The sequence below is a fragment of the Lissotriton vulgaris genome, chromosome 3_1 (genome assembly GCF_964263255.1).
Source record: "Lissotriton vulgaris chromosome 3_1, aLisVul1.2, whole genome shotgun sequence".
Taxonomy (NCBI): Eukaryota; Metazoa; Chordata; class Amphibia; order Caudata; family Salamandridae; genus Lissotriton; species Lissotriton vulgaris.
The window spans coordinates 1,255,036,952-1,255,109,040 of record NC_141689.1 but is presented as its reverse complement, the minus strand read 5'-3'; the positions used below and the strand labels follow the sequence as shown (position 1 = coordinate 1,255,109,040).

Sequence of the window (72,089 nt, the reverse complement as noted above, 5' to 3'; positions counted from 1 at the left end):
TGTCTTACCCATATAAAGAGACTTACTGGTCTGTATCATTGTGGAGAATTTGTGCCACAGATCTGTTATTTGTCAGCCATCAAATGTGGACAGGAGGACAGTTGCTTCCCTGAGTCACGTAGGGAGATCAGATGATCCCTTCAACTGCATGCAACTTAATGTTGGCGAGATACCCGTGTGTAATGGACTACACTAAATCCTAGTGGTTATCTTTATAGTTTGCTTAAATCATAACTGGGTTGAAGAAACAACAGTTTTACTGTGGCCAAATTGTTATTGTATGAGTTGATTCCTAAGTTTAGCCTACCATTATCTCTGGAGTCAGATCACGGGACACATTTTAGAAACAAAGTCATGCGGGTCTAGGGATAACTTCTGAAACTAGCTGAACTGACATATCCATTCTGAATCCATTTTTTTCTGATTTGCACAAGTAGAAGTCAAAGAATAGAATTTGCGATTTGCTTTTGATTTCTGCGCTCTTTTTGATTTGACTCGAGAGAAACCATGGCGTCTAATTCACCAAACAAGTGTAGAGTGATATTAACCTAGTGGCTATTGCTTTAAATTCATGATTAATCTGTTAGTGAGCTTCAATTCTTCTGTTTCATTTATATAGAAGAACAGCAGAAATGTACCATCAATATTTTCTATAAAGATGCCTCTGAGGGAAACTTTACTTAGAATTAGGGGTGTGCAGAACTTGTGGAACTTCACTCCACAGAATTCCACAGAGTTACATAAAACGTCGCGAGATTATGTAGAGTTCCGCCAAACGGTGGATAATATGCCGCTCACACTGCAATGGAGCACCTGGGGTGGATGACACCATGCGCTGTGCAAGAGCTCATGGCCATTCGAGTTGATATTGATGCAGCTCAAGTAGAAATTAGACTTGAGTGGCAGGAAATGTACTCAATTGGCAGCCCTCTGACCATGACTGCTCTTGACCACCCGTGACCACCCGCGTCAGAGCATCACGCAAGGGATGCTAAATCTCACTCTCAATCGCCAGCTCCCATTTTCTGGAGCTTCATGGGGGAAACATTCTGCCACATGGTGATTGGCGGAATTTGTTCAGAACTCCACATTGCAGAGTAACACAGAGTAACCAAAAATCTGCCAATTCCGCGGGGGGGGGGGGGAACATTCCGCCCATGCCTACTAATAATGCCATCTTTAATCTTTTGCATGAATACTCACGAGCCAGGCATGCCCATGACTGTTACATATGCACCTACCTACCTGCATCCAGAGCAGGGTAGTTACATATCACCTCTTGCATCTCACTTACTTACAGTCTTTTAGCATAATTCTTAGCTTTCTCTATCAGAAAGGTTGCTTTGAGTAGTATTTTGTGACCTTGGTATAACAATTTGAATCCACATTATAATGCTAGATATATAAAGTGAAAAGCTATTTTAAGTCTGTCACAGAAACTGATGTCCCCAACGTTCTTAAGGAAAGGATAACATGTCATTTGACAAGACCTGAGCATGATTTTATTAAAGAATTGGAAGAAAGAAGAGAACCTTTGAGTTGAAGGCAGGGAGAGGAACTAAGGGAGATTGGGGAAAGGAAAAAAAAAGGTTGAAAGCTACTGTAGTACATCCGAAGTGATTGGCAATAAGAAGGAAAGCTCTGTTTTATGGGGATAAAAGAAAAGGTTAGAAATCCTTAGATGGTGGACTAGTGTGAATGTGCACAAAGATTGAAGTTTTGGCCGGGATTATATTTGATGGAAAGGATCCTGTTGTTCCTGGAGGTTATTATGTGTGCCGGAAAAATGCTTAATTTCAACTTCCTGCACATAGGATAGGTAGCTGCTATTTAGCTTTAGTGTTTTCTAAGGTGTAGGGAATAGTGACTCATGGAAGAGCCAAGCATATTTGGTGAAATCACATGACCTAGGTGTTCACTTGAATGCATTTCTATGCTCTGCCGCTTTACATAACCGGGTTACATGGGTTGAATACCTTGCTAAAACTCACTCAGACATCAGCCCATTGCTGCTCACCTACTCCTGGGAACCCACCAAGCCCCAATCCCGACCTGGAGACTAAACACTCTAGCCTTGGATGATCCTGCTTTTTGGACAGGCTTTGGGAATGCGATTTGTGACTACTTTATGGAAAACAAGGGCACGGCCTCCTATCCGCTTGTGGAGTGGGAAGCATTCAAACTGGTCCTTTGGGGTCACTGTATAACCAATACAATTGGAATTCACACTCACTTACACAAGAGATCAAGTGACAGCTTTTCGGCTGCCCTGCCCCCCAGTTGCACATGGAACGTGAAACCCTCCTGGCATTCGTTGAATGCCTCTGAAGCTATGACTATAGGGCTTACACCACCACAGCCTATGACAAAATAGACAAAGCAGTGAGACTACTGGCTTGGACAGCTAACCCGGACCAGCGAGCCTCTCAGATCCTTTATATACACACATCTGGTAGAGCAGTAAATACCAAGGTTACAGTCAATAAGGTTGAGTACAATGCCCAGCTCTATGCCTGGCAAGACAGAACTCCCCCAGCTCATGCCTGGATACATTCTACACGTGGACAGTAGTAGATTCCCTGCCACTGTGGCAATGCTCATTGGAGGGGAGATACTGGTTCAAGATGTCAGGTAGGCCAATAAGGCTCTAGCCTGAGGTTAGGTCCAGGGCGCAGATGGCATCCCCATAGAATTTTATGCAACCTACATCAACACCTACGCCTAGGTGCTGACCAAACTGTTTAACACAGCAAAATACATGATTTCTCTTCCTCTGATGTTCCACAAACCCCTGCGTTTCCCATCCTTAAGAAAGGGAGACCGAAAGAGCTGGTCACTTTCTACAGACCCCTGTTTATACTAAACATATATTATAAAATACTGAGTAAAATATTAGTAAATAGATTATATCTCCAGATACAAGACATCATTTATGAAGATCAGTCGGGATTCATCCCTACCTGAAGCACTGTGAATGACATCTGCCAACTAATAAAAGTCATGCACATTGCTCCACCCTTGCATCTGAATAGCTGTTGACATTAAGAAGGCATTTGGTTCCCAGGACTGGGATTACCTGTATGGTACCGGGGCCACCCTGGCACTCAGTAGTGATTTCCTGAGCTGACAATCCTTCCTTACACAACTCCAGTTGCCCGGGTGAGGACTGGTTTCGTTATCTCCTCACCACATGCACTTGAGAGGGGCACTTGCCAAGACTGTCCCTTCTCTTCACTCCTATTTGCCTTGATAATGGACCACTCGCACCTACGCTCCACTCTGGTCGCCATTATCATAGGTTAAATGTGGACGATACTCACCCTATGTCTTCCTCTACGCAGATTACCTCCTTCTTTACGCTTCAGATAAGCTCACCGATGTTGAGGGAACAAACACTGCACTGACAGACTTTGGATTCCACTCCTTCCCAAAAATTAACTGAGACAAGTCAACCGCCTTCCCACTATTTATTCCCCATACACGGGATCCCCCGCAAAGTAGCGTTCATCCTTCTCTGGGAACGGATTACATTTTTATACCTTGGAATACGGGTTGACCATGCTGAAATGGAGCTGATTGAGGTCAATATCTGGTTGACTCTTGCCTCCATATGTAGCGCTATACAGTTTTGACTTACCCTCCTTCTGTCCATTATGAGAAGAATTGTCATATCAAAGATGATACCACTTCCCTGACTACTCCAAATCTTTGCCATTTTACCTGTCCACCTTCCCAGGTATCTTTTCACTGAAATAGACGGCCTACTAACAATTTATCTGAGGTGCAGGATGCCATCATGTGGCACGGGGTAAAAGGTGCCTTCCTGCAGACAAGGGTGGACTTGTGGTGATTGATAATGGGCTCTATTACCTTGCTGTATAATTGAGATGGGCAGCTCTGTGGTATGATATGCCCTGGGCTGGTGGCGCCAAGAGCCAACAGTTTACCCCTTCACCGACCTCCCTGGCGGCTTCACTTGAGCCCTAAGCCTGAGTAGAGGGACCCATAACGTCCACCCTTTGTTTTTCTTCGGCCAGGGCACTACAATAGGCCATGGCAAAATTATGCTAATAAAGTCTTCTTGGTGGTGCTCCTGCACCTGCCGGAAGCAGGGGACTGGATGGGACTGCACGACTAGGGGTGCAGGAGTTTGATGAAGGCTGGGACTTCTTCGCGAATGGGCAAATTTGCGATTTCCAGTAACTGGTATCTGAGATTAATATTCATCCTCATCAGTTCCTCCCATATGGTGCAATACTGACAGCCATTAGGGGGATATGGGGAACTAAGCCACACATAATTGCTTTTGGACTATTTGTACCAGATCAGTTGGATTAGGTCAATCACGTTCCTTTATTGCTCACCTACTCTCCCAAACTAAACACGACCTTGTATCCCTGTGGGCCCACTGGACTGCAAACCTGGGTTGTGAACTGTCAGACAAAGACTAGGCCAACATGCTCCACTACACACCCATACCTCCCGCAATCCCGCTTTAAACTGATTCAATATTATTATCTTCACAGGGCCAACTCCTAAACAAGTTAATATAATATTTACATACGGGCTGCCTGTCCCAGATGTCACCGAGAGGACCCCGGATATTACAATATGGTATGCGATTGCCCCACCCGGAACATCATTCAGGAATTCAGTGACAACATTTGTTAACACTGCCATGGGATGTAATCTTGATAGAACACTGACTATCTGTCTGTTAAGACTGTTTCCCAAACCACGCGCAAGAGTCCTCACCTCTAAGTTTTCAGACCTGGACCTTATTCTGGCCCGTCGTTACATCCCCTACTGGGATGGAGACGAGAATTATCCAAGTGGGCAGAACAAAAGAGTGCTATAATGAAACTGGAAGTACAGATGGGGCCTCTGCAGCCCCGACTACACACAGGTATTGAACATGATACTACGCAAGTGCCCACTGTTGACTCCAGATGGCCCCTTACTTCCCCCCTTGAATGCCAATTCTTCTGAGGAGGACTGAGTCACCAACCACCCATTCTGGGATCCCTTCGACACATGTATGATGCACACTGCCCTGTGATGATCACCTTGGGAATCCACAGGATTCCCCCTCCTGCACCCCACCACACTATAGTATCACTCGCACACCACTGTCCTTCTACTATAAACAACAACTACACCCCCGTCACTCAGCATCTTTTCTTTTCCCTTTGTTAGCTCCTTGTTTAATTATTGTTACTTGCTTTTGCTCCCATTTTCCTGCGCTGTACTATTGACTAGCGGGCTCATTCACACCCCCTAGGTAGATGACTGGGGAGAATATAACCACTAAACTCCCCTCTTGATGAATATTTGACTCTAAGTTGCATTGTTTGCTCACTGTATCATGTTACTATGTGGTGCTTGTTTATCCCCACAAGCACTCAAATTGGTGTCATGTCTCAATGTTCCTTGCTTTGACTTCACGCTCTCTATGGAAAATGCCAAGAACCTTTGTTTAAAAAAAAAAAGTTGCTGGGCACATCCTTGGTGCTATGATTTCTTCTGAAGGACTAGTTTCGAATGATCTGAAGAGTAGAAAATTGTCTACATTTGGTTGACCATCTTGCAACCAATACCACATGAGCTTTAATTTCTGTTAAGATAGATCTTGTTGCAATTAAGGCACTAGTTTTACAAAACAGGCTTGCTTTAGATATCATACAAAGGAAAGAGAGTTGAGTCTGTTGTATGTTAGGTGTTCTGCAGTCCTGCATCTGTATGCCTAACAAGAATAGTGAAATGAATACATTTGCCACTAACATTTTGGAGGGTTCTAAGGACTTTAAGGAGCTGGAGGAGACAGGTGTCTGGTAAGCAATAGGGAAAGGGCTTTCTGCAGTTGGTAGAGGGATTTGGTACATTTTGGGAACTAGATTACCTCCGCTACTAACTATTACAATCTCTGTGATATGTGTATCCATTTTCCTAAGTGGAATTAAACTAATAACTGTGAAGAATGGACCAAAATGTAAGAGATGAAAGCAGCTGACAAAAGGGAATGGGAGAAAACAAATGAAAGAAGAGATGTACCTTGAGGAGTTGTAGAGTCACATTTATGATGAAGTGAGGAATTTAGAAGCGTCTAAACATAAGCTGCAAAAGTCAACAACTGGTATAGGAAGTATACTCTTAATATGATTTATGACTGTAATGTATGATGACTCCCAGAGTCATCAGAGGGGGGATTGGTGTGATTTTTCTTCTAAATGCTTTAGCACACATTTATTAACAATAATCTGCAGCAGGTATCTATACATATTGAGTCATATTCACCTTAAGTTGACCATAATTAACGTAGGCCTCAATTTAAAGTAGTTCACTTTTAGCTGTCATGCCATATTTCTGTGCCTGTTGTGTACTTTTAATCTTTCTAATTTCAGTAGCCAAACTATACCAGTCAACCTTAATCAAAATGTATTTCTTGTTTCATTTCCGTGTGACTATTTATCTGTGTATGTTCCTTGGACAGTGAAATAATGAATCCCCGCGTGCGAGTGGGAATGTCCTGACTCCTGACCTACTTGTTTCATCCCTCTACCAGATATACAGCGTAAGATCGTGCAGCGAGGACTTCATTGAATGCCAGTCGATCAAAATAAATTGAGTTTGTTATTGGAACCTATTTAATCCAAAGTGGTTCTCTTCACAGGAATGGAGGGAGTAGTAACATTTTGTGGAAGAAATAATTTAAGGTATGCATTAAGTTAGTTAGATCAACTGCCCTTTCTGCTCTCCTTAGAGCTGACGCGTTCCTTGCTCCCAGCCAAAAGGGTTAGACTCCTGGGCCAATCCCTTCTCACTTACCTGACTGAATCTTCATTTGATTCTGCCTTAAGAAGATTTAACTGCTGACACCTTCAGCCTGAATTCCCCCCAACCTACCCGATCTTCCAAACTTATATAGAAAAGGAACTTCCCTTCATGGGAACGTGAACCTTCTTTGATTTACTTTATGACAACTTTAACCGTTCGTCTTAGTATTTGCAATTTGGATTTGCTTTGAAGCAAATGTATCAGGTCATTCCTGTATAGATTACTTATTTATGACTAATTTTAATGGTTTGAGTTAGTAATTTGCTAATAAATCTTCATAGTTTCCAAATTTATCATTCTTGATCTTTTTTGTGAGGCCACATATGCTTCACTTTATTGATTTAATTTAAAGACAATCATAAGAACACAAGACATTGATCACCTATAAATAACCGCAATACATAAATGCTGTACAGGCAAAAGATATTTCAATCCTCACCTATTTTGAACATATGTGTGAACAATTTCTTTCAACAACCATATTATTCAGCATATTGTCCATTGGGTTTACTAGCAGTCATGTCTTGTGGTCTAATAACGCCAGACACGTGTTTCGGTATAGGTCCACAGTCCTGGTCACACCTTCTTTAGGTTGCTAAAAAAACTCCACTTAAGTTCAAGTCAAGTTTCAAAGCTTTATTCGACAGCATTGTCATAAAAGCATTTTCTCCCTACTCTATACATAATAAATACTATATCTAATTGACAACAATTAAAATACACATTAAACATGAAGTGCTGTCGGAAGCAATTTTAAAAGATACAACCTTTTAAAAAATAGAGAACAGATGCAAAAGTGAGTAAAATAACATCTAAAAACATTTTGCAGATATTGAACACAATTCATTGAGATAAGGTGCGGGTGCGTATAATCCATGCCTAGCCTAAATATTTGGCTAGTGCAATGGCGAGACAAGGCGAGCAATTTGTTCTTAAGATTCTAAGCGCTTCTTGATGTAATATAGCCCCTAGATTTCTACATGCGGGTTTTAACCATCTTTGCCTTGGGGCCGCATAAAGGGGGCAAGCGAACAGGAAATGCGGTATATCCTCGACAAGGACCTTACAGTAAGCACAGGTGTTAAAGTTATCAGGGGACCATTTTAATGTAAATGCATTAAGCGGTAAACAGCCCACCCTAAACTGAAAGTACAGCTTTCTGTCCAATGGTTTTGAAATCAAGTCCCAATAATGTTCACAGGTTGGGACTAATTTGTGTTCCAAATACTGGGTTGTTAGCACCGGAGGCTGATTAGATGACAAAACCAAGCCATGTATCATGTCCCAGTACATTTTCTTTAACAAATCCTTGGAGGGAAAGGCTGCAGGATCAGTAATTGTCCATAGGTGGTCAAGATGCAGCTTATTAAGTAAGTTCCTGATTTCTTTTAGCCACGTAATTTTATGGAACCGATCAGAGTTGACGATGTCCATGAGTGCAGCAGCAAAGTGGGCCAGTTCAGGAGTGGTCTTTATGCGCCTCCAAAATAGTAGTGGGCGCAGCCTTGCCTGGTCCTCGATTTTTTTTCTCCCTAGATCATAAAGGAGAGGAATGGATGGGGTACTCTGCGGGACTCCAATCAGCTTACGTAGAAATGTATTCTCCGCAACCGTCAACCCACTGATGTTGGCAAACCCCCATAGCTCTGTTCCATAAAGGCATGCACCAAGAACTCTCATGCTGTAAATCTCCATAACAGGTTGGATAGGTTTTGTCAATGAAGATTTATGCTTCAAAGCTATAGCCCCTGACAGCTAATGAAACTTTACAACCGCGGAAACGATATGTGCTTTCCATTGCATATTCCCCTGCAAATTAATACCCAAGTATGTAAATGCATCCACCTCTTCCAGAACGGCCCCGTTAAAGTTCATTGTCCCCTTAAATGACTTAGCAGGGTTCATGTTCATAAACTTGGTTTTTGCAGTATTTAATTCCAAGCCCCGAGCCTTGCAAAAGTCCCCAAAGGCATTAATTGTCTTTTGTAGCCCACTAGGCGTTTGCGATATCAACAGAGTGTCGTCCGCGAACATAAGTACCGGGACCCTCACCCCATCTAAGATAGGGGCATCAGTAGGTGATTTCCTGAGATGGTCGACTACTCCATTGATATAAAGAGAAAATAAGGTGGGGGCCAGGACACATCCCTGCCTTACCCCAAGCTCTACGGGGAAGGAATCAGTGACTTCGCCCTGTATCCCCCATCCAATCTTGGCGTAGTTGCCCTCATGCATACGCACTAGTAATGACAATAATTTGGGGCACATTCCAAGTTCGCATAACACGCTCCATAATTTTTGCCGCGGAACCAAGTCAAATGCCTGTTTTAGGTCTACAAAGACAGCATACAATGGACCATCTGCCAGAGTAACATTTTTCCAATATAGAGTTAAAAAGTGGAAAACCTGGTCAATGGAGCTGGTTAGGGGACGGAATCCAGCTTGGTATGGCGAGAGAACTCCTTTTTCGTCTATCCAGTCTTGTATTTTATTTTGGATCATTCTACCCATCAATTTTTGCGCTGAATCGATAAGGCTGATGGGTCTATAATTAGATGGTAAGGCCTTATCTCCTTTTTTAAAGACCCGAATGATGTCTGCGCCTTTCCAAGAGGCAGGTATTGCTGCACCTTGTGCTATAGAATTTCCGAGCCAAGCAAAGTACAGGCACCAATTATCCCGGTCCGATAAAAATACATCGGCCGGTATGCCATCAATGCCCGGTGCCCTCCCCCTAGTCAGCCCGTCCATTGCAACACTTACATCATTTTTAGTGAATACTTCCTCTTTGTATAGTACTATGGGCGGTGAGGGTTGGCACTCAAGGGGCGTTGGGCAGGAGTATTGTGGCTTAAAGAAGTCGACCCAACATTCTTTCGCCACATGATTTTTTGGGCATTCAGCTATTCCGCCCCTATCCCATTTTATAATTGACCAAAATTATTTTTGTTGTTTAGCTGCACAAGCATTTTTTAGTTCCTGCCACTGGCTTTCGTCCCATGATCGTTTCGCCCTAGTCTGGGCTTTTCTATACTCGTCCCTAGCTTTCAGGACTTCTTCTCTATTTTTACTTTTTAATACTACGCTTAGATTCTGTCTCGCCCTTCTACAGGTTTGATCATACCATCCTGCCGTTTTCAAAGGACACGCACCCTTTTTCTGCCTAACTTCTTTTAAAAAGAACCCCTGTATTTTTTTAAAGAATTTGGGATGTGTCTCTTCAATTAGTTTAGCAAAATCAATGTCATTGCATCGGTTCTGTAAACCTCTCACTTCATTTGCCACCACCACTTTTAGGTCTTGTAATTTTTCAGGTCTATCTAACAATACAGCCCACTTCATATGACGTTGATTGTTAGTGGGAATTATATCCAAGGGCTGGAATCCCATGCCCAAGCCTGGCACTGCTACCCCATGATTTATTTGGAAGAGCAAACACAACGGGTTATGGTCACTCTCCACTCTAGGGGTGACCCTCATATCCCTAACCCTATGCCAGTCTGTGACATCTACAAGGATATAATCAATCCTACTACTTGCCCTGAGATTGTCAAAAGTAGCAGCACCATGTAGGTCTGAGAGAGTGCGTCCATTTGCATCCCTCAACCCCCATGCTAAGCACAAGCTCTTCAATTGAACAGCTGCCTCAGACCACTTTTTTATCGGGGGTAAGTCTAGCTGTGGTATTCCCCATTTGACATCCTCTTCTTGGGAAAGTTCGCTATCTTCGGGACCCAGGGGTTCAAAAGTGGTATTCACATCACCCCCCACCATGATTGTAGTATGCTGTGGCAGGGCTTCTATGTTGTTCTCTAGTACTGTTATCACATCTGAGCCTTTACCCCCAGGAACTCCCCTGGCATAATTGTTAAAAAGGGCCATCTCAGAGCTATCCCCCCAGGTAATCACAACTGATAATATATCACAGTTATTCACGGGCCTCACTCTTACGGTACATTGCAGAGATTGACGTACCCATATAATTAATCCCCCTGATGGGCGCCCCTTGGGGTTCTTTTTTGCAGGAATAAAGAAATTTAGGAACCCTTGCTGGTGAACAGGAATCACTGCCCAGGTTTCCTGTAGCATAATTACATCATGGGGCTGGATAAACTCCCCCCATTCTGGGGACTCAATTTTGCTTGAGATTCCCGCTAAGTTCCATGATAAGAGCTGGAGGGCCTCTTTAGCTACACCAACCCTCTTTTCTGGTGACAACAAATTTTGCCTACTTAGAGGATTTTGTGGGTTAAGTGGAGGGCTACATGCCCTACGGTCAATTGGACCTATAGCGGCAGAGGCTAAGTACCTAGGTGAGTCATGCACCCCCTTCCCCCTAGAGTATTTACTCCCTTCTACTGATTTAATAGCAAGAAGGGGAGTAGGTTTAGGTACGCACCTCTCTACGATGACAACCTCTTCAAATAGAATGGTGGCTGCACGGTCCATCAATTCACTCTCCCTCTCAAGCAGTCAGTCACAGTCATTGAGGCCCGATAGGGCTGAGAATCTATTCTCCAAGGGCATGCTCCAACTACTTTTAGCATCAAAAGGCTTTCCTCTCCGTACCACCGTGTTCCATTTTGTTCTCAGCACAGTGGGATTAAGTTTATCACCTCTCCTTGCATAAAAAAAGTCCAGAGTTAGAGGGACTATCTCTGTCGACCTACGCTGTGGGGGATATACATTGGCCAGGACATTTGGCAACACCTCTGGGTCTGAGAAGTGTAGTACCACACAGTCCCCTCAAAATTTTTTCTTGCTACCCCCGATCCACTCTACCCTTCTAGCTTTTACCACCTCTTGGGCCATTTGGTCCATACCCCCAGGAGAAAAAGCCATATTTCGCGAAAGCCAGTGCAGTGATTTATTTATTAGAGATGATGAATTCTCTATGTGCCCCGGTTCCAAATGAGGGACATTGGCAAGGACCAATACTAATGGTGAGGCCTCGACGATCAATTCTACTGGGCCTTTTTCAACATTACACTCTTCTGGTCTATCCCTTCTCCCCATCCCATCTGGAGCCCCACTTACACCCTGCTCTCCCTGATCTCCCCCTCCAAGAGTATCACCCAGCGTAGAGATAAGAGGGATGTTAACCAGGGGTTCTAGCCTGTGGGATGTCTGGGTTTCTTTAGTCTCCACTCCCAGGATATCCTGTCTTAATGGGTTTTCCTTTTCCTGAATTACTTTATCCAGGAGACCCCCTAGTCTAATTACCTCTTCAGTTAGGTAATCAATTTTAATCAGAAGGGGTTTTGTTATGTTCTTAATTTTACTTTCAAAGGCACCTAACAGCCTTTTGAATTGATCATCATCCATCATTATCTTCCCATCCGTTATGTCCCTCTCATCTTCTCTACTCTTTTTGCCTGGGGAGTTGTCAGGACGTTTTTTGCCTGAACGGAGGCCGCCCCTCTTTGGCAGATATTTATCCCCCCCCCCCCTTAGTACCTCTAGGGGCGGAAACCGGTGCTGGGGGCTCATTATCTAACTTAAGGATTGTCTTTACATGTGAAAAGGCTTATCCGTAGAATGAATGTGGTATGAATGGTATGATTGATGAGTTAGAGTACCAGTGGCAATTGGTTATCATTATCTCTGTGGGTTCATTTAATGTTTCTCTTTATATTGATGGACCTGTGTCATGCCTTGCAATGCAATATGCATGGACATAAAGTTATTTATATGACATATAATGAAATATATATATTTTTGATGACAAAATTGTAATCCGTAAACATTTATGTTTTTTTGGATCTTTTATCTCAAGTATTGTTGAAAGCATATGTATAGACACTATGACTCCTAGATGACTTGATTAGCATCTTCCAAAGTACAGCAAGATATTCCGCCAATTGATTTGATCAGTTAGATTGTTTATTTTTTTTTGTGTAAGGGAGCATTATGCACCAATCCTGTACTTTTAAGGATCCCACACTCCTGTATGTACGTGGCGGGGTGCTTTGCTAAATTCCTAACAATGGACAGAGTGACATGTCAACCCAGGACCAGAGGAGAAACTTTGTATAATGTCTGGAAAGTTTATCTTGGACTTTGTGATTGGTGACAAGCTCTATGAGGGTCAGATGCATTCAGGTCTCTGGCATCGCCTGGAGCCATTGGAAGAGCTTTGCACATTCACTACTTTAAGATTCTTGATGTATTTATACATTATGTCACTGTACTTAAACGTTTGAAAATAAAAACCTGAAGCATACCATAGATTATTAAATCCAAAGTTAATATTCAAACTGACATCAAAATATACATGAAGCGTTTAATTATCATAAAAGGAGTACACAAAATCATGTGAAAGGAGCAAATCATAATTCAGACATAATTAAGCAGCGTTGTGAAGCAGAGGACAATGGCAAGCATATTCACATATAAGAGCACTGTAAAGTTCAATCAAGCAACTTTAAAAGTTGTCAAAGTGACAAACAGAAACTATAACCAGGGTCGGGCTGGCTTGACAGATCAGTGTGTGGGGCAGTTTTCTAGCATTTTAGGATGTTTTATGTCAAGATGGGCCAGTTTTTTACTGTTTATTTCCCATATATGACCCCTTTTTCTATCTATATCCTTCGCTAATGTGTGCCACTTTTATTTTGGTGCTCGGGCCTATTTTTTTGTCCAGTCCGACCCTGGCTTTGACTTTTTTCATTGCTTTCTTATGAGAAAATAGTTTTGGATTGGTATATGGCGTTCAGAACCCCTTTTTGGAGGTGAGCTACGCAAGTTATGCTTGAAAGTGTTTGTAATCAGAGATAGGGATCTCTGCAGGGGCAACCTACACCCAGGGCTATATGACACGGGGAGTACACGCTGGGCGTGCCCTGCATAGTGGGATTTCATTCACCCTGATTATCAAGGGAGAGAATTCAATTCGGAAATATTGATTACAGACAACAGGATTATCTTAGGTAACAGATGCTTGGCATATGTGTGGTCATGGATCTTGTTGGCTTCAGCAGCAGGATTTATTGTTTTAGTAGAGTAAACAATTGCTTTAATTGAGTAAACATGGTCCAGGGGCACCAGAAAGAATTAGAAAAGACCTAGAGTAGCTTTACATGTTTTATCTTTTTAGGCCCATGGAGATTAAGTGATTTGCCAGAATCACAGGATGTTGAGCAGAGGCCAAGTTTTGAACCAGGTCCCCATATGCCAAGGTCAGCAGATATGTCCCCTAGGTACTAAGGAGCATATTTACAAGCACTCAGCCCAACCGGAGCATCATTGTTTTTACGCTGCGGTGACTCAGCATAATTTTCCATATTTTGAAGGTGGCTCTAAGCCACTTTGCGTAGCATAACACCAACTTGTCAATATGCCCCTTTCCTCCTCAGTCCTCTGCTGTAAAGGGCTGTGCAATGGGTGTTGCTGTGGGTCTTCTACCAAAATACCCATTGCTTTATGAAGCTGCCCCAGATTTACAATGCTGAGGCAGTGCCAAAACGAATGCCAAGGAATAACGTGTTAGAATGGCGATAAATGGAGAAATTATTAATTTCTCCTGGTTTTTTGCTCTGTCCATGGGTGTTGCATCCTGCAGCACACATAGAAGGTGCACATCACCATAATTAATTGTTGATGTGCAGGAAGAAGTCCCTTCCTGTATATAAACAATCATCCCTACAGCGCAGGCACCCTTTCAACGTGGCAGCAGGATGTCAGCGCTGGTGCTTGGCAGCTTTTCTTGCACCAGTGCTAAGGGGTGCGCCATCTTCTTGTGAATACGGCGCGACCCCTGCATTTTGAAAATGTCAGAGCGCGGCGCTGACAAATTTGACACAGCTCCATGCGCCAACATTTTATTATTAATATGCTCCTTAAAGACTGTAAGTTGATGCTGATGCTTGAACTTGCGTATACATTTATACGTATTATATTCCCAGGCTCTGTCCATATGCGTTTAACAGTTAGTTTGCTTGTGTGTGATTTTTTATTTTTTATTGTGTATACATGCTTTTATATGCACCTCTGTAGTTGTTTTAGAGCATGCAGGTGTATAGAGAAAGGGTGCGTTTTTACACATCCGATGAACTGCTGTTTTAATTTATTCATCACAGATTTGTATATTTAGAATAGAGGAGGGTGATATATGACAAATTAACAAGGAGAGCTGAGTCAGAGCTGAGGCAAGGGTCAGCTCTGGCTCGAAAGCCAGTGTTCAAGGTAAGTCTTGAAAATATTTTGCATATCAATCATGCGGCAAAGACCATGTTAGAATATGATAAGCTGTCTTCAAAATAGTTTATTGCTTTTCCACTAAATAATCTTTAGTGCATTAGATTGTTTGAGAAGTATTTATTAAAAGTGAGAGGTTTTAAACTGAAACTGAGAAATATTCCTGCCTCCGCCCGGATGACGAAATGCCACAAGTGAACTAAGGGTCAAGGCAGGGTTCATGCGCATCCTAGATGTGGCCTATGTTCAGATGGAGCAACGTTATACACTATTAAATCAAATACACAAGAGACAGAGACGCTTTTAAAAAGCCCACATCCTACACTCACATATTTGAAGGTGCTCTCATAAGTGATAGAGAACAAAAAGAAGGCTTGGTGAAATAAAATAATTGCAACATTTTTTAAAATTAGGTCAAGCAGGGAGGCATGGATTTTACATTGTGCATTTCAGCCACTAGACGGGTATCTCTTTCTGACATCAAACGAATACTTTTTCCTTAATTCTTGGAGAATGAGATTATAGTTTGAGTGTCAGACATAATTCACTAATCATTGTTGCCAATTTCACAAAATTCAAATCTTGGCCAATGATTTAAGAGGAGTTCAAAATAGGCACAGCCTATATAACATAGCTTTTTTTTTAGCACAGCGAGATTTGCCAGTATTTACAGGATACGGAGCCAAGGCTGGGATTCAACCCTGGTGCCCCATGCTGCAGTGTTGGCAGCTGTAGCCACTGGGCCACATGGTTCTGGGCACAAGGTTCAAAGAGGACTTCGCGCTGAACCAGATCCAATCATCTGGCTCGGATTTTCAGTGTCTTGCCCACCTCTAATTTAAAAACAGACATTACAGTTCATATTTTAATGATTTGCAGAATCACGTAAAAAATATACTGATTTACAACGCCTTCAAAAGAGTACAACTGTACATTGTTTACAAGACAATATTACAGAATGCAGAAAATATTCAGGTACGCCTTGCTCTGTAATGTCCTTTTGCACTTTTTCAAGTCAGTCATTCCGAAAGAGCCTGCAAAACAAGAAAAATAATAGAAACATTGGATATCATTAAATGAACAGAATACTTGTAAACGAATGAAAAGATATTTCATTACATAGCACGTTTCATTTACACTTCAAGATGCCTTGGCCCCTACTGTATTGCTTAAGACGTATATGAAGCACTTCAGTTTCTCACAATTGCTGATGCTCAGCCTTTAGAATAATAATAAAGATGCTTAGGTGATGCTCTTTTGCCAGAAGGAGAGATGAATATGGGCAACATGTATCCGCACTTAGCCCTATGGTTGAGAATTTATTTGGAAGAGGCAACGCGGGAACTTTCAAAGTCACACGGATTTCACAATGCGAGGCCATGCACAGCAGACCAAGGAAGAATCTACAGACTGAGAACACTAAGCTAACACTGAGGTTTGAAACCTTATCAAAGGCTTTACCAGAATAGATGATGAACTACCTGTATGTGACTCAGGAAGTAGCATACTTCGCAGCTAGTACAATCTGGCACCAGGCCCCCAACATCAGGATTGAGTCTCGCTAGTTCAGCATGATTTATCAGCTTCGATTATATTTTTTATGGAATCATTTTGATCCTGGGAAGTAGATTTACATTTTGAAAACGGTACATTTTGCTATTAAATACAAGCATTTAATTTTGGGTAAATTATAACAGTTTCACCAGGCCAAAGCATGCCATTGCCATGATTAAATACTATGTCATACTGCAATGTCAGATTTTAATTTGTTGTAAATACTAATTTGGTCTCTAAATATCAGATATATATTTCTATCTAGTACTCAGTTGTACAACTCCAACATGGACAGACTATGTTCCTACAGGTGAACATGCCAATGTAGCCGTATCACATGACTGTGATTCTTACTCAATGTTCTGCAACAGCAGGGAGACACGTAGGGGAGACACACACAATGAATGGACCCGTACCCATTCGGGAACTCCGATGACTACTCCTACCGGGCACCAAACCAAAACGTACATTTCCTGTGCAGGTAATAGTGGTACGCAAATGCATGCAAAGTATACACAGTATATCGTCTGGACGACCCCCATATTCCCCCCTTCTTCCGCTGGTCAGATGGCCCCAACATGAACACTACTATACACCTAACGTCCTACACACATGGACAGACTGCGGCATCACAGAGGCGGATGTATGACGTTACAACGCATACTTTTACCACGCATACCATTACAACGCGGTATTTACAACGCATACCGTTACAACGCATAGCGCTTAGAGGTGCTGGATAGTGGTAAGTATAATTTTATATTCCAACTCCAGTCCCCGTGGACACTAAGGAAGGTGTTGGATATGAAATTATACTTATTCCCTATCCTAGAGCGCCCCCCAGCGCAATGCGTTGTAATGGTATGCGTGGTAATGCCTGCGTTGTAGTGGTAGTGCATGGTAAAAACTTCGTTGTAAACGTTGTATACCCACAGAGGCGGAATAGCTGTTTGAAGACGGCCAGCCAGGCCCTTCCAGCGACTGATAGAAGATCATGCTCTTCCTGTCGGTCAGTTCCTACTCCATCATCAACTTCTCGCAAACTTTCGCCAATACCATGACCTCTCGACCGGCGACCCAGCCACACACCCGGTTGTACACACAATCTTACACATGGGTGTGGGGCGACACTTGGCCATCTGGATCAATAAAGCCATCAGGGACCTTAGGAACAAACCACTGGAGACCCTGCGGGCCACCTGGGAAGAAGAATTTGGCCGCTCCCTACACGAGAAAGAGTGGGAAAAGGCTCTTGAATACCCTAAGAAATTGTCTCAAAACGCCTGGTTTAAAATTATACAGTTCTATATTCTACACAGGGCGTACTTGACACCTGCGCATCTCCAAAGTTTTTACCCTGACACCCAGTTCTTATGCCCTAGATGCCAATCGCAAGCGGCGGATTTCCAACACATATTCTGGAACTGCCCCATCTTGCAACCATACTGGCTACACATTCATACGACACTCAAAGACCTCACCGGGCTTACATATCTGAGTACATGGGAAGCCTGTGCATTGGGCATCTTCCAGAGGAGGAAAAAGCACAAAGTCCCCCTTAGATTTGTCTCACTGGCCATCTTACTAGCTAAACAGAACATAGCATGCACTGGTGGTCCCCTACAGGCCCCCCACTTGCAGTTTGGGAGGGGGCGGTACATAAATGGGCATTGGCGGAGGAAGAAACATTACGAGAAAAAGAGGCGAAGGGGACACGCAAGCACCCTATATGACTGGAATCGGCTTCAAACAATTACCAACCCACGACGATCCAGAGGGAGTCCCTCACACACCACAAGACATGCAGTTGCAGGTGTAGGCCGCGTACACAGATGCTAGACCTCCCGTAGAGCACAGTTAAAGTCCCTAGGTATTGGTGCCAGGATCAACGCCATAAGAGTAAGCCGGGACCCCAGGAATAGACTGGCCACAGATCCCCCTCTTCGCCCCTAGCAACTTATGGAACCACCGTTCGTGGAGACATATGCCTCCCTAAGTCTTCATACGACACTCATACCCAGAATCCCATGAGCACCCCCCCCCCAGTTTTCCCTTCCCCCAAGCAAAGTTTTGCAATTCTCTGTAGAATGATTTTAATAGTGACAAAACATTTGACTATTCACCTCACGTAACACAAAGCATTATGATATTAATACACGTAAGTGTGTTCTGAAGAATTGTGATTTGATGCAAAATGTCACTGTAAACCCAAAATGTCAATACAAATATGGTTGGAAAAAAAAACCATGACATCTTTTTTAAAAAGACACAAATTCACCATGCAAGCCCAGCTCTACTAAGAAAAGAAGGAGCATATTACCGAGATGTGCGTTGCAAAATGCACAACGCACATCTCCTTATCGCCGGCTATCGCCGGATTTCATTGCCTAATTAGCGCGCAATTATCAATGCGCATCAGGCAGGCGATCAGAAATCCGGCGATAGTCGGCGATATGGCACATTAGCGCATGAAAACAAACGTTGTTTTCATGCGCTAATGTGGGCCTTGTTAATATGGGGGGGTGGATTCAGCTTTATGATCCACACCCCCATGTTAACAATGCCTAACGCCTGGTCGGAGCAGGCGTTGGGAGACCTGCGATAAATGAGTTTATCGCAGGTTTTTGTCTCCCAACGCTTGCCTTGGTAATAGGGTGTTCCCACCTCCAACCACATTTTACATGTGGTTGGACGTGGGAACGCCCACTTTGCATGTCATTAGCGATGTTTATCGCCGACATGCAAAGTGGGATCGGGCCAGGCTTTAAACTGCCCTTGGTAATAGGGCTCTAGCAGTATCGCCGCTTTCTCGGCACAATTCGCCGAGAAAGAGGCGATACAAGCCCTTAGTAATATGCCCCGAAATGTAGCAAGTCGGCAAACACAGGGTGCGCTTTCAGGTAATTCTGAAAGCACACGCAGTGTTTGGTGCTACATTTCTTTTGTTAGTAAAGCTTGGCTGCAGGGCAGATTGTGTGCTTTTGTTTAAAGTATTCATGTTAATAGCAGCTCGTGATGAGTGCCGCAATTAACATGAATACTGAAACAAAAGAACACAATGTGCCCCGCAGCCTCACTCTAGAAAATAAAACAAACAATGTGCTCCCTCCTTGAGCCCACAGGCTGCCTCTTCATCTGCAACCAGGAAATGTCCTTTTTTCGCACCGCTCACCTTTCCAAAGCGCGGCACAAACACTCTCGGGGATTTGTGTGCACGCCAGATACACCGTACTGCGCGCTCAGGGGCACAGAGGTGCACGTGCACACCTTAAAGAGAATAGTGGTCCAAATAATATGTTGAGGTGATTTCAATTCTGTGTTTCACACAGAACTGGATAGGTCATTTCACCTCACTTTGTAGTGAAGTTCCTATATTCCCAATAGGCTCTGCGCATTGGAATAATATATCCTGTAGCTTAGACGTAGGACTGAGGTCTACTAGGTTCCTACCGGTTATATTAGACTTAATTGTGAGTGCCAGCTAGCTCAGAGGTCATTAGAAACTTTCTCGAATAAACAAGAAGGGATTCGTTTCTGACAACCGCATAAAACATGACAACTTTGTTTCCCAAGAATAAGAAATCAAATCTCTAGAGTCGCGGAAACAATAGATAACTATTTCATTCAGTCAATCGTGCATGCTTAGTTTCACCAGAGGTGCAAGAGAAATAGAGAGACGGGCGTTTTCAATAAAAAGGTATTTATTGAACAGTCTTCTTTCTCAAGCATTGAAAATGAACTGCTAAAATAGTAAGGCTTACTATGAAGTACAATGAATATAATACGAACAGTTTTATAAAGTAGTACTGTAAAAGCATGATATGGTTTCTAAGCCATAAAGTGCATAAAATGTATAAAATACATAAAATACATAAAGTACATACAGTGATAAAAGGATTACTAAAATACTCAACTGGTGCTTCTAGAATACGCCTACCCTGGTGTACCTAACCTAAGTCTGGTAAGAGGGAGGGAGTATAAGAGGAGGAGTTTAAGTCTAGGAGTTCTCTGCCAGGAATCTGAATCTGATAATTCTCTAAGAGGTCTAATCAGCTCCGTACCTTTGTTCTAGAATGAAGGAGGTCTTGTATCTCGTTCTCGGGACTCGGTTTCCCAGATACCCGGAAGGGTAGCCTGGAAACACTGGAGCTGGATTTCTCAGCAGGAGAAATGACAGAGTCTCGCAGTGCGTCTGCTGGAGGGTCGGCATCCTTCGGCACTTGCTGCTGCAGGGCGTCGGGCAAGTAGATAGCCGATCTGCTCCAAACCACCGTGTGTTTGTTTAGACAAATCAAGGCATATTTATACTTTGAAGGTGCCGAGTTTGACGCATGTTTGGACTTAATAACGTCACTCAAAGGCTCATTTCTTGGAAAACGCCGGGAGTTCTAGGAGAACTTAATATTCAAGCAGGGGGAAGTCCCGAGCTGCTGAAGGCGGGTTTTTCTAAGAAAACGTTGTTAATACTTGGAGCTTAGTGGAAGTATCCATGCCGTATTTGGGCTGTATGGTTTAGGCCAAATATGGTAATGATTTCTTTGCCTATATAAGGAAATGATAACGTATACCTATATAAGGGCATGAATCGGGAAATTTATACTAGGGTCCAAGATTCATTTACAACAACTTCCTGGGGTCTTCTGTGGCTAAATGAGCCTGAGAGTTTAGGGAGTGGACAGCAAGATGGAATTTGCATGATGCCTAACAGAATACACACCCTGCTAACAGGTACTGACAGGTAGTAGTCCTATTATTCCCCAGTGCAGCAGGATTGATTATATCTTCACTATGACAGACAGGACTCGCAAATCCTCTAATGTAGAATAACTAGTTAGGGCATTGGCTGACCACTTTACCTTGTTGCTTACTGCGAACTGGGGTAGGCTCCTCACTTGCATACTGTCACAGATGTTTCAGACAGAAAGCCTACAAGAACCAACATTTAAGGACATAATGCCCCATACAAGGGAATACCTTTGCCTCTGTGCCCACGCCGCATTACAGATGCGGGTGCAGAAGCAAAGAAGCTCTCAGGAGGCAATTGGACAGTGTGCCACCTAAAAGGTGGTCGACTGTCAATGCGCCCCCTGAGACCAGCCTTCTGGAGCGGAAACGGGGGTCCTACCGACCCCCAGACACCCACTTGCAGGAGGGTGCAGTCACTGACTGCACCTTCCTGCAAGGGGATCTCTAATCCACCTTCAAAGTGCAGGTGGGTTGCACTGTGAAAACACAGAGCAGCTTTAAAGCAGCCACTCAGTATTGCTGCTCCCGAGGCAGCGCAAGTTCAAGGCTGCCCTGGGGTAGGGCATTCCATGTAGTAGGGCGCCCTTTCCCGTGGGCATCTTGTGTAATACGGCCTCAGGTATCTTGGTATAAATATATATCAACTTGACCTGGACATAGTTGAGGGCAATGTGCTGAATATAATATCAGCACTAAAGGGTTGTTTTGGCTCTGGAGATGTCTCCCATTATCCATAATCACCCAGGTGCCCCGATTGGTGTACTTCTTCATTCATTTGGTGCTGGCGCCTTCTGTGAGCATGTTTCACTTGTTCTTAATTCTACTCTGGGATGACGTAAGACAAAGGGCGGCCTTAAGCAAACTTTTACTTTCATTGACTGAAGGTGATCTGGGATTGCATCACTTTGAATAAGACTATGGACTGAAATTATTATGGTTTTGATACTGTTTTTTGACATGCCTAAACCATGTGCTATTAAGCCTAAATACATTTTAATTCATTGCACTAATGTTAGACCACTGACCATTATCGCCATGGTATTTGTCTTCCACTGTTCTTGGGTTTTAGTTTTTACTTGCATTGAAAAACCATCCCAGAAGGTACCCCAAATGGAAATCTTATTCTATTTGACGTGAAGCTGGAATAGCTAAATGTGTTGTCTATGAGGAAATCCAATAAAAACATTGATAGAAGTGTATGCTATGCATGGGCTCCACAATGTCAAGAATGCCTACATAGCCCATACAAAGCCCATGCATGTCCACCTTTATAAGAGAAAAATGGCCAGCAAGGGGTTTTATTTATCTAGGTTATTTACAGCACTATTGGGGCTAAGCAAGACTTAATCATAGTACCCAAACATGAGTTAAATCAGTGGCTGTTTTAGATTCAAATAGAAGTCATAGGATGTTACCACACTAACATCCAAATTTAGCAAAAATGCTCAATGAAACAAGAAACCAGGGTATATTGTCAAAAAGTTATTATTAAGCTTCAAGACAAAATATATAAATATCTGTACAAAAACAGTAAGCAATCTTAAAAATAGGGTGCATACATAGATACAATGTGGATATTTAAGGTCTTGGTTGCTTTTCCTTGGACATATCCAGATTTAAGTCCAAACTGTTACGTCACAGTAGTTGGTTTTAACTCAAAGTCAGATGAAAATCAAAAGATGACTTGAGACAAACTAGGCAGAATTGGACTGAACAGGTCGACGTTTCGGTCTTATTATGGTTACTCCTAAGACCATCATCAGGACTATAAAGTGGTATATACAGTTGATGACCCTCTGAAAAAGAACAACAGTGAATTATAATATGTACAGTGTGAATTAAATACCTGGTCAATGACATACATTTGTTATTACAACATTGGAAATATTTACATTTTGGTATTTTGACTAAATTTGTTAGTACCATTTATCTCGCATTTCACATTTCATGGAAGATAAGAAAAAATAGTCGGTGTGGCGACTAAAATATTTCGTTTATGACTAAGAGGTTGTTTTTATATAGAGGTGTAGCCAAGTAGGACAGGTCTACTTAGGAAGTTAGTATTGGGCATTGAGTTATGGCTAACACTTACTTTTTATGAGTAGAGACGGTGTCAATGAAAGGATCTTGGTGGCACCGGTACTCACGAATAGTGGCAATGAGGTAAGGCACAAAAATGAATCAATAGTGCCAGGCGTACACTAAAAGGAACAAAATATTACTATAATTCCCAGTTAGTTTTGTGGCAAACTCTACTTGTGTTTGGAGTTTACAGAAAATTAATTACCTTGCAACGAGTGAAACGAAGCAGTGGATTGGATCTGACAGTCAGTCCACTTATACTTGAAGATCAGCTGTAACAGATTTGAAGCTGAATGGGGAAAAATTGTGTACAAGGTATAACTTTTTGTGATATTGGTTCAAGAGGAGTTGTATATACATTGCAAGTGATGTAATTCGCTCTTCTAGTGGACTGCATTTCTATTATTTATGTAAAATTTATAGCGTTTAAGCAGTCAACTATGTGGTGGTAATTCCATGACAAATGTCAGGGTAATTTAGCACAGGTCAAAGATTGTCTAAAAACTATGGCATATTGGTAAGTTAAACATTGATAACAGCAGTGAATTGCTCACTGACTATGGTGAATATTATGGGGCATACGCTAATTTAAACAAAGTTTTGAAATGTCCAAAACCTTGTGCCATGCCAGAGATTGAAAGGCAAAGTTTCAGCATAAGCGTTAAAGCCGATGTGCGCGCATGCGCAAGGGTCCGACCTGAAGTGAACTTACTTGAAAAGAAGTCTGCAACCGAACGTCCATGGGGTACGATCAAACGCGATGTAACAATGTTGCAGTTACACTCGCTTTAAATACCCTGAACAGACTCGTTTGTCCTCGCGTACTCTCGCGGGAATACGTGTCGATATAGATTGCAAGTAGTGTGTTGTTAAACACGGCGGCCATCTTAGTGTATTTGCCGACCTGTTTTAGAAATAGCTGTTAGGGTTTGTAAAAATGATTAACGAGTATTGGCCACGAAGGACCGATTTCCCAAGAATTGAAAGAAAACGTTATTAATTCTGATGACGAAAAAACCAACTATCACGAAGGTGAATTAATTTTTCGAAATAGTATTAAAAACTACAGATAGTTAAGTAGACATTCAAGGGTATTGAGTGCAATAATTCTCGAGATAGTGTTGAAAGTAATGTCAACACATAAAGATAAATTTAGGATGCCCTACATGTCAGTAGTGGTGTTGACTATGCTCAGGTTGTTTGTGATGTAGTTCAACTTAACTAGTGTAAATAAAAGATGACATGTGTTAGATATACACAGGCTGGTTGGATCAGGTAGTGGCATATTACAGAATGATTATTGGTATTCAGGTCTGTCACTTTGTATGTGCTCACATGCTAGGGTAATACAGAGGTTCTCCTAGCCGAACTAGCATCCTACAAAAACATTCTCTAGAAACACTGAAATTGTACATCCTAACGTTTAAGGGCCAACGGCAAGGTCATAACCGGTGTCAAGATCCCTAACCAGACTTACCCCTCCCACTTGGGAGGGGCGACAGCACAGAGGCTTACCTCAAGTGCAACTACTAACAATTTCCCTTGACTTGACGGGGGCACTTAAGACTCGACGCCATTTAAAGGTCGTTCGAAGACTTGTGTGTGGTATCTAGAAGGTATCGTGGACCTCCCCCCACCCCACACAACTTACCGCATCTGCCGTCGCAGATGACACTGGCCCCGGGAAATTCCCCAGGAGGGGGCTGTAACCCCTCCTACAAAGGAAGGGGCCTTGACCGCCTTTCCTTTACTTCCGGCGACCCGCCCTTAGACGGGACCGCCTCCCCATTGAGGGGCCAATGGCCACCTCTCCCGAGCGCTCCCATCCGTGTTGGGTGACGCCCACTCATAGGGATCTACCAATTAGTGCTCACCGATCATGACCTTACCGCCACAGGTCCGGATAGTTGACCGGCTATCCGGACCCCCCACAAAACTCCTACCTAAAGGTCATGTTTTAACGATTTTAACCAAGCTAAGAAGTCTCCTATGAGTAACTCATTCCCCACCCTCGACAAATGCACACCATCCCCCAAATACATACTGTCATCATTAATACAACTATGCGAGATCGAATGCAATGTCTTGGAACGGAACAACCTACTCACTTTGTTATTCAGTTTTCTAACAGAATGATTCAAAGCAGGGATCGAGATAGCCCCCCGCCACACTTTTCGTGGGATCATATGAGACCACGCAATTATGCACCCCGGAACTCTCCTCGCTAACCAACTTACCGTGGAAAGCATAGCCTCCAGGAGAAGTCGTCTACCGGTGGTGACCAAATCATTGCCCCCCAAATGCACTATGACTATGGACGGCGGTGACCTCATCCGCTCTAACAAACCCTCAAAGAATGCTCGAAACTGGTCAATACAGAGACCGCCTCTTCCGTAGAAGGACACTCTGTACCCGTATTCCCCAGGTACGTGAATCATGTCACCTGCTTTGAATACGTCTGCGGCCCGTCTCACGTATGAGTGGCCCACGACCCACACCTCCTTCCTCACAGCCGGTGATGTGCGACCGCTGGCCTGGTGTTGGGTCGACTGCACAGTCCGCCCTGCCGCGTAGGCTTGCGCAACTGAAAACAAACAAAAGACAAGAAGCGTGAGTACATGATTACAGCTTCACAACATGTGCAATCGCACGTACCTCTTATAACAATTGGAGGACCAACGCCCCACTCGTTTCACTTGTTCTACATTAAGACCCCTGGCTGTAGCTTCAGTGGCAGCCCCTATTCGAAAGGAATGGGTCCCAAATTCGCCCGGGTCCAAGCCCGCTGCGGCAATGGCCATTGCAAGCACCCGCTGAAACTGAAACCTCGTCAGCGGGGTGGCGTCTGCATGCCTCAACAATGTCCCCCCCCATGATGCCACCCTTCGTGCTAGGTAATCTTCTAAGCACTGTACCGGACACATGGATGACCCGGGGGTCCTGCGAATGATCGTGCAGTCCCCCCTCCCATCTTGGTCGGTCTTGGACCTGAGAAAGGAGACAATCATCGCATCGCCCCTGATCTGAACATGTTCCCTGCACAAGCCCCCCGCCACATCCTGTTTGTTCCTTGCAACCAGCTCACTTATTCTCATAGCCTCGTGAAATGCCAGCGTAAATGCAGTCCGGAACAAACAGGTCTCGAAAGGAGACGAGCATGTGTTAGGGAGTGTGGCCAGTAACTGGGACAACCTATCTAGACCTATCGGTCGTCTTACGTCAACTCTGCGACCCTCTAGGCGTTGCCACCCACGCAGCGCCTTTTGTACTGTAAAAGACGCTGTCGGGTCCTGGATGCCATGGGCCCTGGCAACAAAGGAAATGGCGGCACGATGCCTTTGGGCCGTAGCCACCGACTTCCCAGCCCTACGTAAGGACATCAGAAAATGTACTACCCACTCTTCCTGACCCCAAAGTCCCCCTCTCTCAGCCCCCAAAAAGGCTAAATAGGCCTGAAACGCCCCTTCATATGCCTTCCTTGTCCTGGGTGCTAGACTCTCTCCCACGAGGTGACGAAGTTCGGGGCACCGAGAGACCAGAGAGCTTCGGGGAAGGGTGCCGGCTCTGGGTCCGCTGAAGGAAGGAAACCCGAGAAAGCCTGCATGTGAAAACGAGACAGTGCATCAGCAGCCTGATTCATCACCCCCGGGACATGTTTTGCTCTGAATATCACGTTCAGTTGCATACACAGTAAGACAATTTCTTTGAGCAGCCTCAAAATCAATTTACAACGGGCTGCCTGACTATTGATGCATTCTACAACGGTCATATTGTCGGACCAGAACACGACAGAATGATCTCTGAACCCTTCTGGCCAGGTTCTCAGGGCCACCAGAATGGGAAATAGTTCAAGGAAAGCAATATTACTCGTCAGCCCCTTCTCGTGCCACCATGGGGGCCACCTTTGTGCAGACCATTTTGTGCCGAAGATGGCGCCAAAGCCTATGCTTCCTGCTGAATCTGTCCATAGCCCAAGCTCTTCGGAGGACACGGCTGGCTTGTTCCAGACGACTCGGCCATTGAAGTCCGCCAAAAATGCTAACCAAATCCGCATGTCCTGGCGGACCTCAGCCGATAACCTCGTGCGATGATGACCCTCCTTTAGGCCAACCATCGCTTGGGCAATTGAGCGGGAAAAGGGGCGGGCCATTGGGATCACCCTCAAGGCAAAGTTCAACTTTCCCACCAATTGTTGCAACTGATGCAGTGTAACCTTAGATGCATTTAAACATACTTGGAGGGCTGCCCTGAATTTCAACACTTTGCTAGCTGGTAAACGGAAACACCCCTCCCTTGAGTCCAACTCGATCCCCAAAAACTCGAGGCAAGTCGTGGGACCCATAGTTTTACCCGGTGCCAATGGCACGCCAAAATGTCCCATCAACACACAGAATTCAGCTAAGGCCTGGGCACATTCGGGATTTCCGGCGGGGCCAAGGAACAGAAAGTCGTCAAGGTAGTGCATTACATTTCGGAAACCCGTTTTCTTAGTGAACACCCATTGCAGGAAAGTACTGAATTTCTCAAAATAAGCACATGATATAGAACAACCCATTGGCATACACTTATCCATGTAAAACGACCCCTGAAACCCGAATCCCAGAAGACGCTGGTCGTCTGGGTGTACCGGGAGCAACCGGAACGCTGACTCGATATCTGATTTCGCCATCAACGTCCCGGGCCCCAGGCGATTCAAGATGGCTACTGCCTCATCAAACGATGCGTATCGCACCGAACAAACTTCTGGATCAATTGCATCGTTCACCGAAAGACCATGTGGAGCAGACAGATTATGGATCAAACGAAACTCACCTGGGTCCTTCTTGGGGACCACCCCTAACGGAGAACAGACAAAATCCGGTACCGGGGGTACGCTAAACGGGCCGGCGACCCGTCCCCGGCTAACCTCTTTCTGAATCTTCTCTTGCACTACAGATGTATGTTGTAAAACGGAAAGTTGATTTTTGCACGTCCCTACACCCTGAAAGTCCCCTACCGGGATGCGGAAACCATGTGTAAAACCGTTCCGCAGCACCCCAGCAGAAGTACGATCCGGGTATTCGCTGAGCCAGGGAATCATTGCCAAGGTATCAATCGGGGTTGGTAAAGGCGCCCCTCGGACTATCTTAGACCTGTTTGGCGCCTCCCTTACCCCCATTCTCACTCTTTCTGGCTCTGCACGATGACTCAGGATGGGACGACCCACAAGTACTACATTCGTGTTTGAATTTACACGATCCCGGAGGCCTGGTACATTTCCCTTTGTTGAAATTAAAGCAGAAACCCTTTCTCCCTGTATTGCCTGCGGGTCTCGAATACTCGTCGGTGCTCGTACTTGATCGAAAGGGCGTCCCCACATTTTGGCGGGAGTAATCAACAACATTGCTCCCCACCAATGGCATTTTTAACATTCCTGATTCTTTCATTTTATCCCATGTCACAGAATCGTAACAATCCCAAGTCAAACTCCTGTTATGCTCCTTTTCTTTCCTGAACAGATTGTCATAACAGAACCAATGGTTACCTTGATACGCTGTCGAGTAACCCATAATTCGTGATTGATAAATGGGAAATTCGGGAAGCAACTCGGGCCTACGTTCCCCCAAAATCGATGTAAAAATACCCCACGCATTGCCCCAGTTGCCAATATTCTCATTTACCTTAAAGGCGGCCATTTTTGCGCGCCAAACACTTGGATGCATTAGGTCCTTCTGACTCTTGACATGCTCTACCTCATAATGATCGACAAGCAGGGAGAATATATTCACGTATTCCCCCGCCCAAATCTTTTCTTTTATTGCTAAAGGAACATGCTGCCCCAGTCTTTCTCTACGAGAGGGTGCTGACTCGTCCCTTGCGATCGGCAATGGCCGCTTACCTGAACCGGATGCTGGTTCTGCCACTTGTGGCTTTTCTATCACTGCTACCGGTGCGGTCACCTTGGCTGCTTCCTTTTCCTTACGCAGCTTTCTTATCAGCGCCTGTGCCTCGGCAGCCGTGGCGCCCTCAGTACTATCGCCCAACCATGCTGCTAGCTGTGCTGCCAGCTCGGGGGGCATATCCTCGTTGGTTGTCGGGGTGATGACAACGGGGATTGGATTCCCCTCCATTGGTAGCGGGGTCGGCACCTCGAGCGGGGCAGAGGGAGCCGGGACATCGCCCCCGGCTGGAACCCTTCTCGGCCTCTTAGGTCTCCCTCCAGCCGGTGGTTGGCCCGATCCCTCCTCACCGTCTCGCTCTGCCAGCCGCTTCTTTATGTCGGACATATCTTTAACAAGGGCCCGAACCATCTGCTCAGTCGTCATTCTCTTTGCGCCTTTCTTGGGCATCTCTCCGACTAAGTATCTAGAAGACAAAGAAAAAGATCAAAACGCTCAAAATTGGCTCTTCGTTCTGTCCTGAGCTCACGTGTAGCGAGGAGGTGCAGCTTCGGAGCACAAGAACAAGAGGACGTCTTCTGGTCTTGCGTCTCTTTTTATCCGTCTTCAGGGCGGGCGAAATCCCGCCCCTGCCTGCCCCTAGGGCGGGGCTGGCTACGTCGGTGTCTAGGCCAGCCCACTCTAGGGCGGGAAAAAGCGCGCCCCGGCTACGCCGCTTCGGGCATACCAGCCGAGACGCGCCTCCCGCCCAAAAATGGCTTCCCGGGGGGATCGAGGCACTCCGCCATACGTTCGGGGGGACCGAGTGGTCGCCCCTTTCCAAATGCAGTCCACTAGAAGAGCGAATTACATCACTTGCAATGTATATACAACTCCTCTTGAACCAATATCACAAAAAGTTATACCTTGTACACAATTTTTCCCCATTCAGCTTCAAATCTGTTACAGCTGATCTTCAAGTATAAGTGGACTGACTGTCAGATCCAATCCACTGCTTCGTTTCACTCGTTGCAAGGTAATTAATTTTCTGTAAACTCCAAACACAAGTAGAGTTTGCCACAAAACTAACTGGGAATTATAGTAATATTTTGTTCCTTTTAGTGTACGCCTGGCACTATTGATTCATTTTTGTGCCTTACCTCATTGCCACTATTCGTGAGTACCGGTGCCACCAAGATCCTTTCATTGACACCGTCTCTACTCATAAAAAGTAAGTGTTAGCCATAACTCAATGCCCAATACTAACTTCCTAAGTAGACCTGTCCTACTTGGCTACACCTCTATATAAAAACAACCTCTTAGTCATAAACGAAATATTTTAGTCGCCACACCGACTATTTTTTCTTATCTTCCATGAAATGTGAAATGCGAGATAAATGGTACTAACAAATTTAGTCAAAATACCAAAATGTAAATATTTCCAATGTTGTAATAACAAATGTATGTCATTGACCAGGTATTTAATTCACACTGTACATATTATAATTCACTGTTGTTCTTTTTCAGAGGGTCATCAACTGTATATACCACTTTATAGTCCTGATGATGGTCTTAGGAGTAACCATAATAAGACCGAAACGTCGACCTGTTCAGTCCAATTCTGCCTAGTTTGTCTCAAGTCATCTTTTGATTTTCATCTGACTTTGAGTTAAAACCAACTACTGTGACGTAACAGTTTGGACTTAAATCTGGATATGTCCAAGGAAAAGCAACCAAGACCTTAAATATCCACATTGTATCTATGTATGCACCCTATTTTTAAGATTGCTTACTGTTTTTGTACAGATATTTATATATTTTGTCTTGAAGCTTAATAATAACTTTTTGACAATATACCCTGGTTTCTTGTTTCATTGAGCATTTTTGCTAAATTTGGATGTTAGTGTGGTAACATCCTATGACTTCTATTTGAATCTAAAACAGCCACTGATTTAACTCATGTTTGGGTACTATGATTAAGTCTTGCTTAGCCCCAATAGTGCTGTAAATAACCTAGATAAATAAAACCCCTTGCTGGCCATTTTTCTCTTACAAACCTTGCCCAAGCCCGCAAGGGTATATTGGGTTGCTCACCTTCTTGTAAAATTGTCCACCTTTATGTCAGGCACACCATTATGCCAGGAGCAGCTAGAATAATTCTGCTAATGGCCACTACGTGCCAAAGAGGGTGCCTAATGTGAGGGCTGCTAAAATGCCAATGATGACCACATTAACACCTTTGATTACCAAAACATGCCAATGATTGCCACAAATCGTTGATTAAACTTTGAAATCAACGCTGTATCGTCCTGCTTCTTCCTCATGCTCCGCCTGCTCTGAAAGATCTTCAAATGGATCCTCACTGAGTCCAGGAGAAGGGTCACCAAGGCGCTCACCAGCAGCAAGCTCGACTACGCCAACACACTCTATGCCTGCACAACTCAAAAAATCCAAAAGAAAAATTGCAACATTCAGAACTCCTCCGCCAGCTTTATACTGGACATCCCCCACCGAAGCCACATCTTCAGTCACCTGAAAGACCTTCAATGGCTTCCGATCAACAAAAGAATCACCTCCAAGATCCTCACACACGCCTACAAAGTCCTCCACAACACTAGACCTGAAAACCCCATCCAACCAGACATCTCCACTCTGCCTATCCGACCCTGGCCCCTATGCCACGGATCCGCAAGACCTCGGCTAGAGGAAGATCCTTCTCCTACTTGCTGATAAAACCTGGAACTCGAAGATCCTTCCCTTTCTTGTTGCGAAGTCCTGGAACTTCCCACCTCTGCATCTCAGGCAATCACCATCACTGTCCCAATTCAGGTAGGACCTCAAGACCTGGCTCTTTGACTGAACTGCAGAACCCAGGTTCCGGTACTCCCCCTCCCCCCCCCGCCCAATACCGTGCGACCCATACATGTTTTTAATCCTGCTTTGCAAGATCTCTAATAAGTTCTATGTTAGTCATCGTAAGCTTTGGTTGATACCGTTGCTAAAATTAATGGGTCTTAGAAGATGTCGCCCAGCCATGCTGCAATTGCAGTTTCTAGAGACTGAATGGACTTGCAAATATATTGTTAAATTCTTGAAATGCATTTTTAAACATAGAACAAACCTTTGAAAAGTCCTATCCCTGTAAAAATGAATGCATTTTAGAAACTAAGAAATTTGTTATATTAGTTAGCATAGTTAGGGACCCCCAATGTTATTAATGGATAAGACGCTTAAACTATGTACAATGATGTTTTTTATCTGTGATATTGCTTTTATGGTTTTTATACTTTTTAAAACCGAATAAAGAATATATTGATTGATATTGATTGATTGATTGATTAAAATCAATCTAAGCATGGCAATGAATGAGATGAAATAAGAAACAGACACTCTATAAGGCTACTCAGCATTTCAAATCTATGGGAAACATACCTTCGTCTTAGAACACCGTCAATTGCTGGGCGGACTGTTTTCGAATTATAATCCAGGCATACTTTAGTCCCAGTCTTTAAGGTGACTCTGTGAAAAAACAGACCAAATCATTCAGTTTAACAAATTGTGTGGTGCGCACAGGCCACTACAATAGCTGTAAATGTTTTTATTATTACAGCAGTTTTATCAGCAAATTATGCCGTTGGGCAGCAGATAAACCCGGAGCTAGGCATATGAACGTGAAACTATTTTAAGTAAAAAAAAAAAAATACACCCTGATTTTGCCAGAAGGATAATGGCACTCAATATTGCTAGATTGCATGTGTCCTGCTCTACTGTATAATTTTACAATACATAAGATGGCAACAATAACTTTTTGCAAAGCTGCCCTGAGCCATATAATATGCTATGTTTGCAGCCAAACAAAACCTCAGGGGTCATATCTCGCAGAGCTGCGCTGACTCTGTACAGAGCCGAGTTCTTGTGTTTTTTGAGTTTGAGGTGTCCAAGTTTCTACACATAACTCTGAATGTGTACTAATTAATTGATAGAATGAAGACAGTACAAGTTGGAAACAGTCAGCACGGACTGCCTCTCCGTTTCTGACACGTGCTGTTTAAAGTTCATGCATTAACTCATAGACTTTCCAATGTATATGTATGAATTATAGGCAAAGTGTGCTATTCATCATACAGTCCCTTCAGAGCAACTAGGCAATATGATAAACCCATTCTTTGAGCTGGGCCAATGCAGAAGGAGACTGAGGGTTATTTTGATTTGTTAGTGCATATGCAGCTGAGCTTGGAAACACTCATGGCCACATCCCGCGTGAGATGGAAAATGTCAATTGGACACTTTCTTGTGCCTGTTAGGTCAGGACTACCACACATCACAGATATCTGGTTGCACAATACCTATAGAGAGCTTACCGCCCATGCACTGCTTACCATTGGTTAGCTTCATTTTCACTATAATTTCTTTGCTTCTTATTTTTATTTATTTTTGTTTATAAAAGGCTTGCAATACAATACAAAGGTGTCAAATGCGAGCCATCAGCGTCGCATCATTGAAATCAGGAGAAGCAATTTTGGGTTACATAACCGTGTTGTGCAGATATATGAAGCAGGTAAGTAGCAACCATCTCTTGTGGAAACAAACAGAACCCCCTCCTCCCCCTCCCCAGGCACTACAACAATATGACTTACATAAAGAAAGCAGCTTGACTTCCTATAGGCACACATGTAAAATGACACAGTAACCTGAGTCCAATTGCATTAGGCATCCTTAGCATGGAAATGAGAATACGTGGCACCTTACAAATCAGAGTGACTCAATAAGTATAATGTCAGTGGGGCCCTTAAGTCTTTAGGCCATGATGATTCAGGTAGCTCTTCGGCATAAATCTCCAATTGCTCCTGACAATAGGTCAAATCGCGGATCCACTTTCGAACAGTGGGTAAACCCTTCGCGCACAAACATTGCGCCACAGCTCTCTTGGCCATTAGTGTTGCCACAGCAACCAACCTCCTGTTACAAGGTTTCAAAGGCGTCACATTACCCAGCAGGCATAACTCAGATATACATCTCACCCGTTCTAGCACAACATCTGTTAGCATGCTCACAACTTTAGACCAGAACGCAGCTGTACAGAGCCAAAAGAGATGTAAAAAATCGGCATCCGCCTGTCCACACCGCACACAACAAGCTGTATCACGCAGTCCAAATTTCCGCACTTGCATGGGGGTATAATAGAGCTGGTGTAATTTTTTTTAATTTATGATGCGAAAGTTGCAGTTAGCTGTAAGGTGCCCAGTCAGTTTACAACAAAAGTGCCAGTGGTCTAAGGACAATACGTTACTCAGCGCTTCATTCCATTTAACGTATGAGGGATGCACCTCCGACTCCCGCTCACGCAGGGATGCAGTATATAATTTAGTAATCATCCCCTTACGATCCTCTCCAGCGAGCACCGCCTTCAGCGTTCGCAATGTCTGTGGTTCAGTAGGGTAATTAGGGTATATATCCCTAATTGCTTGTCAAACCCTCACGTACGTGAAGCACAACATAGAACCGTGTGTCTGACCCACCTGCACATCTAGCAACGAGGGGAACTGGTCTTGTTTATACAAGACCCCCAGTTGCGTAACCCCAACTGTTTGCAATGTGCGCAGCGCAGAACGCTCTTGCGCTGCCGATATGCCAGGAAGTGCGCCATCAGCAATTTAATGGCATAGAGATAGGTTAGCTTTGCCCATTTAGCCAGTGTCTGCCAGGTCCAGGCGGGACACTGCACCTGATTACTTTCCGTCCGGGGGCCTCTACTCCCACCCGAGAGGGCAGCTGCTACCAGCGAAAATGGGAGTATTGCATCAGCCTCTATTGCCATATGAGGGAAAAATCGTTGTGGGAATAAACCAATAATGCGCGAATTGCTCCTGTGCCCATAAGTAATAGAGGCGCATATCTGGTGCTGCGAAGCTGCCACGTTCAAATGGTTGTACCAGAGTATCCCAGCTACAGCAAGGTTTTTTACCCCCCAAACAAATGATAGTAGGGCCCGCTGTAACGTCTTAAAGGAAGAGATGTTCAGGCGGGTAGGAATTTTCAGAATAAGTATAATAATTTTGGGAAAACCACCATTTTGATCACTGCAATTCGGTCCGCAAGCGATAGAGGCAGACAAACCCATTGACCAGCATTTTGGTCTCAAGGGTGGAGGGCCCCCCTTCCTGTGCATCAGCCTCAGAATCCGAGGCAGCCTTATGCTGAGTCTTAGTATATTTTCGTGCCTCAAACTTGAGGCGAGGTTGGGTTTTATCTGTTCTGCCCATGGCGCACAGGGTCCTGACAGGATTATCTGAAGGGGGAGAATGGAACCCAGCACTCCCGACTCCCCCTGTAGGTCTCAAGTGTGATGCCAAGAGTGCTCACACCACGATCCGCTCCTCCAGACCAATGGTGCGCCCGAGATATGCAGGCTCCCACCCACACACTAACACAGGAGGCCATAGAAAACAGGACTGTAAGTCTCGGCTGGAGTACAGAGAAAATGACTTCTGCGCGGTATAGTTACTCTTGGCGACCGGCCCACACTGAGAGCAACAGAGCCGGTAGCCCCGTTGAAGTAAGGTGGCAAATGCAAACCCTGAGCTGCCAAGTCCGAGAGGAGGTGCCCACTCAGGAGTCGCAATTGGAGGAGGAACCGTCACTCCGGCACAAAACCCGGGCCACAGGGAGCACCCTCCGCCCAAGGCCCCACAGCAACAGCCACGGAAACAACTTCACTCAGATGGTCCGCATGGAGTCCATTGCATAGATACCAGCCAGCACCCCAACAAGTGACTGCATGTGAGTGTGAGGCCGAGGCCTGGTAGTCACACAAAGCTCCTCTCCCTCAGGTCGGCGCTCGCTCAGGGGCCTAGCAGCACAAACCTCCAGTGAGTCTTAGAAAGCGAGGCCTCGCGCCGTAGAGGAGGGCAGCCCAGCAACAACTTTGCAGATAGCGACGGTCAGGCTAAGAGTATGTGGTAATTAATGGAGGTGCTGCACAGGCCCTATGCCATCTCTCTGATTGGCTGGCTTTCATACCTTCCACTGCAGATTATTAGCAAACTATTATTTTCTTTTACCTTAAGCAGTTTTTTTTGAGGTTGCATGACCTTTTCAGCTGTCTTCCTCGTGTGCTTTTCTCCACACCTTATCCGGAGTCCTTATTGCTATCTCTCTCCTTTGCTTCTCTGCCCCACATGCTCCACGTTGCTCTTTCTTCCCTGTGTAATTCTCAGTCAAACCGCTCTCTATTTTGCTCTTCTACCCTTTGGTTCTTTCCCTCTGTCATGCGTTCCTTGTTGCACTCTATTGCCCATGTTGTTCTCCCTCATTTACATTACCACCACCCTCAGTGTTCCTTCATCCCACCTTCAGTATAGCTTCCCCACCTGCATGCCATGTTGCTTTTATCTATGCTGATTTCCTCAGCCATCTTGGTTTGATCTGTAAAGCTTTCCCTTCCCGCCTGCCCTCCTATCATTTGTGTTGGTTTCCCCATCTGTGTTGCTTTACCTGCTCATCCACCATGTTGTACAGCATCAGCGGTACTGTACAGAACGGCCAAAACCATTGTCAAAGTCAATAGAAACCTAAGTCGAGACCCATTGACTTTGTCAATGCTTGGTTTTACTTTCCATCCATAAAGGACTAGCCCAAAATAACTCACTCACAATTTTTGATTGGGTAAAGAGAGCTGTATGTAGGAAAGAGAGCCACCAAAGTGGACTTTCAAATAACCCTCAGAGCATTTGATAAGGTCAGGAGGATCCAGGCTGCAATAGAGGAGCAGGCAGAGGATACCTCTGAAGCTGAGGAGGGGGACTTGGAGGTTGTGGATGATGAAGACAATAGTCTGACCAAAGGCCCTGAGCTGCAGCAACCTGATAAGGTGGACCACTTGTACACAAAAGTGAGGACACACACCATGGCAGGGAGTTGTGTTTCATCCTATGACATGTCCCCTGTTAGAGGTCAGTCAAGTTAGGATGGACCGCAAGCTGCAACTGACAAAGTCACAACTAGTTCTTCTCCAAAGCAGCAAATCAACTTCAGCCTCCCAGCAACTAGTGGTGCCCTCTTTGGCTACAGCTTGCTATCTTATCCTACTGGGTGAATCTGAGCTCCAGAAAAACGTCTAAGACAGAAGGTTACAATTTTCACAGGGCTCAAAGACCACCAGCACCCTATGAACGACGACGACCTCCTCGGTGCAAATATCCAGGTTCTCCCACTCTGAGCTTTTCCCACCCATATTGACGGCTTCCCCAAAACATTACCAACCGGCTCCCTGTTATCGATGACTCATACTGTCATCAGGGGCGGTGGGTGACATTTGAAAGTGGTGGGGCGCAAAGTGATTTGCATACAGCACCGTAGCGAGCGAGCGAGCCTGAACCCCAAAAGGGGGGTTTGGGGGGATAACCCCCCCCCAAGAAAATTTTGAAAAAAAAGAAGAAAAATCGGGCATTTTCAAGCAAATTTGAGAAAGTAGGAAGGTTAATAAAGCAATTGTGAAAGTGCAGTTATTACATTAATAGATGTCATAACATAGGTAGCTGCCTATTCAGTATAACCACAGAGCTTCATACATTCACACTTGTAAAAGCCTCTAATGTGAGCCATGATGTTTTGCCTAAGGCGCAAACTGGACTGATTAAGGTAATGCATTTTAAATATAAAATGGAAATGTGAAAGGAGTGTGTAGGAAGACTTCATGGACATTGTTGGTAATTTAAACACCATTATTCAGCTCAAGGATATCTTCTACTAGTTATGCGCGGCAGCTTGCCTCTCTAAAGGCATAGAAAATCCTCTGAAACATCACACATGAAGCATTCTAAAATGTTACAAGTCATGCACTAGGCTGCTTTTTTAAGTACATTAAGCACATGCAGGGATATTATTACAGAGTAAAAATATTTGATGTAAACAAGGGAGTAGCCAGAAAAAGAAAATATGCCCCAGACAGGCTTAGAGGGAGAGCTCCCCCTGAGGGAGTTCTAAAACATATTTCCTGCCCCATCACCCTTTGCATAACTTCCAACAGAGAGCTATGACATAAATGCTTTAGACCACAGACCATCGCTGTTTTGGAGATGTGTTGGTGGGAGGGGCAGAGAGGGCATGGCCACAGACTACTACTGGATAGTTTTGCACGTCTTAAATCTAAGTAATACTGCAACACCTAGAGACAAGGTCACTGGAATTATGCGGCAGAGAAGGACCAAAGTATGTGGCAGGGTTGGCTAGATTATGCATCAAGAAAAGTCAAATTGTGCAGTGTAATGTGCCACACTCTGTTAGTATTACTTCATAACTTTGACAGTTTTACACATGGTAACGGCGTTAAGGCAAATATTTAACCTCACTAATCCCCGATTATGCAGAAAATGCTGCGGCAACAGAATCGCATAATTCTGGTGGTCTTGCCTATAGGTGTGAAACAAACTAGTGATGCAGAGACCTTGTCTGAATGTTGCAAGTGACCTCTAATCTTCAGAGCTCGCAGTGTCACTTGAACTTTGCCAGAGACGTCCAGCGCATTAAGCCTCTGACAGTGACGCATAGGCTTGGCAGTGGCAGAAATCAAGCAACGTTCTTTAAAACTGGAAGATCTGGCTACAGAGGTGGACGAGAAATAAGTTAGTTGAAAAGTTGCAAAACTGCCATGATCCTAATATTCAAGTGATCTACATTTTGAGAAACCTGTAAAAAATGCAAAATTGATCCCTCTGCTACCATCGGCGCAGCTATCAAACTCAGCTTTCATGTGAACTACACTGGACGCCTTCTCTCAAAGTCAACACATACATGATAATAATAACAAATAACAATTCATGCGTCACATAACCCACACAGCAATAACTCCTCCAACAACGTTATGAGTGCTATCAGCAGAAGCAGCCTATCCAGATGAACATGATTATCGACAGTTAATCAAAGAAAGCGGTTACACAGAATGCATAGTTTATATCTGAATCACCTTAGAGGGATGATCATCTTATAACAACAGATATTCAGTAATGTTCACATTGTAAAAATCAGCATTTGCATTTCACCAATTCATGCGCTCTTGCATTTCAGAGGTTGCTGAAAGGCTGTGCATAGGAGAAGTTTTCATCACAATACTGTAGCTCCGCAAGAAACGCCAGACACAGACGGCTGCTCAGAGCCAATATCTGAATCAATCTAGCAAGTTTAGAACTTTACACTGGCAATGGGATTGTGCGGGGTCTGCCAGTGCTTGGTCGAGCAAGTGATCAATAAAGTAAATTCCTGGTTCAATTGTTAGCACCATGCCTTCCTGAAGAATCCGTCCAGTACGCAAGCTTTTGAGACCAGGCTCCGTACTCCGTTCAACTCCCTCCGGGTAGCCTCCAACATCTTGCATGTCAATGCCAAGAAAATGTTCCAGACCATGTGGCATAAATATTGCACCCAGATGAACTTTCACCATGGTGCCTTTCAAAATGATAATTTTGGTCAGTTCTTCCAGATGAACTCTGTCTGCTAGACAATGCATATCTGGCCAAGCAACACCTGGTTTTACTGCCTTCATGACAGCATGTGATGAATGAAGCACAGCTTCATAGATGGCCTTCTGATCAGGAGTGAATTTTCCATTCGCAGGGAACGTGCAGGTGATGTCTGACCCATAGCAGTGATATTCTCCTCCCATATCAAACAAGCACAAATCGCCATCAACAACGGTCTTGTCATTTGGGGCTCCAGCATGCCCGTAATGCAAAATGGATGAGTTGTCTCCACTGCCACATATGCAAGTGTATGACGTCTGCCGCATGCCTCCACGTTTATAGCAATAATGCAGGAACAGGCTTTCCAATTCGTACTCTTTCATCCCCAGTTTAGCCGCTTTCATAACCTCTTTATGGGCCTCGCTGGAGATCCTGTTACTGTAGCGCAAGACTTCCAACTCCAAGTCGCTCTTAATTACACGGCACTCCACTATTTCTGGATGAAGAATTTTGTTGTTCACTTGAAATTGGCTAATTCCTTCAAATGAAGCTTCTTTGCAGACATTTCCACTATCGGTATTAATGCCACGCAGAGTAAGACCCTCACAGTAGTCCATGATTCAATACATTGATTACAGGAGACATTTGACATCAGCAGGCTGAATTTACTACCTAGTAGAATCTGCAATATTCCCGAGTGGAAAAGATGAGAGGGTTAAGGCATCTGGAGCTCTTGGAAAGGATAGGGTAGAGTGTGGGTTCAATGAGGAACCCCTTTCGCAAAATGTTTACTTTGTCTGTTTTCAGAAATCATATCCGTGATTTTGACATCAAATTTTAGGCACCTTTATGCCAACCAGAATAGTTAGTCACACAGCGCACATAATACATAAACACAAAGGAATTTAAGGAGCACTGACAAGACCCAATAAGGCTCTCTGACAGAAAAGTCTGCAGCTAGCACTGTGTTTTTTGGCTGGGCTGCAAAATAGGTCACAAGTGGTTCTGCTGCATTCTTTTGCCTAAAGCCATTTCAGTCGCTGAGGATTCCCTAAGTGGAAAAAGGAAAACCAAGATCTAACAGGCTGCGCAGGGCCATCCTTTTCAGAGAGCTGCAGACATACATGCACACCCCTCAGAAACCAGGTGGCATTTATAAGTGCCCAACAAAAAAGCTAACACTCTCCAATTATGCATTCCACATATGTGCAGGTGCTTGCGAGATAGCTCGGTTGGTAAATGCATCTGCTGTGAAGCTCTGCATACAAACAACAGGGTTGAAATGTTGGTGGGAAATACAGCCTGTCATCCTTCTAAAGCTGATAAAGTAAGTATTGTGAAAGCTGAGTATATTTTATGGCAGCTGTTAACAGCGCTATGGAGCAACAAGTCTGTATGTTAAGAGTTGTCATGTCTCCAAGCGTAACATAAAACAGCAATTTGTAATTATTTCTGCCACATCTGCTGTGGGACTCACAACTGCTCCAAAACGGTCACTGCTCAGGGTTCAAAGAACTCACGTGGGCTCTCTTCCTCCGTAGGGTTGATGAAGGACGTTGCCATTTTTGCCTGCTTATGCCGGCTGTAAAGCCCATCTGTTTCCTGTTACTAATTTCTACAATTAACATGCACTCATCACCAGCTCGAAGAACACACTCATGAACCCCCTGCAGGAGTTTCGGACCTCGAGAGTGCCCTGATCACAGGTTAAGAACCACTGCCCTAAATCATTTACAAGGCCTACGGCGCTAAATGTCTGGCTACATCCAGTAATTGGGGCATTTTGACCAGAAACCTGCACTTTGTCTCTTATCGCCTGTCCCCGCCACGAGTCTCAAAAAGAAAAAGCAAAGAAGATCCATCAGGGTTCAGGGACTGAAAGTCTGGAACAACCTGGAAGCACAACTCACAGAACCGTGGCGGCGTGGCTGAATAAAGCTTCCTTTAGTTAAGTAAATCACTGCTAAATGATGAGCTGCTGAGAGTGCAGTCCTGAGCTGTCAGAGAGCTCACATGTGTCTGTCACCCAAACTGGAAAGAAACAACCCCCCCCCCCTCCTAGGACAGCAGTGGGACAGAAAATAAATCGTGCCCCCTAATTGGCAAAGCAGACAATTAAAATGAGCCTACATTAGCAAGTCAGAGCAATTTTGAACTTGTCCAGACGCACTGTATACTTTTTTTGCAATGTATAGAAGACTACGTGCATCTTGGCTTGCTGCAAGTAATCTTTGTTATATATAATCAACATTAATATTTGGTGCACCAGCCCACAAACTCTTTCACTAATCTGACTTCTAAAATCATCACCCTATGTTATCCTTGTCAAGTCCCCAATATCATCCCCAGCACCATTTCAATTAGGAAACATTTCTTAAAATTTTCGCTTTATAGTGCTTTAGTGAGTACAGTAATCTTTTATGCACTGAACCCATGTCATTAGGCAGAAAATAACAAAGCACAGTCAAATTAAAAATAAAGTAACAAAGTGCAAATAAATAAAATAAAATCTGTATCCCTATAATCAGAACCCTATTTATTTCAAATGTTTGGTGACTCACCTCACCAGAATGTCCTGCCGTGTGCACGGCTGCTTCACAGATCTGCACACATGAACTTGCTATTTGTGCACCTTCTGCACATAGGCTTCATAGATTCACATGGGGATGCATTTAATAGCACACTGACTTGTGGTGTGATCTATCCTTCGGGGCCTGGCCGAAGACTCAAGGGAGAAGAAAGTTGCTGCCCCCAACTCCGCTGATTTACAAGATAGAAACTCAATTTAAACTCCGGGCAAGGTTTGGAAAATATATGAGGGAAACAAACAGTAAAAAAAAAAACTGACGGTGCGCTGCGGACCAAGCATATCTATTCCCAACTGTCGACCAAGCGCTTAGAGGTGATTCTGATAATGCTCCTGATCCTAACCAGCTGTAAAGTATATGCACCAGTAAACAAAAAAAGAGCTCGCACAGCGTGAGGTCCGGAGCTGCTTGCCACTCACACAACCTCTGCCACAAGGGAAATGCACCCCCAGCTGCCCGTTTAGCCAATCCGCCTTAGAGTTCAGTCCCAGGCAGCCCGGGGACTCATCAGGCACCATGCACACTGACCTTGCTCTCCGGTCTTGGAATCCTACGTGCTGTGTCTTCACTAGTTTCTCTAGCACTCCGGTTGTACAGCCAGGGTCAAATTCTCTCTTTCACCACACTCGACCCGGCCGTGTAAGGGGGGTAGCCGCAACACAATCAGCCAACTCACAGCGGTTTCCCGCATCCTCTCCCCTGCAGGCAAGAATGACCCGCACCTACCGGTGCTCTCCGTTTCTCCGCTGGTGTCAGAGCGCCACTACACTATAGCGCAAGCTGTTCTGAGACCGGCAGCACCTGGCCAGCACAGCCACCAGAAGAACAAATAAGCCTTGTAAGGTTCTGTTGTTCATAAATGTTTATTTACATCCGAACAAAGCGAAGAAAGAGGATCATATGACAAAATTGATTAAAACATTAAAATCATTGCAGCAGCAATATAATTCGGCAACAATACTGATAAGTGGGGATTTTAATACAGATTTTAGCAGAACTGGAGGTAAGGTTACTTTCTGCGCTAGCGGCTCAACTTTATTGAGCTGAACCGGCTTGAAAACCAAGTCTCCATACTATGAATTAAACGATCGTTCACGGCTACAAAATAAACAGCATTTTCTGCAATTCTACCTGAAACGCTCCGCGCGTCCTCTCCGAATGTTTCTATGTGCTTCATTCACTTCTGCACTTACCGCTGCCGGTGTCTGCGCTGTCTGAGGACTGCCTTCCTTTCTCGACCCCGAACACCTCTGGCTTCCTCCTTCTTTGGACTTCCCGCCTCTATGACTCAGCAACGAACGCCGGGCCACCCCCACGCGCGGCATCCAATGGGATGCTGCGCAGGGTGGACCAGCCAATCCTGGAGCTGTATGCAGCGCCAGGATTGGCTAGGGGGTCAAATTTGCCCTCGCCCTGTCGCCCTTTGGAGACCCGGGCTTGGGGAACTGTGGCAGGCGAACAAGCACCCCTGGGTCCCGCTGGGGAACTTACAGTGCGCATGCTTGAGAAAGTTGCCAACTTTCCCAAGCATGAGCACTGTAAGTTCTCCAGACTGCGTGCGCACTACGTCTGCTGCAGCCTGAGTGTGTGGACTGTCACTCAAGCTGCAGCAGGCCACTCCCCCCTGGCAATTCTCGGCGGCTGATTGTTCTGCTTGTGTTTTATTTAGATACGGCCGGCAGCCGCGATGCGTCCATGGTGGCTAGTGGGGCTACGCCCCTACGCCCCAATGGACGCACCGCTGCTGACTGTCATACGGCCTGCTGCCTTGCCCCACTGAGAATCTACCTTCTCAAGAACTTTTTAAAATTTCTTTTACGTCCAAAGGTAAGTCAAGACCAAGCCCAACCCACCCTATGTATCCGAAAAACAGTCCATCCTGGTCACCCTCAACTTTACTTAACTCTACTGATTGGATTTTGTCGTTTTGGTGTCAAATAATTTATTAACTTTTACTCTAGTTTTCTAAATTGGTGTGGGATTTTTCTTGTGTGGTAGTTTTACTCTATTACTGTTTTTGTACTGTATCGACGCTGTATCATTGCTTCTAAGGTAAGCCTTACCAAAGGGGGATGATGGAGGAGCGCTTGAGCAAATCAAACACGCACCCCCAGTCAAGTGATCTGGGTTTAATCCATCATCATTCTTTAGCTCCCTCCACTTCCCCAGTTCAGACAAGGCCATATGCAAATCAGTCTGACCCTGTGCCTCATGGGAACAGTCCAGCCCAAACTGCCAAGCCATGTCTTCCCTGAACCGGAAACAAGCATTCTGGGACCAGTTTCGGGTTCATTCCCCTCATCAGCCAGGCTATCTTGAATCCAGTGGCAGAGTGAGCAAGGGCCCCACGTCTGGGCATACCCTGCCAACTTAGGGGGAACAAAGCAATACCACAGGGGGATCATGGCAAAGCGCTTGAGCAAATCAAACACTCACCCCCAGTCAAGTGATCTGGGTTTAATCCATCATCATTCTTGAGTTCACTCCACCACCCTAGTTCAGACATGGCCATATGCAAATCAGTCTGACCCTGTGCCTCATGGGAACAGTCCAGCCCGAACTGCCAAGCTATGTCTTCCCTGGACCGGAAACAAGCATCCTGGGACCGGTTTCGGGTTCATAACCCGCATCAGCCAGGCTATCTTGAATCCAGTGTCAGAGTGAGCAAGGGACCCACGTCTGGGCATACCCACCCAACTTAGGGCGAAAAAAGCAAAGGGGTATCGCTTTGTTTTCCCTAAGTTGGCAGGGTATGCCCAGACGTTGGATTCAAGATAGCCCGGCTGAAGACCTCAGTCTTTGTTTTTTCTATATCATAGATTAGATTTCACTCCAGCATCTATAGCTAAATTCTCGCACACCCACAGTCAAGCCTGCTTGTCTTGTGGACACTCTCAAGGTGACCTCATGCACCTTCTTTTTTATGCCCTCTCACTGTGAATTTTTAGAAGAAATGTTGGTCTCAACTTTTATATTTTTTGGTAAATCTTTTTATTTAAAAGAAACAACAAAAAACACAAACACAAAAGAGAGCAGTTGTTGAGATGATCAAATCATGTGAAATAAACACAAGGCACATATAATCAATATAATAAAAAGAAACATTACTGGTAATATTTCGAGCACATACCAGCGTTAAACCTTAAAGTGTCTTAGTGTCAACATTAAATGGGGAACGATCACCAAAGGGGGTGCACAGAAAACCTCTGCTCTCCTTCTAAGGGCCCCATATTTGAGTTCATTTACCTGGGCATCCCCTACTCTCATATACCACTCTTTCGGCCTGCATGCACCAGTCCATGTCGGCCGCCCAGTCTCTGTGCTGGGGCAGGGCTCCCCCTTACATGTTCTGGCTATATTGCGTTTTGCTATTATACAGACCAGCGAGACCCATGTTTGTTCAGTCCGAGAGAGGTCAGTGGTGTCCCAAATGTTTAAGAGACAAAATCAAGGAGAGGTTTCTATAGATTTATGACATATTTGGGACATGGTGGACACAACCTTACTCCAATACCGATTGAGGACAGGACAGTCCCATCACTAGTACAAGAAGGTGCCTGTGGAACCACAGCCTCGGGGACAGAGTCATTTTAACAAGTGGTGTGCTGGTATACTAGGCCCTGTGAAGTATTTTAAGCTGTATCAGCTTGAAGCAGGAACAGACAGTCACCTCTTGGGGAGAAGCCAAGGCCTCTCTCCAATCTTCATCAGGTAAATCCCTGACGTCATCACACCATTTTGTGCATAGTTTGTCAAGAGTTTCGGGTGAATTATTGAGTATTTTACGATAGATCAAAGAGATGGCTTTATCTGGCAGATAATCGTCTAGAAGCCTATCCTCCAAAGGTGAGGAGATGGGCAGATCGGAGCCCCTGGGAACTGCCTTACATAATGCACAATGTCCCTGAAGATATCGAAATGTTTCCCCCTTATGCAAATGGTATTTTGCTTGGAACTCGCCAGATGGAACCACAGCACCCCTCGCCCACAGGTCCCCGACCGTGGAGAGACCAATCATATCCCACTTATCAAACCCTGGTTGGCCCAAGAGCATACCCAATTGGCACGGTTCCAGCAACGGAGTACCCTGCGCTATTTTACCCTTCCAACCCAGTGTGGCAGTTGCCATATGCCAGATCGAAACTGTGTTAGAGGTCAGAGTAAACCTGGGTACGTGCCGAGGCCCTCCATACAATGCCCGTAAGCAATTGTCGGCTGTCATATTAAGCCTGTCCATCCTGTATGCTGGATCTGTAAAAGGACTGTGGGCCCAGTGATTGAGAAATTCCAATTGTCAGGCCCAATAATATGCTTTAATCGTGGGGAGAGCAATATCCCTGTTGTTCCAACTTTGTGTGAGTTTTGTCAGGGCAATGTGGGGCGTGCTGCTATTCCATAGCAGTGAGCCGGCCCCAGATCAACTGTCTGGAAGAAGTGGGTCGGGATGGGATATGGCGTATTCTGCAGGGCATAGAGGAAACGGGGAAGTACCATTCTTTTAAAAAGGGCAGCTCTACCCAATAGAGTAAGGGGCAACGTCTTCCAGTGCTGCATATCACCCCAAAGGCGATGCAGGGAGGCAGGAGATTTCTCTGATGGAAGACGTCCTAGTCCCTCGTGACATAGATGCCCAGATAGCGGAAACCGTTCGTGACTATGCTGGCGCTGCAGCCCGGGGGAAGTCGTGGGGTCTGTCCACTTAGCACATAAATCAAAGACTTGTCCCAATTAATAGTGTAGCCGGTGTATTTTCAAAAGAAGGCGAGCATATGCAACAACGCGTGAATCGAAGATCGAGGTTTGGCCAAGTACAGGAGAATGTCATCGGCCTATAGGGAGATCCTATCTGACCAGTCCGGAGACCAATTCAGTCCTCAAATAAGGGGATCACATCAAATCCACAGCGCCAAGGGCTTCAGGTCCAGGGCAAAGAGTAACGGTGAAAGAGGACAGCCCTGCCTCGTACCCTTCCCCAACTCAAAAATCGCTGCTCTGGCACAGTTCACTGAAATACGGGCTAGGGGTTTAGTATAAAGCAGACGCACCCAGGCGTCTAAGGACACAATTACTGCATCCTCTTGTATGGTGTGGGCTCTGCTCAGCACTCCGAAGAGACGACGGAGATTGAGCGCCGTATTTCTAGCCGTGATAAAACCGGATTGGTCCAGGTGGATTAATTTGTGGAGGTGGGGTGAGAGGCGGAGGGCCAAAATCTTGGCCAGGATATTGACCTCCGATTTGAGGATGGAGATCGGTCGATATAAACCACATTGGTCCGAGGGTTTCCCCTTTTTATGTAGGACCGCAATGTTATCTAGCCTCTGCACTGGCAGCAGGAATCCACGATCCACAATCACATCATACATCCGTATGAGAAACAGGGCCAGCACCGAAGAGATGGCTTTGCAGAGCTCAATGGGAAGGCCAGTAGGACCCATGGCCTTTACGGACTGCAATGCACCAATCACCTTAGAAACCTAACCAATATGCAGTTACAGCTTATTATTCATGTGCTGCAACCCACTTAGCTATTTTTGTAATATGCAAGCTTCAGATGGATAGAATTTTTTCTGTAATGTGTAAGCTTTTGTCTTATTTTTGCCTTCTAAGTTAGGAGACCTGTTGTAGTACATTGCTTTCCCTTGGTTAGGTTCTCATTATTGATATTTCTGTATACTTCCCTATAAGAGAGAGAAGCTTGTCAATGGCAGAGAGACCTCCGATGCTGACATTTGCTCTGCAGTTCCAATGTCTCATGGTACAGTTTTCCCCCCTCCTTTATGAGCAGAAATGTTTCCATGCTATGGAGAAGCAGTCTCGGCTCCTTGGCCTTGGAGTAAAGATAATAATGTTGCCCTTGCAGGTGCAGATGCCTGGTGTGTGAGCTCATTGTTCACCCTCTGCTGAGCCCAGTACTTTTCCACGCTGGGCGTGGTTTTACTCTGCCATGCTATGTTATAATGTATTGCTGTGATGAGATGAGGCAGTCCTCTCGGTGCACTCCCTGGGGTGTAGACCTGACGGGGCCCATCTGCAGATGAATATTATGGCCAAATAAATATATTACTAATTCTTCTCCAATGTCCGGCTGGCTTATTATATGGTAATGGTATATGAGTGAGGTAAGTCGCTCAGGTGGATTTAAGCCACGCTTATCAACATCCTGGGGGTCCAACCTTGGTAGTGGGAGTATGGAAAGTAGATTGGCTGCCTCCTCCTGTGTGGAAGTGGACGTGGGGGCATAGAGCCACTTAAAATGGTTAGCAAAACCCTCAGCGATCCCATTTCAGTCGCATTGCCTCACGGCATCTGGAGTCACAATATCAGCCACCTATGTACTGGCCAACTCTCGCTTGTCCAGCCATGCCAACAATTTACTGGCCTTATCCCCAATCTCGTACACATGATACTGAATAGCATGGTAGTGCGCTCAAGCCACATCTTTAGCTATATCGCTGTATTCTTTTTGTTTTACCACAAGTTTGTGGGAGGCGTCCGGAGAGGCGGATGCGACTAGTGTGCGTTCGAAACCAGTCACCTCCAGGTCTATGTCTTCCAACTCCTAACATTTCTTTTTCCTGTGACCCGTAACCGCCGCCACCCCGCAACCTCGGAGCACCGTCTTGTATGCCTCCCAGAGTGTCAAATCCGATTTAACGGAACCCTCATTTTCTAGAAATAATCATTAGTGGCCTTTATTAACTTGTCCCATATCTCCGGCACCTTAAGATACCATCGGTTTAGAGCCATCTCGCAGCGAGAGCGAGAAGGCACACCACCGTCGTGAGCCAGGATAGGAGAGTGGTCGGAGGTACCCCTGGGCAAAAAGGAGACTTCACCGAACATGGAGAGTTGAGTGGCTTGGCAGAATAGGTAGTATATACGAGACATACTACCATGGACTCCAGAGTGGAAGGTGTATTGTTTATCGGAGTGGTGGTGTGTGCGCCATGCATCTACCAGTCCCATGGCTGCTAGAAATTCCGGTTAGAGTTTCCCTTGTGGTTTTCTTTGTCGGGTGGTAAGCGATCCAATTTATCAGTTAGGGCAGCGTTACAGTCTCCCCCCAGTAAATTGTATCCTTCAGGCAGATTCAACATGTGGGGGCCTAATTCAGTCAGGGTGGAGGAGTGTAGCCTGGGAGGTATGTATAGTAAATGAGTGGGCTCCTCCCCTACTTCTCTCTCAGAGTGCTTCAGTTCAGCGCGGGGACACGCATTTTGCGTAACCAGGCGCTCTATAAATGCCCCTTAATAATAATAATAATAATAGTGCAGTCAAATTGAGGGACTAACCCTCCCACTGCTGCATAAGCGGTGGGGTCGCCACTCATTTGTTTCGGAAATTGAGAACCCCTTTTTTCACAGGGGCAAAAGTGCAACAGTGCATAATGAGATAAAGTACCAGAGGAGGAGATGAGAACCGCAGATCACAAGGACCCCCAAGAGGAATTCGGCAGAGCCATCCAGGGTGACCCAGAGGCCCATAAAGGGAACATTGTGAGCCGAACTGCACCAGAAACACAGCAGAAGTGCATAGGATAGAACATCGTGCGTGACAGTAACCCCATCAAGCTTGCATGTGACCTTGAAAGACAAACTGCTCAAAAAACATAATTAAAGATTAAAAGAATACCCTGGAAAACTCCCTGGAACCCACCCACCCTGCCTCCCTGCAACGTGGACTCAGAACTGCCCACCATCCCAATTTGCAGAGCGCTTGTGTACCCATAACTAGAACCATGTGGTGGGGAACGCTACACGACCAAAGTACCCCAGAGTTCGGCCTTCCCACTCTAAAGAACAATTACATTTGCCTAGAATAAATCCCATGGGGCCTCGAAGCCCTGAGCTTAAATTATGCTGCTCCGATCGCCTTGGGCAGAATGTCTTCCCAACTCTTTCTCCAAAATTGAGCCTCGAATAAACACTTGATAGGACCCTAAGGTGCCCAGTTGGGGACACAAGATGATTATCAGACAATGTTTGGAAGCAAATAACACCTCCCTCCCGATGAACCAGGAACTGTGTCAAGGGCCACTCTATTGCCGGTGCCTTAACTAAACACGAACGACGGGATGAGACCCCAGTTCATGGCAACGTTTTATGACACCTTTATCCCGTTCTCTCAGTCAACCTCTCCCAGATGGCGGTCGGGTCCATGAGGCTGATCTGGAGATGTGTGACCTTGTTCCTTGGAGAAGCGCCATCTCTCCAACCAATCACAGGCGTCCTCTGGAGACTGGAAAAACAACAACTTACCATCCGATTGCACACGCAGTTTTACTGGAAAGAGCATGGCATATTTCAAATTGTGGCCCCTGAGTGCCCATTTTACTTTGAGGAAGGAGCGGCGTTTCTGTTGCACCTTATACGTAAAGTCTGGAAAAAAGGTGATGCTTGAGGGGTGGTCTGACTCTTGCAGGTTGGAGGATAAGGTCCCGGTCGTGAAAGTTGAAAATCCGCGTCAGGATGGGATGTGGCATAGCACCCGGCTTCGGAGAGCCTCCAGGCACCCTGTGGGTGCGCTCGACAGAGAAATAGTTGGAGAGGGATCGGGGCTGCAGATGATTTTGGATTAAGTCTTCAACAAACAGGTCTGCAGCCTGCTCCTCCACCTGCTCGGGAACCCCCAGGATGAGCATGTTATTTCTCCACACGCGCCCTTCATAATCTTCTAGTCGAGCCTCAAGGTCCGATGTCTGGGCCAGCACTTACTTGACCGTCGTCTCCAGCTGTGTTGTGGAGTGTGTAAGCGATGTGACAGAGTCTTTGTTCGCCTTGACTCTCTCCCCATGTTTCTCAGATTGGTACGGATGAGGTTTATGTCTATAGAGACAGTCTCAATTTTATGTTCTAGTGCTGAATGGACTCCCTGGATAGCCTCCATGATGTCCAGCAGCGTCTGAGCCCGGCCTTCAGGTTGCTGCTTCGCCTCCGCGCCATCTTGCCTTCCTTCTGCACCATCAGGCTTGGAATGGGCACATTTCGACAAATTTTGCAAGGAGGCTGCCTTGGCCCCTCGCGATGCGCATTGCGTCCTGCTCTCTACCTCAGGCAGGGGTCCACTGGACCAAGGAAACAGCAAATCTAGGGTATGCGGAATTGCAGGCAGCAGAGTCCGGTTCAGCTGCATCGGGACCCCTACTCGAAGTTCAAAGCAAGATGGGGGAGTCAGGGCCCTCAGGGGCAGGATTCAGGTACTGCAGATATATCACCCAACCTGTGCTCACCTTAGGTTGTTATCAGCCCCTCTCGATCCTAAAGGGCAGCGAGTGGCTCCCAGACAGCTATAACACAGTCATGGGGGCCCCCCAAGCCCAGAGGGCCACTGGGCCCAGAGCAGGCTCCAAACAGCATGGCGCAAAGAGGGTTGCCGGAGCGTTGGCTTGGCGGCCGCGTCTGCTGCCACGGAGATCACCTGGCCGCTCGTGGAGCGCAGAAAGGGAAGAAAGCGTCCACCGGAGTGCAATTTCCACAGCGGGCTCCAGCGCCGTGTGGAGGTGTACCGGGCGCAATAACTTACTGAGGCCTCCGACCGTGTTCCACAAGGTTAGCCGCTGGAAGAGCACCCCGGGCAGCCGCACGCCGCAGGCACACCGGGTGCGTTGACCTGAGCACTGCGGGTCTCAGGAAGTCACTGGTGATTCGCGGAGGCCCGAACGGACCTTCGACCTCGGCAGGTTCAGAGCAACAACAGATGTAAGTGGGGCCGCCTCTCACAGGGTGCCCTCCTTGGCCAACGAGCTTGCCTCCAATGCGCTAAGCCGGCAGCAGGAGAAGCTGTGCGACGTTACAGCCAGAACCTCGCTCCCCTCCTGGCCAGCGATGTCAAAGCCGAGTGTGCTGGCAAACAGGGTCAGATTTACGCCGGTGGCAGACCGGATGGATCCTTGACTTCAGGGGTTTTAGCGGCGGTCAGAGCTGTGGGCAAACGGATGAGTTGAATGGATGTAGGGGGAGATTCAGTTGGTGGCCGACCGGAGCTCTAACCGGGTGCGGCCATCTTGGGTGTTGGCTAGCCATGCCCCTAACTTACATTCATTATTTATCTTCACTATCCTATGTTCCCATCCTTGGTATTTTTGGGTAGCTTGCCTGGTGTTCTTCTGCTAAACTCTCATATGACAGGATTGTTTGACCTTATGTTTTCTCTACCTATTCAGAAAATTACTCTTAATTGAAAATGTGCTACTAATCTTTCATTTATAACCTGGTGGTATACTGTTTGTTATTGTGACCGTCTAGATGTTGCTTTTGCTTTAACATGTAAACCATATGTGAACAGACAATTATTTGGTTTCCCTTAACTGATTTCTTAGATCTCTCGGCTCGAAATCAGGTTAATTTTGCCCGTTTGCAACATTTTAATACAATGTGAATTGTATAATCTCTGCTCTTTTTGGCTAAACTAATTTATTCTTTATATCTCTTGTTTATTTTATCTATGTTGGATTATATAATGCATATCCCTATGCGATCTTCAATGGTTATTGTTATAATTATCTCCTCCTTCTTCCCGTCCTTCCCCTCCCTTCCCTTCCTTCCCATTAATTGTATCTACATTTGTAAACAACTTTACATTTATATCTAATATGCTTATTACTCATGTTTATATTTCTTTATTTTCAATAAAGCAGCTTAAACTAAAAAAAATATTTCAGGGTAAGTTGTCGGGGCTCAGAGCTTATGGCATTGAGTGTGGTATTCAATCAGCCAGGGAAGGCAGATCTCTGAAGTGTTGTAATGTAGCCTAATCTTAAGAAGCAGCTGTTTAGCATTGCTCTGTACAACGAGAAAACTCAGTGGTGAGATGTCACATTAGGAGTCAAACGTGGTTGTCAGTTTGACCTCACATTTGGTTGCTATCACAAACTCACCCTTGGTGGAATATGAGCAAGCGAGTGGGATAAACATTTAGGAGCACAAATTAAAAGGATGTGCAAAATCAAATGTAGGTGTAATGATTATGTTTCGGCGCAAACTAGTTTTAGTTGCAAAGTCACTCTTGGTGCAAAGGAGACAGTACTGTGGTGCAATGAATTATAAACAAAGTCAGATTTAGGTGCAAAATCACTTTATAGTCACAAAATCATTATTTATGCAACATCATAAGTGTTAAAAACCTTTAGGAACCCAATTCATGCCTAGGTGAAATATCAAGAGGATTGTTAACACTCTTGCTGGAGCACAAAGAAGTTTTAGGATTACAAAAACAATTAAGTGCAAAATCACCATAGGTGACACATCAAAAAGAGACTGAAAATACCTTTAAGAGCAAACACATATTTAGGTACAAAAATCACATGTAGTTGCAAAAATCCACTAGCAAAATGTGGGGTGTTGGATAGTAAATTAAACTTATTCCCTATCCTAGAGCGCCCCCCAGTGTAATGCGTTGTAAAGGTATGCGTAGTAAAACCTGTGTAGTAATAGCTTTGCGTCGTAAAAGTTTCGTTGTAAAGGATGTTTCCCACAAAATGTCACATTTGACAAAAAAGGCGTGCCTCTATATGACATCACATTTTGTTGTCTGCACATTGACATGAAAACTCACCCTTGGGATAAGAGCATCTTGAGTGTAGAAAACATTTTGGAGCACAAACCACATTTATGTGCAAGGACACAGTAAGCAGAATTGTACATTTGGAGTAAATTCACAGTTAGGTTGAGAATCTCATGTAGGTGAAGAATACTGATACAACACCAGATGGACTTTAGAAACACTCAGAGAGTGCAAATCAAATTCTGTTGCAGAAACACATATACACACAAATAATTCGCCCTTGCTGTAACTTCAGCTAAAACGTGAAAATACCTGTAGGAGCAAAAATCCGATTTGGCGCTAAATCACATTTTAAAAGCAGGGATGTGCAGCTGCAAAATAACCACTGGTGCAAAAATCAACATGAGTGGGAAAATACTTTCAGATGTCACAAAACGTTGAGGTGTAAAAATATAATTATGTGCAAAATCATAATTACATACAAAATCGTGATTTGTGATAAATCAACAGGAGTGTGCAGACAAATCATCCTTGGAGCAAAATCAGTATAAGTGTGAAACATTTGAAGGCGCAGAAATAACATTTATGTGAAAATTCCCAATAAAATGCATTATCACCCGTAAAGCGACATCGACAGGATTATGGAAACATGTTTAACTGCCTAGCCAATTTTGAGCCACTGTTATCTCACAGGGGAATACCAGGACGGGTTCCCAAGGCAAGCGCCTTGATGCCTTCGGGTGATACGTGCGCTATATAAATCGCAATACATTCACATTTACATTTACAACGAGTTAGACCTAATTATACTTTACCTCCACTGTGCTTGAAAAGTGGGGCAAAAAGCTCCCTGTATCCAGTGACAGACACCTAAGCTCTGCCCAAAGTGTACATCTATGATCACACGAAGGGGGATTGTGGGTCATATTGTCCTTACAGACATAAATAGCACTAGATGGCAGATTCTGTTTAAACATGTGTAGTAAGCAGATTTATTGATGTTAGGAAGTTTCAAATTCGCTTTCAAGCTTAGATTTGAGCTCCCATTCTTTGTTCCTGGGTATGCCATGAGTGAAATTCTTTCCTTGTACTTGAAAGTATTGGTTGTATACATTTCTCTGAGGAAGGCTCCAATCCAGCTTTAGAGGCTGAAACTGTGGAATACTTTTGAAAACCTGGAGCCAACAAAATTAATTGTGACTTTAGATAACAACATGTTACTTGCCACAATTAGAATGTGTGATCTGTCTCTTGAGACCAGGGTGCTGTTTTTATTCATGTATATCATTATGTTAACCTGTACAACTTTTCATTAAATCATTAATCAAATGGTTGTTCGTTTGCCTTTGGCAGACTTTTTTCACCCAATTAAGAAGTTCAGTCTCGAGACCCACCAGCAGGCATGTGTTATTGGTGGATTGTACAATAGTATGGTTGTCGTCTTTCTATTGAACTAATGACAAATTATCGGGGTCTACAATGCTCTCCTGTTACAGGCCCCTAAAGAATTGCCTGTTTTAAATTAATAATAATTAATTCTGCTTTAATGATCATTTGAGCCTAAACCTAACAGTCGCTTGGAGCAGCTAGGGAGTTATGAGTCCCGGTGAAAGGAAGGAAATAGCTCTGCACCCCCCGAATTGGCAAATTAAAGACAACCATAACAGGGGCGCACTGGGCTCTTCACTCTCTGGGCCCTGGTGCCACTGCGCCTGCTGCACGGTATATAGCTACAGCCTTCTTACAGAGGTATGTTTACACTACACTAGATCAAGTGGCTTGCTTCAAGGAAGCTGCTTCTGGGGATTATGGTGCATATTAGCAAGAACCTTGTTAAAATTATCGCAGTTTTAGCGGCAGGAAACTGCCGCTAAAATGGCAATAATGGGCTTGCTAATATGGGTTATAGAATTCCAATAGAAGTCCAAGTTAGATGTGCATGACATCTAACCTGGGCTTCTATTGGAATTCTGTAACACATATTAGCAAGCCCATTATTGCCGTTTTAGTGGCAGTTTCCTGCCGCTAAAACGGCAATAATTTTAACGAGGTTCTTGCTAATATGCCCCACTGTTCTCTGGGCAATCTCCTTGACAAAGTAAGTGTGTCCCTCACTGGGAATTGTGCTTCTTGACAGATTTCATTGTGAATAGATGAGGCTTTTGGACAATTTCTTCACGGCCATCTATTCTTAAATTTGTTGTTGTGTGTGCCTCCAGTATTACCAATCTCCACCCAGACCATGAACCTGGAATTAACCACTATTAGGGTAGGACATTTTAGAGTATGAATGTACTTTGTCACTCTCCGCTATTCACGAGTGCTGCTTCATGTGTGTTTTTGGGGTGTCACCTTTGTGTCAGAAGTGCCTATCATTAAGCCTGTCACTGGCATGAACAGCTAGCAAGCATTCATTTTTTATTGTGAGGGACCGAAACGCCAACCAGATGGGAGGAGGCATCGCCATCATCCACAGGAGCACCATCCGTCTCACGACCAGCATCGACAACACCCTGACCAGCGCCGAACACCTGCATTTCCAGATCCACACCAACCCGAAGACCACCCTCAGAGGCACCCTGATCTACCGACCCCCTGGACCACGCACGCAATTCAGCGAGGACATCGCCGACTTCGTCAGCCCGCATGCCCTCCCCTCCGCTGACTACATCCTCCTGGGGGACCTCAACTTCCACCTGGAGAACAACAACGACCGCAACACCAGCACCCTGCTCGACAACCTCGCCAACCTGGGACTCAAGCAACTGGTGTCCACCTCCACCCACCTCGCCGGACACACACTCGACGCAGTCTTCTCTTCCAGCACAGACATCGACTTCAGCCACGCCACAGAGCTTCAATGGACGGACCACAGCTGCGTCCACTTCACCTTCAAGAGAACGACGACCCACCAACACCAGCAACAGGCCGCCCGCAGAAGCTGGAACAAGATCACAGCAGACCAGCTCGCCACCTCCCTGAGCCAGCACCCTCCTGCCAGCTCAGCGAACCCCAGCCAGGCCGCCGACAACTTCACGAAGTAGATCAGCAACTGCGCGGACGAACTCGCCCCACTGAGGACCCCGCCTAGCAGACCCGGCAGCAAGAAGGCCCCATGGTTCACCGACGAACTCAAGAGCTCCAAGAAGAACTGCCGAGCCCTCGAGAAAGTCTGGAGAAGGGAACCGACACCGGACAACAGGACCACCTTCAAACTTGCCACCCGGAAACACCACCAGCTGATCCGCGCCGCCAAGAAAACAGCATTCAAGGACCGTTTGGACAACAACGCACACAACTGCAAGGAACTCTTCAACATCGTGAAAGAGCTTTCCAACCCCAGCGCAGGAAACAACGACATCACCCCATCGCAAGACCTCTGCAACTCCCTCGCTTCATACTTCCACAACAAGATCGCGGACATACACAGCAGCTTCGACAACCAACCAACGCACACCATGACCGAACAACCACCCCCCACCACCACCCTCCACGCCTGGACCCCGATCAGCACCGAAGACACCATCCGCACGATGAACTCCATCCACTCCGGATCACCGACCGACCCCTGCCCTCACCACGTCTTCAACAAGGCCGACGCTGTCATCGCACCCCACCTGCGAGACATCATCAACACATCCTTCGACACCACCATCTTCCCTGAGAGCTAGAAACACGCCGAACTCAGCGCTCTACTCAAGAAACCAACAGCGGACCCCACCGACCTCAAGAATTACCGCCCCATCTCGCTCCTCCCGTTTCCAGCCAAAGTCATCGAGAAGACCGTCAACAAGCAGATGGCCGCCTTCCTCGAGACGAACGGATCCCTCGACCCCTCACAGTCCGGATTCCGAGCCAACCACAGCACCGAGACCGCCCTCATCGCCGCCACCGATGACATCCGAGCCCTGATGGACAATGGAGAAACAGCGGCCCTCATCCTCCTAGACCTCTCCGCGGCATTCGACACGGTCTGCCACCGCACCCTAGTACGGCGCCTCAGCAACATCGGAATCCAGGACAAGGCGCTGGAATGGATCATCTCCTTCCTCGACGGAACAACACAGAGAGTCCGCCTACCACCGTACAAGTCAGAGGCCTCCGAAGTCATCTGCGGCGTCCCCCAAGGATCATCTCTGAGCCCCACCCTCTTCAACGTCTACATGAGCCCCCTCGCGGCCATCGCACGCAAACACAACCTCAGCATAATCTCCTACGCCGACGACGCCCAGCTGATCCTCTCCCTGACCAACGACCCCGCCGCCGCCAGAGCCAACCTGCACGAAGGGATGAAAGAGGTAGCCGAGTGGATGACGACCAGCCGCCTGAAACTGAACTCGGACAAGACGGAGGTCCTCATCCTGGGCTCCTCACCCTCCGCCTGGGACGACTCCTGGTGGCCTCCCGCCCTGGGCACCGCACCCAAACCGACAGACCATGCACGCAACCTGGGCTTCATCCTGGACTCCTCCCTCTCCATGACCAGGCAAGTCAACAACGTCTCCTCGGCGTGCTTCAACATCCTACGCATGCTACGGAAGATCTTCTGGTGGATCCCCACCGAGACCAGGAAGACCGTCACCCAGGCCCTCGTCACCAGCCGACTGGACTACGGCAACGCCCTCTACGCCGGTACCACCGCCAAGCTCCAAAAGAGACTCCAGCGGATCCAGAACGCCTCAGCCAGACTCATCCTCGACATCCCACGAACCAGCCACATCTCCGGACATCGGAGAGACCTTCACTGGCTCCCCGTCAACAAAAGAATCACCTTCCGCCTCCTCACCCACGCACACAAAGCCCTACACGACCAAGGCCCGAGCTACCTCAACAGCCGAGTCAACTTCTACGCTCCCAAACGCCACCTCCGATCAGCCAACCACGCCCTCGCCGCCGTCCCCCGCATCCGAAGAGCGACTACAGGAGGAAGGTCCTTCTCCTACTTGGCCGCCAAAACCTGGAACTCCCTCCCAACCGACCTGCGCCTGACCCAAGACCACCTCTCCTTCAGGAAGAAGCTGAAGACCTGGCTGTTCGAGCAGTAGCGGCACCCCCCCCCCCCCCCCCCCCCCCCAGCGCCTTGAGACCCTACGGGTATGTAGCGCGCTTTATAAGTGTCACTGATTGATTGATTGATTGATTGATTAGATTATATGTCTCATGTATTTCATTTTTAAATCCCCTAGGTTGTCTTTAGTTTTCCTGTGGAATCCTTCTTACCATGTATGAAGGAAGTAAATTCAGTAAGGGATGCTTTATACACCCTGATGAATGCCCCTGACCTGTTTCTAGGCTCTAGAGAGAACAGAAACATGTTGGCACTATATAGGATGTAAGGGGCACTGTGCTCAATGCCATCCATTTTCTTTTTATCCATATCTGAGGTACCTTCTATTAAAGGTAGTTCCTTTAGGTCTACCTCAAGGTATTTTTGCTCATATAGATCCCAGCTACCATCGAGGTATGATTTATTGAGGAATGAGGGCTCCCTCTCAGAGAGGTTGAGTCCGGGAAACATCCTTTACAACGCAACTTTTACCACCCAGTGCCTTTACGGCGTAACTATTACAACGCATGTCATTACAACGCATTGCGCTGGGGGGCGCTATAGGATAGGGAATAGATTTAATTTACTATCCAACACCTTCCCTGCTATCCACGGGGACTGGAGTTGGAATAGTAAATTAAACTATTCACTATCCAGCACCCCTAAGCGCCATGCGTTGTAACAGCATGCGTTGTAAAAACTGCGTCGTAACAGCATGCGTGGTAAAAGCATGCGTTGTAATGTCATACATCCGTTGAGTCCACCCTGGTAGTATCATCTTACCGGAGTAAAATGAGGTTGTTAAGGATAAAGCATTCCACAAGTTGTGCCTGAAGCCTCCTCATCCAATGAGAACAGCCTCTTCAGCATGCCCTAGGGATAACTTATATGATTAATCAGACAATTCCATCCTTTACACTGTATCTTTAGTGTTATCTTCTCACAACAAATATCCTTACACAAAGAGAATGGGTTTTCGAAAACTTTAAATAAACAATCCAACTATTCTCCGCTATTACAATACCAATTATGCACCTTCTGTTCAGTTTGACGAGTAGGGTATTCTGTCACAAATGTCATAGACTGTATTGTCTGCCAAGCTATCGGTTGACCCGCTCTATTGTGAGTTGGGTATACCATCAACTTCCCGTCAGTGTGCCCCATTGGCTTTGTCGACAGACAACTCACTCCAGCAGCCTGACAGGGTGCTGGCTGTCAAAGTAAGGCAATCATACCGCCCACCCAAGTTTGGCAGGCAGATGTCCTTTTTTTCTGTCCATCATCACCAGGGATAACCTGGTGGTAACAAACTTAAAAATGTAAATAATGACCCCCACGCCCAGGGAAATTTTTGGTACCTTCTGTGGAACAATGACATTGGTTCCTCTCCGCAGGGGTCTCCAAACCGGTCCTGGAGGGCGGATCCATGCCAGATTTTTTTGATATCCCCATTGAGATACATATAGTTATTTAAAAAAATCTGGCATGGATCCGGCCCTCCAGGACCAGTTTGGAGACCCCTGCAGGTACAGCTGGGACTGACCAAGAGGAAACAATTGCCTTAATGATGATGGTGTCGGATGAATGATTGTCAATTAATGCAGATCATCCACAATACAATACTTACATAACTTCTTTTTGAGTGCATCTGTGAGACTCTGGATAAATCTCCAGTTTCACAACACGTCCTGACGGAAAACGTGTGGCTTTCTTCTTGCCACAAATACACCTCTGCCCATAGCCTGCGATTGACATCCCTGAAAACAGGAAATACTGAACTGTAAGAACTCAAAATAATTTCTGATAACTCATTTTTATTGATTTTACAACATGAACACAAACATGGCCCCATCCACCAATTGACATAACATTGACATTACATTAAAAAAAATTAATTGATCCCCACATCCAGTCCATAATAAGCCCTCCATCTGCCCAAAATCTTCTCATGTTTGCAGGGGCAGCCTCTGGCATCATAGATGGGGTGCTGCTGGTGGACACACCAATCCACCCCCCCCCCTCTCCTCCACCACTGGCTGGTGGGTCTGGGACTTCCAATGGCAGGCTCTGTCCCACTTGACCACCAGAGTCGCCACCCCGATGAAAGCGCATTCCATCCTCTGCCCACTCACGCCTTCCAACAGTCCCAGCAGATCAATCCTTGGAGTCAGGTTGATTCATTGGCCCAGAATTGGGGAAAGTTTCTTTTGGAGCCCCTCCCAAAAGGGAACCAATTCTGTACAGGAGGATACCATGTGGAAGAAGTCCACCTCCTGTAATAAACACTGGGCACAGCAAGCCTGGGACACCTCCCAATCTGATGAAGGAGTTGAGGAGTCAAGTATGCAATATGGAGGTAGTTGAGCTGGATCAAGTGGGGATAGGCAATTCCCTGTGGCCCATTTTAGCCTGGTGCCATTCCTCATCCTCGAGCTCACGCACTCAGACCTTCCATCTCCTACGCAGCCCAAGAAAGCTGGCTGGAACAATAATGACTAGGGAACTGTAGATTCGGGAAAGGGCTCCCTTATCCAGCTTCCCCATCAACAGTTTAGACTCAAGTGGGCTAAATTCTGGGTTATGAGCATCTGGGGGAATATTAGTCGATAGGGCATACCGCAGTTGCAGATATTTATGGAATTGGGTGCGGGAGAGCTGGTATCGTTCATGCAGCGCCTGGAAAATGTGTACGCCACTGCCCGCCCAGACAGCCCCAAAGTGGGAGATACCTATTCTATCCCATTGGGTAAAGTCATCCAGTCCAGCAGTGTGATGCAACCACGTCCCTTGCCACAGTGGAGTCAATGCAGTGAGTTTGTGGTACCTTTCTATAAAATAGAGTGCCACTCTCCAACACAATAGCATCACTCAGGTACAGTATGGGGAATCGGGTTCCTGTAAAGCAGGCCCAGCAGCCCATCTAGGCCCAGCAAAGCCAGCTCCACCCCCCATGAGCCAGTCATTAACAGCGACCATCTGCAAGGCCAGGTAATACCAAAAAACGGTCCTCCGTACCCATCTCTCCATCCTAGGGGGAATGGCGGCCATTAACGAATGCCACCTGAGCGTGTCTCCCAGCCCAGAGAAATGTGTTGACCTTCAAAGCCAGGGCTTGGAACCATTATCTGGGGATAGGGTGGTGAAAATTCGAAAACATATAAAGAAAATGGGGTAAGACCATCATTTTAAAAAGGGCAACTCTCCCAAGGACATTTAATGGCAGGCAACTCCACTACTGCAAGCCCTCATTCATTCGGTTAAGCAGGGGGGTCAGGTTAAGGCTCCAGGCCAAGTCCGGAAAGTGGGAAACATAAACACCTAAGTACTTGAAGGGCAGGTGGTGCACCAAGAACGCGGGCTACCAGGACCAGAAATGGGCACCAGCAGGGATTTAGGTTCCTTCACCTGTGTTCCAGACGTTTCAACAAACAGCCGCAATTTATCCATTCAACGTGGACCCAAGGTCTGTGGGTCAGCCAAGAACATCAAACTGTCACTGGCGTGGAGCGCGATGTGCTCCAACAGCCCCCTGTCCCACGACACACCTGAATATGGGCATAACAGCAGATGAGATGCGCCAGGGGCACAATCGCCAAGGCAAATAAGACTGGAGAGAGGGGCTGGCCTGGCAGGGGCCTCTGTAGACCAGAATGGCACAGACAGTTCACCTGGACCTGGGAGGTGGGGTTGGGATAAAGGGGTCCAACAAGTGCACTGAAGGGAGGTCGAAGCCCAGCCTTCTGCAACACCACATACAAGAAGAACTCCCTATAGTGTAAATTAGAAACTGATTTGCTAGCTGAAAACATGGTAAAATGTGTAACAATAATATGCTTTGGATTTTTGTTTTGTATTTTAAATTGTAATTCTGATGAAAATTGGTTGTTTTTAGGTAATAATCGGTTGTGTAAAGTAGTCCAAGCTGTACACATTGGCACTAAGCGCATACTGTAAATATGAAACCCAGAATGCATTCTTGTTGTGGAGTGAATAGATGTGTCAAGGTCGGAAGCTCCTTCTTTTCTGTAAAAGGCACACAGAACTTATTTATGTCTCATAAAACGTGCAACTGTCACACCTGGAAGACCCCTTGTATTCCAGGCTTTGTCTTTGGAAATTGGGGGTTTCCCATAAACCCCCAGGACTGGGTAAGTAGTCTTTTCAAATTTACCACATTTATCTCACAAAATAAGGCCTTCATATTAAAATTGCATTTTCATATAGTGCTCCTCTATCAGGAAATCAGGTGTGTCAAAGTTCTGTACATAGAACATCAACAGCGATAGAGAACATCCCTTGCAGAGAACTGGTAAAACATCAATGCAAGAAACAGGTGAAAACAAAAAATTATTATAGGCAAAAAACAATATGAGTAAAGTTTTGAGAAGGAGAAAGTGTAGGTAAATAAGAACAATGAGAAACTAAGTTGCCAAACTATGAACAAAAGAACCATTAGGACTAGGATAATGGGATCAAAATGCTAAAGCAATGTGAAACCAAGAAGATTAAAACAAGATGAATTAAGGAGAAGGTGCATTGGGTAAAGTAGAGCATAGAGCGAACAGTCGGCGATTAAATTAAGCTTTGAATTGAGTGAAGAGGAAATTTAGAGGGAGCAGAAGATATATCAAGAGAATTATGGAACAAGCAGCTGAGAAAGTAAGTAAAAGTGAGGGGAGAACAGAGGAAGCACCAGGCAGAGAGGATGAAAAAAAGAAGATGAGGAAATCTAAGAAGATAAAAAGAGGTTACTGGTCTCAATAGACTTAAAGCAGGTTTATTTTTAAATGTGTTTTTGCAGAACAGTAGCAGATTCTCTGACCTTTTTTATGTCTTCTGAGAAAGAGTTCAAAATAGAAGGTCCACCTCAGAAAAGGAGTGATTTGCAGTCTTCTGTGTTTTGAATATTTTTGCCCAAATTTACTAACCTTTTCCATTGTGTAGAAAATGCTAGTTAAGATTTGATAAGCCACGCAAGGGCCAATTTGCACTGCCTTGCATGGCTTTAAAACAAAAAGTGACACAACAAAGCACCTTGTGCTGCGGTGTGTACACGTCATCGGTTACAAGTTGTATGAGTGGAGCATGTGCATTTCCATGCATCCACTCATGTATTTTAACACACACCTAGATTTACTAAAGGCAGTAATGCTGTGTTTGCACAATAATTGTGCTCCTATCAGAGAGAGGTGTAACGGGGAGAAATATCATAATTTCTCCTTGTTACCAGTAGCGGCTGCTACGGAACGGGGGTGGTGTGGCAGGGAGGGGAGCAGATGAGGGGAATACAAAAATAAATAAAAGCACTTACCTGAATACCGCCAGCCGCCATCTCTCCTCGATCTTCTTCTCTGCAGCATGTGAGAGGTTGTGTGGGTCTTGCTGAATTTACCAGCAGGAGTGATTATTGCACTGGGGATTTTAATGGTCTTTTGGTGTTATCCCTATTGGTAGGTTTTGCTCCATAACTACCTTTAATTAATAATAAATACAACCTTGATATTTTGTGAACAGGACTCCACCTAGCAGAAGTTCTCCAATGGACCTCGACATCCGACAGGCTGTAGAAGGGACTAATGCTAACATTTACTATGCAGACTGCACAGTGACCTAAGTCCCCAACTGCACTTTCCCTGGAACCTCCATCACACCACCGTCTGCACAGGACAGTTCTACAGTTTTAGAAGCAAATAAAAAAAGTCGCGTACAAAGAGAGGAAGGGAGAGCGTGAAGTCAAACAGTGACCTACCTTGTACAAGCACACAGGTAGACAGTGCGACGGCAAAGACCAGGACAAGGGTCTTCGCCATCATGGTTATCCTGTCTTCTCCAGCAAAGTATCTGAAAAGTCTAAAACGCAATTTTCCAAACACGCTGTCACTTCCTGAAAGTGCTCGGCAGAACTGATCGTAGTGGCGAACACTACTCTATGTCTCAGTGACAGCTAAGAAAGAGACCGCCACACACGGTAATTCATTTATAATCGAGCGGGAGCCGGGGGATTTTCCCATTCTTCGCCATGACAATGCCTGCTTTGAAGATTGGGCCGCTGTCCCTCAGCATCACCCAGCAGCACCTGCGGCTCCGTCTCGAAGGTTCTATGACGACATGCTCACCTCTCGAGGCAAAGCATCCGAGGAGTGCAGGGAGTTTCCTTAGCGAAAATCCCCTGGTAATTCCACATATTACGTCATACTTCCAACATTTCTCGATGTCTACTTCACTAGAAGCGCACACCCAACTCGTCACCACAAGGTGAAACCTCAACAGTCTCAGTTTTGCTTTTGTTCAGAAACACGTGTGGGAAAAATTCCAGACATTCCGCTTTGTACAAAGTTCCCTAAATTTGAGCATGAGAGTGACATATGCACGCCGCCTTGTGTCGCCTTTGCTTTTGGTTTGCACTTTACACATTTTTGAGTGTATCAAGCCAGGCACATGAGTGGGCCACTCAGATGGTTTTGCTTGCAGTTAAAACATAACATAGCCGTATGGAAGGTTGATCAAATAAATAAACAATCGTCATGAAAGGAAAAGTATCACTTATTGGTAAAATATTGGCCTATATTAGCTAAATATGGATTTTGCAGACACAGTTGCACTGCCACTAGTCATCGAGGGGCATATTTATGACCCTCTTGCGCCGCTGTCAGCTGACACTCCAGCGGGGCAAACCTCGAAATCATATCTAGGAAAGCTACTCTACGTGGCCTCACAAATACGGATTATGGCAAGGCAGGGTAAATCGCTGTGTTGCTTACTCTGCGCTAGGGAGGCCTTCCATGGGTGTTGCGGTGGGTGCTCCCAAGCAACAGCCATGGATTTTGATGCTTCCCCAGATTTAGAAAACCATGTAAACCTGAGGATGTGCCAAAACCTTACGCCTCCCCAGGGGAGGCATAGCGAAGAGAAAAAACGTTATTTCTCTTTGTTTCTTCCTATTTCCATGAGTGTTGCATTCTGCAGCCCACATAGAAAAACGAAAAAGCCTCCTAGGATTGGTCTTGGGTGGGAAGGTGCCCTTTCCTGCACACAAAAAATCCTGCCGCCAACACAGGCACCCTTGCAAAAGGGGGCCTTAGCTGGCGCTAGGCTGCCAAAACCGTGCCAACACTGGTGGAAAGGGCAGAAATGCACAGTAGTAGATACATATGCTGCATTTCTGCCCTTTCACTTTGACATAGGGCAGTGCAGCAAGGTGACTTATGCCAAAACCCCATAAATGAAGCCCCCAGTGTCAGATCAAACAGCATTTTGCACAACAGAATGCAGCAAGACAATTTGCTGCACTGTTCTGCATCAAATGGGGAGTGCAGGAATGCAAGGCAGTCACTTTTGCTGACTTGTGTTACTCCAAATTTACTACGCCACGAGTGGCATAGCAAACCTGATATGCGTTGTCATGCGTCACCTTGCATGGCGCAAGGCAACGCAAGGCAACACCACACAGGCCCTTGATAAAGCTGGCCCCTGATATTTAGCACTTACTTTCATCAAAAAACTCCCACAGTTGCTTTTATTAGTTCTTCAATATTTCATAGCTGGCAAATAACTATTCTCAGAAGTGCAGCAGAAGTACCATTGCCCTTTTTAAACTACTGATAACAATGCTGATATAGATGCAACACACTTTAAATACCTTTTATAATCTGAAGTCTGAGTTTCTTCATAAAAGCACTGTATTTCATGGTCAGTCAGAGTCAGGGTCTAGGTACCTACATTCATTTTATTTCATTGGAACACTACTGGCACTTTTCGGCAGGGACGCCTTACTATCAGTGGGTGAGTAACAGCAATTTTCAGTAGGGACACAGTTCTATCAGTACTTTTCAGCAGGAACGCATTTCTACCAGTGGGTGAGTACCAGTACTTTTCCATTCTTTAGCCCACTCTGCCACCCCAGTTCAGACATGGCTATATGCAAATCAGTCTGACCCTGTGCCTCATCGGAACAGTCCAGCCCGAACTACCAAGCCATGTCTTCCCTGGACCGGAAACAAGCTTCCGAGGACCGGTTTCTGGCATTCCAGCCGTCTTCAGCCCGGCTTGCTTGAATCCAGTGGCAAAGTGAGCAAGGGACTCACGTCTGAGCATACCCTGCCACACTTATGGCGGCCAAAAGCTGTACAAAAGGGGGTGGTGATGGACGGAGCATCTGAATCAATCAAACACTCACACCCAGTCAAAAGATTTGGGTTTAATCCATCACCGTTCTTTAGCCCACTCTGCCACCCCAGTTCAGACATGGCTATATGCAAATCAGTCTGACCCTGTGCCTCATGGGAACAGTCCGGCCCGAACTGCCAAGCCATGTCTTCTCTGGACTGGAAACAAGCTTCCGAGGACCGGTTTCTGGCATTCCAGCCGTCTTCAGCCCGGCTTGCTTGAATCCAGTGGCAAAGTGAGCAAGGGATTCACGTCTGAGCATACCCTGCCACACTTATGGCGGCCAAAAGCGGTACAAAAGGGTTCGCTTTTGGTTCAGGGAAGGCATGGCTTGGCAGTTCGGGCTGGACTGTTCCCATGAGGCACAGGGTCAGACTGATTTGCATATAGCCATGTCTCAACTGGGGTGGCAGAGTGGGCTAAAGAACGGTGATGGATTAAACCCAGATCTTTTGACTGGGTGTGAGTGTTTGATTGGTTCAGATGCTCCGTCCATTACCACCCCCTTTTGTACCGTAATTCTGCACTAATGCATTAAAAAATGCCAATTTTCCAAAAGGAAACGGCTGGTGGTAGGTACCCCCTACACTTATAATAATTAATACATTTGTGGAAATATTATTAATTACGTTGTTCACCAGTTATGTGCGGAAAACCCTTTTCCATGGATAAACTATGCCTCCTGATTGTAAATAACTTAATTAGGCATCAGAAAATTACTTCAAGTTTCAGCATGGGAGAGTAAATAACTCTTTGGTTTTGTTCACATTGCTGATATTAAGTGAACTTTTTCCTCATTGGACAAATATCTTGCGCCTTCTCCCTTTTATATTATTGCCTTTATATAATCAAAAATAATAGCATATCCATCAACCTGTATGACATTGCAAATCACAGCATTTTTGAGAACACAGTGCATGGTAGAGTGGTGAGTTATAGTTTGTGTAGCATGGCTACCCAGTTCAATATACCGTGTATGGAATAATTTGAAGGTGTTGCATAAATTATAAATGAAAGGATAAGTATAAGTTTAGAATACATTTTTTTGATGCGTAGTTTACCCATGGTTTGTTTACAAAAACAAATAAACATAGTAATTTAAAGGTGGTGTGTAAAGTATACATTTAAGGTATACCTATACATGTAGAGTTTATAATATTTGTATAATTTAAGTTTAGCTTGTATAAAAATAATAAATAAAGTTTTCCTAGCTCCGTAGAGATTAAGACTACCTACTAAACATTCTATTCTTTTTAACTAATAAACTATTTAAAATAAATTACTTTAAAGCCGATATTTAGTGAAAAAAAAATATTCTTACGTGTTTCTTGCCAATATTCTCTTGCACAATATTTTTGGCACAATATTTCGGTTGCTTCCGTTATAAGTATAGGAACACCATTTTTATTGTTGTAAGCCATATTTTTGACAGGATATTTGTGTCTCTTGATGTTTTTGACACCGATATTCTGTCAGATAACCTTTTGTAGCATATGCTTGCAATAAAAATAAATCATGTAATCAGTGCAACAGCTATCAACAGCTATTGGCTTTGAAAATAGCTGCGACCGCATAAGAACACCGGTAAGCCCCCGTGGCGCGGGACGCGCGTGGGCTCGCCCGGGCCAAGCCCGGGCCAAGCCCGGGCCAAGGGCTGGCCCGTCTGGTCCCATCCGAGCCCAGAGGAGGCCGGGCTGGGCTACATTTCTAACTTCTTCGGCAGAATCCTCTAAGACTGTAAGACTGTTTATATTATTGGGGCCACCAGTGTTGATTGTTGTGTATGTTAAACTGCTCTAGCTGACCCTTGGGGAAATTTCTCTACACACAAGTTGCAGTTATGAGCAAAAGGAAGGTCGGGGATAGGATGGTGGGCACACTTGACGCTTTATTAAATCGAGCAGAATCGGTTTTGATTCATGAGATTCAGGCAACTGAACGCAGGCTCTCCCCGGAGCCATCTTTATCCAGGGGAGGATCGTTGAACATGAGCTGGATGTCAACGTGAGTGTCGTATCGTGTCTGCCTGGCCCTACGTTGAGACAGGGCAGGCAGGATGGTAAGGGGCGGGGGAAGAACAGGAAGTGAGCAGGGAAAGGCAGAAGAAGGTAGGCGTGAGAAAATAAAGACGTGCCTTTAATAACTTCTTGTTCGGCGTCTTTCTTACGGGGCACGATAGTACACTGGGGACGAGGGTGGTATAGTCCATAACCCACATCACCCATGCCCCGCCATGAGAACACGGCCGAAGACCAAGGAGCCGACAGCACCGCGACAGAAATCACGAAGAGGCGCGAAAATCGCGGAGGAAACCCGCGCGTCGCCTGCATGCTGCCCAGCAGGAGCGCTGCTCAATAAGCGCAGCCCAAGCCCATGAAGTCAGCGTTGTGGTCCAGACTACACCCAGAATCGAGTGAGCCTCGACAACACGCGCGGAAGGTGCGAGAGCTACGGGGTAAGACCGGGAGCCCCCCCTTTGCAAGTGACACTGAGTGAGCGAGGGGTGTGCCTGGATACCATTCAAGACCGAGAATATTGAAGCCTAGAACCTCTGTAATGAAGGAAAAGGGCTAATCTGAAAGACAGTGTGAAAGGGGAATTTGTCCTGAGCGGCGACCATCTTAAAGTCAATAGTGGACAATACCCAAAAAGTTTGACACAATTAACTTAGAAAAACAAAGAGGTTAGAAAAGCAATCGAAGTAGAACCACACTGTGGATGTTTGTTATATCAAAAATTCACTTATTCTAGAACAACATCACTGGTGTTAAATCCAGACCAATTGTTGGATAACGGCCAAAGCTACTCTGCCCGCCCCAACCCCACCCCCCTTCCATAGTCCTGAAGAAGACCCGCAGCTGAGGTCCCAAATATCCCAAGAGCACCAGGGTCGAAACGTCGACGCTTACCAATTGATTTGTCTGTATTCCTCTCAGCTTAATTGTGGCTTTTTTCCCCCCAATTGACATTTACAGGGGACAGGCTCATATGATAGCGGAGGCTATCCCGCTTTGTGTTGTGTAAATAATATACCAGTATACCACTATTGTCTATTCCTCTTTTTTTCCAAAACATTTGAGCACCCCTTTCCTTCCTCACCGACTATACTCTCAATAGTCTGTTGCGCCGTTCAGATAACTGTTTTACCAAATTGTAAATAAATAAGTGAATTTTTGATATAACAAACATCCACAGTGTGGTTATACTTCGATTGCTTTTCTAACTTCTTTGTTTTTCTAAGTTAATTGTGTCAAACTTTTTGGGTATTGTCCACTATTGAATACATCTCTCCCATTGTTTTGATTGAATCAATGTATGCGGATTTAATCGCACAACTAAAAAACAAATGATATCCATATAAGTGTTTATTCAAATCAAAGTCAAGGACCACCATTCTTTATACCATTCATACCCAGGTCCTTTGATTCTGTGGGTGAACCCCATTGATTTAACCATCTTAAAGTCAGGCATTGGCCAAAGACCCCCATTGGATTTTCGGTGGCAGCCATTTTGAGGTCAGGCAAGACCCAATAAGTGAGAAAAGTACAGAAAAGCACCGAATTCAACTGATAATTGATTAAAATAATCAGCAAACGGGCTCAAGATGACCACCCAGCCTGATACTTCACGGCCCTCGAGCACTGGAACAGCGGCCCAACTCCCGCAATTGCCTCAAGTGTTCATGGGAGCATCTTACTTACATCCGCCAGACCCACTGGAGCTGACCTCCGGAAACAGTATGAAACCTAGATGGAAGAGCTGGGCGAAGAATTTCGAAGATTTTATGACAGGATCCCAAGTGCAAGATTCCAAGCAAAAACTAATAGCATTGCGAAACCTAGTTGGGAAAGACATTGCGCAAATCATCAAAGAACTGCCCACTGCCCGCTGCCAGCGCTACCTCCTATGATGACGTAAAAGGGGCCCTGGACCGGAAATTCTTACATAAACACAATTTGGACTATGAGCGTTACACGTTCAACCTGGCGTCACAAGAAAAGGATGAATTCATGGGTGACTTCATTGTGCCTATCAGGCGCCTAGCCTGACATTGTGAGTTCGACACCTTCACCACAGAAGATGCGTTGCGACGACGCATAATCAAAGGCTGCCAATCCGAATCTCTACGTCGGCGTCTGTTAAAGAAACACTATACGCTGGAAGAAATAGAAGAGATGACACGGATAAATGATCAAGCGGAAGATCACGCGAAGAAAATGGAAGCCACCAAGCCTGAAAAGAAAGAACAGGCCTTCAGGATGCAAGCCCGCACAGACACCAAACGTCGCTCGGACCACCACAAGTCAAGAAAATTCACACAGACCTCCAGAGGGACGTCATCGCGCCGTGGAACGTCATCGCCCCATGAGCCGCGACATGATAGAAGTGGCAGACCTGCGTCAAGATGCTACCGGTGTGGCCAAGAATACCCTCACTCGGGGCAGTGCCCTGCCATTGGTCAACAATGCCACCGCTGTGGAAGAGACAATCATTTTGAAGTGGCCTGTCAAACGCGACAGTCGGAGCGAAAGACAACCATGTCCCGACCGACTACGCGCCACCATGCTCGAGCGATAAAAGGGAGAGAAGGACGTTCCGATAGCTCATCAAGATCAAGTGATCGCTCAGCCAGCTCGTACAAGTCCATAAGATCAACGTCCAGAGAATCATTGCCACACACACCCGTGTAACAAGATAGTGACGAATATATATGCATGGTGTCAGACCCGGACCGACTAAAGAAGTACCCCAAACTAGACATCAGAATCGGAAACCACCCAGCGAAATTTGTGCTAGACTCAAGAGCGTCTTTAAACTACATATGCACTCTTAAATATCAAAGCATGAAACCCAAACCAAAACTAGAACCAGCAGCAGTCCGAGTCTACACCTGGATGTCCAGGAAACCACTGCCATGTCTAGGCTGGTTTAGCACAACACTAACCTACAAAGATCGACAAATCGAAGCATACTTTCACGTAGTCGAAGGTCCCGACACAGCAGATTGCCTCCTCAGTCTGCCAACAGCAGAACGACTCAAACTCGTAGACCTTCT

At 45.5% G+C, this 72,089-nt stretch overlaps 1 protein-coding gene and 1 pseudogene across 1 annotated transcript; both read right to left on the bottom strand.

The window, feature by feature from the left end:
• Positions 1–12,716: 12,716 nt before the first annotated feature.
• LOC147727762 (C-X-C motif chemokine 10-like) lies at positions 12,717–64,821 on the bottom strand. Its single transcript, XM_086961775.1, has 4 exons — positions 64,617–64,821; positions 60,495–60,624; positions 32,703–32,789; positions 12,717–16,064 (listed from the first exon to the last, which is right to left on the bottom strand). Exons 1-4 carry the CDS (start codon positions 64,678–64,680, stop codon positions 16,046–16,048), a joined length of 300 nt encoding a protein of 99 aa, XP_086817901.1. The 5' UTR covers positions 64,681–64,821; the 3' UTR covers positions 12,717–16,045.
• Positions 39,436–40,344, bottom strand: LOC147727763 (xaa-Pro dipeptidase pseudogene; annotated as a pseudogene).
• Positions 64,822–72,089: the final 7,268 nt, after the last annotated feature.

Coding starts and splice junctions, on each gene's coding strand:
- LOC147727762 (XM_086961775.1), bottom strand. CDS start 64,680: ATGATGGCGAAGACCCTTGTCCTGGTCTTTGCCGTCGCACTGTCTACC. Junction 60,625..64,616: donor TACCTGTGTGCTTGTACAAG/GTAGGTCACTGT, acceptor TCCTGTTTTCAG/GGATGTCAATCGCAGGCTAT. Junction 32,790..60,494: donor TGCACTCAAAAAGAAGTTAT/GTAAGTATTGTA, acceptor GTTTTTTCACAG/AGTCACCTTAAAGACTGGGA.